The sequence below is a fragment of the Amblyomma americanum genome, chromosome 3, assembly GCF_052857255.1.
Source record: "Amblyomma americanum isolate KBUSLIRL-KWMA chromosome 3, ASM5285725v1, whole genome shotgun sequence".
Taxonomy (NCBI): Eukaryota; Metazoa; Arthropoda; class Arachnida; order Ixodida; family Ixodidae; genus Amblyomma; species Amblyomma americanum.
The window spans coordinates 167,794,868-167,866,956 of record NC_135499.1 but is presented as its reverse complement, the minus strand read 5'-3'; the positions used below and the strand labels follow the sequence as shown (position 1 = coordinate 167,866,956).

Below are 72,089 nucleotides of genomic sequence, written 5' to 3'. Positions count from 1 at the left end.
CATTCTAAGCAAACCTGGAATAAATAAAGCTGGCTCGAAAAAAATAAAACACGCTTCAGCGCGTTCGGAAGTGGCTAGAATACGCGGCTTGTGAACAGCAAGTTTAAAGAAATTTTTTGGTCTTACGGTATGCTATAGGGGCATATGTAATTTAACGCTCCAGAGCGACACATGGGCTATGATGGACGCTATAGTGGAAGGCTCCGGATTAATTTTCGCCTCCTTGTATTCTTTATTGTGCACTCAAATCGCATAGCACACGGGTGTCTGGCATTTTGTCTCTATCATAACTGTCCAAAACCGGAAATAGTTTATCAGCCTAAGTTGTGATTATATGCATTATTTTTGTCAAACCCGATTACCTTATGCAGTACAAAAATCAAGCGTCACTGTAAAATGAAACAGAAGAAACTCTGCAACACTCTGCAACACTGTGCCCTAGCCAACCGTTTCTTCAACTCGACCTAACGTGTAAATCACAGAGAAGGATTTCATTTCTCTCTCTAATCGATTTCAGCCGCCGTGGTGGCTCAGTGGTTATGGTGCTCGGTTACTGACCCAAAACACGCGGGTTCGATCCCGGCCGCGGCCGTCGCATTGCAGTCGAAGCGAAATGCTAGAGGCCCATCCACTGTAATATGCCAGTGCACGTTAAAAAAACCCCAAGTGGCCGATATTATCGGGAGCTCTTTGCTACGGCGTCCCTCTTAGCCTTAATCGCTTTGGGACGTTAAACCATAGAACACCAAAGTAAAACCAATCTTTCAATGATTTTTTTCCTCTTCTCTTTTTATCGCTCAAAAAAAATCCATAATTTGATAACAAAAAAAAATATTCACTAAGCTCAGAGCTTCAATAACTGTCATCATAAGAAGTGTACGCTCTTAAGATAAACTCAATTGCGTTCAAGGCGAACTCGCACAATTATTGTGCGCTTTCACTGAAAAGTCGGCATATTCAATCGCGAGGTTAGTTCCTTATACGTCATAGGACTCTAAGCGAATTGGTGCGCATATTTATTTATTTATTTGCTTTTTTTTCCTCCACTCAATTCTTCTCGCGCACGAATCGACTGGAAATCGGATCTCGGAGCGCACTTGGCTTTGCGCAGAATGTCTCTTTTAGGAAAGTCTGTCAGGCACGTCTAATGTTTTAATTATCAGCGAAATTGAGACTCGCCGTAATTTTTTTTTTCACCGGACACAAAAGCTTTCCTTTGCTCTGGGAACCGGAGGTCTGTGCGGACGCTGGTTTCTCGTCGCCACATATAGTTTCATATTTTGGCGCCCTCTTCGAAAGCGATTCTTTTTCTCGGGGCCGGTCGACGCACGTCAAGTGAAGCGTGCTCCTTTCGGTTTCCTGGACACCATTGTCAGAGAAAATTACAGTGGACCGTGATGATTGCTGCTCCCGCTGTCAAAACGGCTCAGTTGATTTTTTTTTTCTCCGCCGTTTTCACTTTAGTCTCGAGTCTCCCATCAAAAATTCAGTTAGCAAAATCTCTTCTCAAGTTTCCAATTATACCTTCGACCGTTTCCTTTTTCAACCGCGAATTTCGCATCTCTGCTGGTCTCCTCTGCCGCCGTAGCCGCCATCCTAGAAAAGGGCGATGAAGCCGATTGCTTTGATTTGAAAACCCAGAAAGATGAAGCGGTGGCTGTTCGCGGATGAAACGTGCTTTTGTTTCAATGGTTGTTCTGTCTGTCGAAATGTAAAATTTATATGGAAAAGTGCGCGATGAAAATCGCGTGTAGTACACGCAGCGCCGGCCCGCCACTTGTGCAGTCGTTTTTCTGGCCGACTTCGATCGATATTTCTGGCCTTGCCAAAATCGCTGCCGCAGCCCAGTGGAGCGCACTCGGATGGCGCAGGTAAGCCGAGTGCGCTTTTACGAGCTACGATTATTTCTCCGGCCCCACTAGCGGCTCCGCGAAATGGAGTCCGCCAACTTCATTTTTGATAGCCTTTCACTTCGCTTGTGTGCGGGTAGTTTGTGAGACTTATTATACGCTGCCGGCTTCTGTCTCTTTCAGCACTTATTTCTTTTATTTTCCTGTTCCCTCTTTCTTGAACCTTTGTTTCATTGCCGGTACCACTGAGATCATTCGCGTCCAAGGATCTTTCAGTGACAGGTAATTGGATTCTATTGGATTTTTCGCCGATCTCCCACGTTCGAGCCTCAACTAATCAGAAGACTACAGTGAAAGCAAAATCAAAGACAAAAAAAGTTAGCGACCAATGTAAAAATGAAATGTGCAATAAAAATATTTGTCGCCAAGAGAGACAGCGCGTGAGAGAGAGAGGACAAAGTGACAGACACGTCACACCTCCCGCGCTCTCTCTCATTGCTATGTCACAGCAACTAGCCCAAAGTGTTACCTTAGCATGTCTGTCGCATCCCATCACCCAATAGCCTGTGTCATTTTAATTTCACACGAGGTTGTTCTTTCACGGCGCACCCGGTCTCGTAAAGCTATTCGTACGTCTGCCGCCTCATGTGTGACATTAGTTCGAAGCTTATCGTCGCTGCAGCTCTTCTTTCTACCGGCGCTTTCCAATCACAAGCCGAAGTGACTCAACGAAGGGGTACTACGTACTGAAGGCATTGCGACCCTCGCTACACAATGTTGTCACTTCGCGTGAAACTGCCGACACTTAAACTCTCTTCACATCAATGCTTCGAGTTATCTCGGACGTGAACTCGTGTTCGTGAATTAAGCCTTCGCTGTCGCAGGGGGTTGTTTTAGAAGGATCCCCTGCATCGCGTCACTTTTCTTCTAACGACTTCGGGGAGATGCGAGTGCCTCCTCTCGGCGAGCCCCAGAAGCGAACCCCGGGCTATAAATCACGCTCGACTCGAGCGCCTGGCAAATGACGCGGGCGCAGTTGGCGCCCCTCACCTTCTACGGCCCGCGAGCCGCCGCCGTGCGGTCCCCGGCTCTGGGATGCAGCGCTGGGCGTCGGGTTGTTACGAGGATTATAAAGCGCTCACGCGAGCACTTGCTTCGGCTGTACAACCCTCTCTTACTCCCTCCTCTCACACTTCAGCGCGCCCTCCTGATGTGGTTCTTGCCGCTGTCGGGGCGCGTTTTACGACGGCCTCTAGTGCCCGCACGTGACACAAACAGGGTGAGGGCGACTGGCTTGCTACTGGGAATCTCTCATATTTATGAACGGCGGTATCTTTCTTCCGGCCCGATGCATTAAAAAGCAGTAAAAAGAGGCTGCTACATTTTGGCGCGTTTTTTTATATCGTTGACCTTTTCTCCCGCGCAATTTCCACCGAATTGTTGATTGTTCGCGTTCTGCGCACCTGACTCCGAACAAGGTCTATCTACTAAAAAAATTAAAGAAAATCGGGCTGGAAGCAAGTGTTCATTTTTATTCACTGTTATGGCCACGATATAAAGATTAATATTACATGAATGAAATTTATGGCCCGGGCCTGCATTTTTTTCTTTTTGATCCGTCGGGTTCCGTGCATAAACTTACTACAAAACGCTGCTCATAAGGATGAAATGATTTAGGCAATACAGGTGCCTTCATAAGAATACCGAAATGGTTAAGTAATGCGTGATATATTCCCACTGCTTGGAGGGCCTTTCGAAGAGGAAAATGAATTCCTTGGAAATCCGACATGCGTCTTATCACCGCAATTTTTTAAAATTCCTGGTACATGTTTTTTCACAGCTCTTTTCTTTTCTTCATACGTGGACCTACTAGGACTGTCGCTCATGAGATTTTCATCCATCGCAAATGCAGCGTTTTTAAAATTGAAGTCACCCATTTTCTTGTTCTTCGCTTTCGAATGTGAATATTTGCTGAGATAAATATATGCAGTTGCAACGGCATAATGAGATAAAATTTGCATAATCCGCTGTTTAAGCTGGTTGCTTGAAAATTGAGTTTATATAGTGCATGTTTGCAATTGGCGCAAGTGTACGTTTGCATTAGGTTAAAGCTGCTCGTGCAGTTGAGACGTCCGAACAAATTCAGAAAGAAAAGGCAGCCTGTGAGGAGACAGTGCAAAACTACCAACCAATAAATAAACAACACTTCATGGAGACAAAGTGTTTTCTGTCTTCTTTCTTTGTGTTCATCTATGTAAATGCTTGAAGACCATTTGAAAGTCTCCTGGCAGTCGAATCTTATGAAACGAGAAGGGTTGTAAAAATAAATTGCTAACAGTCTCATATAGGTCTTTCTTGTTTGATGCGAATGGCCTAGCTAATTGTCAATATTTTGGTGCTATGTGGAACGAGCGAAGTAAGGCGGGCAGAGGTGGTTAAATTTTGAAGAAGAAACAAAGTTAGGCCTCAAAGCACTGAGACTCGGCTCCAAATAGATAGCCAGTTGTGAAAAATGTGCAGGATGGTTTCAACTGAGAGTAATCAATTTTAAGCATAAAAAGAAGGCAGCAAAGCTGATGATTGACAACTATGCAGATATTAATGCGATAGGCGTCGCATATTTGCTATAAAGCATAATAGAGGAATAAACCTTGCAAAAATTGAGATAATGTTGTCCTTGAAAAAGAAAGCGATAAATAAACAATTTATTGAAGAAGACAGAACACCGACCAATATAAAACTGAATTTTTAAATGACGTTTCGGCTCTCTTACGGGAGCCCTGTTCTAAAGAGGTACAGACGTGAAAGGCTGGCTATTTAAGGTTGAAAATTTGCCCTAGGCAGCAGGCGTATGCACTAGGAAGTGCCCTGTCGGTGCGATTAAGTGTGTTCCGCTGTCTGAACATTTTCAAGCTTAAATAGCCAGCCTTTAACTTCTGTACCTGTTTGTGAACAAGGCTCCCGTGTGGGAGCCGAAACGTCATTTAAAAGTTCATTTTTATTTTGGTCAGCGTTCAGCCTTCTTCATGCACACCCCCCGACCACATGGGTTTCCGTCCGACCCTCGACTTATTAAACGCTTTACTGCAGAGGAAAACCAGACACTACCATTATCAGTTTTAAAAATTTGGGCATAGTGTAAAACCCCGCCGCGGTGGCTGAGTGGTTAGGGCGCTCGGCTACTGATCCGGAGTTCCCGGGTTCGAACCCGACCGCGGCGGCTACGTTTTTATGGAGGCAAAAAGCTAAGGCGCCCGTGTGCTGTGCGATGTCAGTGCACGTTAAAGATCCCCAGGTGGTCGAAATGATTCCGGAGCCCTCCACTACGGCACCTCTTTCTTCCTTTCTTCTTTCATTCCCTCCTTTATCTCTTCCCTTACGGCGCGGTTCAGGTGTCCAACGATATATGAGACAGATACTGCGTCATTTCCTTTCCCCCAAAACCAATTATTATTATTATTATTATTATTATTATTATTATTATTATTATTATTATTATTATTATTATTATTATTATTATTATTATTATTATTATTATTATTATTATTATTATTATTATTATTATTATTATTATGGCGTAAAACAAATAAATGAACTGGGTCACCCGTCCTCCATTCCAAAAACAGCCGCTTCACCGTCCCACCACTTCACAGTACACTAGATTCAAAATACAGTGCGGTCTGGCGGAAAATGCAGACAAACTGATACATCTCACTTTACCTCCTCCATCGCAACCACCATACCTTCACCCTTCCACTCTGCTCAACATGTAAGGCGGCCAAGGCGATCCTCATAAAATACCCGCGGGAATGCCCCGAATTCATGGCAGTTCCCCCATGCCCAACCCATTCCCCTGCTCATGGGAGGCAGCTCTGAGAGTTGCTGAATCAGCTGGCCAAACATGGCTTGTGGACAGAGCTCTGCGTGAGGCCGAGGCCCGTGGACTCCTGGTCAAGTAGGAGTCCACCTTTGAGGACCGGCTCCTCCTCCTCCTTTCCGTGTACAAAGGAGAAAGATGAAGTGGCGACGCGGGCTTGGGAAAATCAGAGAGGTAAAAATAAAACACTTCTCGTTTGTTATGATTTTCTGGCATTATGGAATAGTTTACATGTTTCGCACCAAATCAGAACATACCAAAAAAAGGTTGCGGGAGTGCTAGAAACGCTGCGCAAACTAGCGCTAACACCATTGAGTGCTGAAAACTGCTTGTAAATTGCTGTAGTCTGCAACGCGACGGCATGATAACATAAAACAGCACAACACGCACAACAGCCGCCTTGCTACTGCAGTTTAAATTGTTGCGTGTAAATACGTTGTCTTTACGATAAAAGCAACTTCAAAGGCACTCTTAGTCAGCCGCCCGGAAGGCATTGATAAAGTGTCAGCTATTGATTTCTGAGAGTTCTCTCTTCTAGGCGTCGACCAATATAGATATAAAACTGCTACAAACGCTGCCTCTTTCACTAAGTAACTGCCAAAGGCGCTGGCTGCCGATAAAGCACAATGCATCAGAAAAAAATCTCTAACCGTCCGTATCGATAGTGCGTGATGCTTAATACCTGGTTTTGTTTCTCCCTCTTTTTTTAAGACTTGTTCTTAATGCTCGTTTAACTCCGTTCGACTTTTAGATCACACAACTATACAGTTGGTTAATGAGGCCTGAGTTCCGGCAAATGCAGCACCGAACGCCAGAACGACTCAATTAATGTCTGTTATGTCCTATTGGTAAGCCTTGTGACGTCGTCTTCGAGCAGTCGGCGGAGGCCTTAAATATGTGTATGCCACCAGTTCAGGCTAATGTTCCCCTAAACTCACTGCGTATTTTGGTTCATTTGCTTAGAAAAGACCTTTCCTTCCAGTAGAGTACGCGTTCATCGGCACTTTGTTCTGTTCTCAGTATATTGTTTCACGACAAATGCACCTTGAACTCGAGCCTCCTCCGTCTCTCCTCTTTGTTCATCTTCTTTTCCGCCTTTCTTTTCTTTCGGGGAGTGGAATTAATTCTGTCTCCACCCAACACTTTCTTACCGCAGCGTTCGCGCATGCAAAAATCTCAGCGATTCTTAGTCGTTTCGTAACTATCTATAAGACGCAGTATTTCTCGTCACGGAGCCAGACCGAGAAAATCGGAGTCGTTCACCTTCGCAGTTTTTGAAGTTAAAACATTGGCTCGTGAAACCGATTCGCGAAGTGTCTAAAAGGCGAAGGGGAGGAGACCCCATCAAAATCACGCCTCGCCAGCAGCGAGACCGGGCGTGCCAAAGCACTCTGCACACCGCGTAGACAGTCCTGCGAGGGTGTGGTGGTCGACGCTCGCCGGGAAATTCGACGGGCGGCGGGGCACTATACCACAGGGAGCTAGCGAACTACGCGGTGCATGCGTTAACTACCTTCGCGCGAGTTTTGCAACAACCCAATTTGCATGCCCGGTCACGCACACTTTGGGCCCCCACCTCCCCCCCTCGTGACTCTCCATTACCCTCGCTTTCACACTTCCCCCCTCATCTCTCTCCATCACCTTCTTCTATGCTTACGCCGTGCAGGCTCAGAGAGAGCGAGTTTTCTTTCGCGATGCGACCATAGCAACGAGCGCGGCGCTCTGGACTTCGCCGCCACGCGTTCTCGCGCACGCCCGTTGCATTCCGAGCGCGGAGCCCCCAGTGTTTGCCGTCTCTGTGCCGTGAGAAGAAAAGGGATGCTGCGTGCCCAGGGTGGGGAACAAACCGGCGGGGTCCAGTGCGGCTGCAGTTGATGGGTTTTTAACGATCGGAGAAGACACTCTCACCCTCTCTCCCTTTCTCCTTTCACCTCTCTTTGGCGGCTTTCAGTGTGCTCCTCCTTCCCTTATTTGTCAGTTCTGCTGCTGCCCAGTACCTGGACTGCACCCCGCTTCCCCACAGACCCCACGGATGCCGCCTCCCGTTCATTCTTCCCGCGCTAGCCGTCTCCGTCTTCCTTTGGGCTCTCCGTGCTTTCGTTTCGTGTGGGCGGGAAGGAATCCCGAGCCAAGTTTCTTGCTGGCATGACCGAGCCTATAACAGACATGTATCTTTCGTTGCGGGGAAGTTCTTGGGCGATAGGTCTGCACTGTTTGAAGCTTGGTACTGGAAAATCAGAACAGCTTTCTCTGTCCTTATATAACTGACAAGGAATAAACAGGGTCATAATTATTATTGAAAAGGCACTGAAAACAAACTTTTTTTTCTGAAATTTGCATCTGACTCGCCATTAGAGCCGAGTAGGGCAGATCAGAACAGTGTAGTGTTGACTGTGATTAACACTATGGGTGTCGCACAATTATACTCGATACTTTTGAGCAGCTGCAATGTTTCACCGATTATTTGAAACACACATGAAGGGAAAGGCCCTCATAAAACCGCCTACCAGCTCTGATAAGATCACGTTTCTATTAATAAGCCTACTGAGTGTATGAGAGGCTGAAACCTGCCTTTTCATCACCAGTATTGCGATGCTGGCTGAATATAGAGCTGTCCTTTTAAACCTGGAGACCGCAGCCACATACTGAAACTGTGCTTTTCATGCTCCATTGTTTGCCTTTTCTGCTATTGGTAAGCCCTGACTCTGATAATTTGATCAACCAGTGATATTGATTTGCAGTTTTAACGACACATGCACCGGTTTTGGCGGAGGGTCGAAATGATGATTCATAAGTTTGCTGTTCCAAAATATGGTAACTTATTTCATAAATCCCTCCGCTGCTGGTGGAAAATCTTTGGTTGCCATTTATGCCTTTCTGAGGGTTGCCTGCATGTTAACGTTTCTGAATTATAGTGTTGGACTTGTATTAGAGATATGTTATTAGCTTTTTACTCTCTGACTCAACCTACGTAAACTGCACAATCTCCTCATTCCTTTTTCGGCACATGAAGATAAGGCGTCTGCTCTTAAACTATAGACCAGAGCACCAAAAAAACAATGGACGCCGATATTTAAAAGCTCCTTAGCTCCATCTGTTGAACATGCAGAGAACAAAATTTTCGGGCAGTAACGTAGAGGGCAGTAGAAGAGAGAGCCATAATCCCCTCCTACCTAACGAAGAGACAGTGATGCGACAAGACACAGGACGCCACGGTAGTAGCTAGCAGCCCATCGGCCCATTGTAAACGCCACACGATGCTGTAATAATCGGCATAATATTCCAGTGATCGAGTTTACATATCCTGCGACTTTCATCAAGACCGTTGAGTTCACTAGCGATGGCTTCTGCAGGCCCTTCATCTACCACCACGGAAAACGCCTCCGGTGAGCGCAAGAACTTCGCACGCGTTTTTCTCAAACCACTTGTTCTTAGAATACGTGAAATGATGAGAAAGGCTGCAGAAATGCAGCGAGCGTTGCTAAAGCATTCATTTTCATGCCTTCATGTTGGTGCACTAATACTCTAGTGTACAGATAGCAGGTCCGATATGATTTTGTCAAGACGCTATCTCAAAACCTTGGAGGCTTGCAGTTCTTGCGAGCCACGAATAACGAACGCGCATGCCCGCGAGGTTATGAAATCAAAAATCCCGGAAACCATGACAAAGCGTTACTCACTTGTGTAACACCTGGCCGCTCAAGCTGCAAATACACACGAGGTGGCTACAATTAACAGAGAGACCTAAGGCACATCACCCTACCCGACCGAATGCGTTCGCTTTTATCGGCGAAAACTGCTAGCCACCGCGCTCTTCCAGCGCGACCACATATAGCGATGCCGCTAACGTGCACACATGGTAAACCACCGCCTTAGCTGCGCACTACACATGTCTTTGTAGTGAAACCAAAAAGTGACATTGGCACAATGTTTCGCTTGGTCAGTGTCGCGGCCACTACGGCGGGCACAAGCCGACACCACCGAAGATTAGAGCCTGGCGCGAGCCAAAGGCCCCTACAGACCGTCACCACGCGCGCTGTAGGGCACTGCGGCGGCACCTGTGCTTGCGCAGGGAGGATAGCGGCAGAGCGGTACGCTGCAAGGAAGCAGACCACCAATTCCATAAACCAAATCTACAAGCAAGCCGTTCTCCAGCGGCACACACACACACACACACACACACACACACACACACACACACACACACACACACACACACACACACGCACACGCACACGCACACGCACACGCACACGCACACGCACACACACGCACACGCACACGCACACGCACACACACGCACACGCACACACACGCACACACACGCACACACACGCACGCACACGCACGCTCACTCAAAGCCACCAAGTTTCGTATTCACTAAATGCTAAACGTCTTGTAGTGGCTGTGCAGTTAGGTCGACCATCCTCCAGCGGCACAAACACACACACTCAAAGCCGCCATGCTTCGTACTCACTAAATGCTAAACGTCTCGTAGTGGCTGCGCAGTTAGGTCGACCATTTCAAAAATAGTATTCGCTCGTTTGTTCGTACTTAGCTTGTAATTCTTTCTATTCACCGCAACCATGCATATTTAGTGCAAGTCGGCATTTTTGAAATCTGATGGGAAACGATGCAGGCTGAACACTCTGCAGCGGCAGATCTCTCGACAGACGTCGTGCATTGCACCCAGCGCTAAACAACCTAACTGCCACTTTTCCTGTGGTATAGTTAATGCATAGGTAGACAACGCAGCGGTGCCCCAATGACTTCTTGTACTCGCTGGAGGATGACACGGACATGTTTAAGCACTCAGAGACATCACAAAGCCCGCTTTTTTGCATGTCGCAAAGGAATTTTTGCAGCATTTTGGCCTCTGATGATTCCTGATGCCTGAGATTTAGAATGCATGCGAGCCGGTCTTGGTGCGAGACTGTCCTATTCTGGCCTATACAGGGGCTCGCAAGGAGGAAAAAATAACCTATCAAAACCTCCTGACAGTTACAAGATTTACGCTAGAAAAGTGGTTAGGTTTAAATCACTCTCTCTGAACGGTAATTTTTCGTGTCTCCCGTTCGCTTAGCGCGTTTCTTTTCTTCTAACGAAAAAGGCACGGGAGGTGATCCTGCGACTCGAGTCCCGTTTCTTTTCTTGTGTCTTTTTTTCGCGGGCTTCGAAAAACTCTTCAACCGTGGTTTAGAGAAGAATAGAGACTGACACGGCATTGAAACATTGCGGGGCTACAAATCATCGGGAAGAACGCGTCCCTCCTGGGCAGAACAATAGAGACGTGAGCCTGGCAAAGAAATCATACAGCAAGCGGGTAAGATGGCGGCAAAGGATGCGGGGGGATCACTTTTACAACTTTTGATCATCTTAGTCGAAGCTGTCGAGCTGTGCAGAAAAGCGACGAGCAAAACGGTAAGAGAGAGGATGTGTAAGGGAAACGAAATATCTTTATGCGACGAAAAAAAAAAGCAATGACGAAACAAATGCAGGGTTGTTCGACATCTCGGTTTTCCAATTTCAATTCCTCTCTGCGTGGTCGCCTTTAAAACGAGGAGTCATAGCCGAGAGATTGATTGCAAAGCCCGCGTACAGGAAGCGAGAATGACAAAAAAAAGGAAAATTTTCAGCGGAGAAAGCTCGCCGCCGTGAAGCTGTTCGTCCTGTATCGAGCGAGTTTGGCCGCGAACAACCAAAAAGTTATTAGTCCCGAGCGCACCGTAAAGCTATCCCGCCTGTAGGCGGTATCCATTTTTCTGCCGCGTAATTTAATATTTTATTTTGCGGGTACGTGTCAGCTGAGTTTGTATGTGTGTGATCTTGTTATAGAACCGCTCTAGTAAGTTCAATATTTGACAGGATTTAGTTTGGCTGCCTCGCTGGGGAGGTTACCGCGATGCTTTTTAGAGGAACGCAACAGCTGTGGGAAATTGCAACCCGGAATGAAGAGTCACTCGGTCCACGGTGCGGGCGAGACCTGTGTTTGTAGCCCCCCCCCCCCCCCCCCCCCAGATGCTCCAAACTTCTTTCTGAAGCCCACAGTTCCATATATTTCGAGCCCATAGGTGGTGTTCATCGTTTTTCACCAAGAATGTTGAAGGGGCGCGGCGTATTCAGTAGTTCGATTGATTTTTATTGACATATAATCCGTTGTTTGGTCCGAACTTAACTGCGTCTTATTGCTCAGAGAGGGGTTGGACAGGAGAGGCTGGAAAATACAACGCAATTGACGTTCCGATGCACAGAAGGACCTCAGAGGCCCCTGAATGCGTCGCGAAATAAATATAGGCAGTTTTCGGGCCCCATTTCAGCGCCCCACGTAGCCTACCGCAGTACTGTCACAGTAAGTAATGCATAAAAAGCTCTTAAGGTTCTATTACGAATACTATGTTAAAATTTTCAGGGTGGCCAGGTCCCAAAACTGAGTGCTCCGAAGGCACGTCTGAAGGGATGTTTGCCTGTAGCCTTTAAATCATTCTTATTCTCTCATGGTATTCAAATTCAAAAAATCTGTTTGATGCAGTAATCACATGCAGGCTTTGTCATTCAACTGTCATACATGTTTGTATAATATTGGTAAACATTTATATGATATTTGTATGACAAATGTACAAATTTATAAGGACGTATAACATTTGTATGATGTATGACATGTGTAGAATAACTGTATGCCAATTGTACGACAAATTTATATGAGGTTATTGCATCGTACAGCTCGTTTGCACTAGGTAGTTGTGCTCATTATTCTCAGTTGTGCGCCCCTGGCCCGAGTTACACTAATATTTGGATCCTGAAGACGAAGCGAAGTTCCTCAACTCGTACGTGTGCTCATCGGAGTACGTCCTTTACTTGTCGTTGGGGAGAATCGAGTTGACCACATTAAAAAAACGCAGGCAACAAGGATTTAATGACCGAAAACTTCTGTAACTCAGCGCTGAAACACGAAGACAAAAATAACAATTACGCCTAGTCTGGAGCACTCTTTGCTTTCCTGCAAGAATTTGGATTATAGACCATCAACATTCAGTATGAAAAAGTAATCTCGTTTATTAGGATCCAACCATGTGAACCAAATTGAACATACCCTGTCTTAATAATTCCGCGCACCGCCGAGTAAGCTTCAAGTGGCGCCAACCAACTAGGCGGTGAATTTGAAAGCCGTCGGAACGTAAGAACGTTTTTTTATGTTTCGCTTGTGACAATGCTGTGGCCAATTACGACCGCTCATAGTTAAACAGCCAGGGTGCTGACCAACCAAACAGTACCCTTACTGTCAAGCGTACACAGCCTTCCGCATTGTGCGCATGTATGTTCTTGCGCAGTGCTCGACCATTTCATCGGTACAGAGCGAAGCCTTGCACATGCCGCTGCGTAAACGATCATAATCCGCTGGGCACTGAATTTGGCAACGATAAACTGCGCCACTAGCGACGCTGCTCTGAACACGTCTCTCCAATCATCCCGGCTGCACACAACCGGGACGGTGCACTGATTGGCCTGCACGCGCACACGAGCTCGGCGCGTAAGCACCTGCGATCATCGACAGTCCACCGCCATCGTTTTTGGGAAATCCAGGATGCATAAATTGAGTTTCCTCCGTGGTGGTAGCGCTCAGGTGCATGAGGCACGGGCCTGGCGGCCCGCCTGCGCATCTGCCAAAGCCGGCGCCGCGTGCAGCTCGCCGGCGCGGAACTCCACCTCTCGGTTCGTTAAAACACCACTGTTCGCCTCCACTGGCGCTTAATTGCGAGGAGCGCCGGATGATAGAAAGAGGGCAAGAGCAGAGGGAAAGAGAAGAAGGGGGAAGAGGGTGATGCGAAGCTGAACAACTTTCCCCGTTATGCGCCGAGCCCCACAGCGCGGTGCGCTCATTAAAGCGCCGCTTTAAAACAACGCGGCCGGAAGAGAGCTGCTCTCTCGTCAACGACGTTGTTAGCAGCGGTTAACGATCCCGCGTCGGCTGGCCTAAAACTCGGCAGCCTCCATCCATACGCTGTCCCCGCAACGAGCAACGGAAATTTTAAACATTACTTTTTTGTTGCTTCCTTTTTCCTATTTTGCGCGTGCTTATGAAGTGACCTGTCCTTATTCTAGTACCTCTCGACCTTGCGACGCTCAGCGACGAACTGCTTGTACTCGGAGCTAACAGCGCTCTTCCTAAAGTGCCGCAAATGAGGTGCATTGTGTGTTCGCTTTCGCTGGAATAAAGAGAAACTTATGTGGCCCTTTCGAGTACCCTTTAGGTAAAAAACCTTCGGCGAAATGGAGGAACTTGATGAAGACAAACCTTTGAGTATAATAACGGTTTTTCTTGCGATGTAATTTGAAACCACGTCATCGTCATCACTTCTCTTTTTTCCGAAAAAAATTATATTCGCTCTACATCACACATTCAGAATATTTACATTACATATACGGATGCGTTGTTGCGCCTGGTAATGGATGTAGAAGCTGGCGTTTTAGGCCTCACTAAGTTCGGTTGTAAAGCATCAGAACGTTAAATTTCGTCCAAAGCGGACTATTCTTCGCAGGTAGAGTTTTATACATGGCAGTGAAGAGATGAAGGGCGCGGTTTGAAACAGCAAGCTGAGGAGGAAGTGTTTAGTTCCGCTTGTGCCGGAAATTGAGACAGCTTTTCAGGAAGCATAAGAAAGCGACGACGCTAAGATTGAGTGGAGAGCGACCTCATTATAGTCTGCACTACTGTCGGCTTAAGAGGGCCAATACAAGCCTGCAGAAGGAGCACTTCTCTCGTAGCCAAACCAAACAAAGTCGACTAAGCCCGACTAAAATTCGAATCCTAGCTTTGCCGGAAGTTTTCTTACTAGGACGTCCAAAAGCGCAACTGAGAGCCGCTTATAGGCGTAAACATAGTTACTTGATCATGTGCGGCGTTCGCATGTTGTTGTTCTAATGCTCTTTATTTTTTCATCCCTCTCGATTGTTTGACTAAACGATACAAAAGTAATAGCAGAGCGAGTAATATTAGGTAGAAGCAACCATAGAGGGGCTTGGGCTTTATTACTAAGATCCTGCGGGAGGAATGCCTGATTAATTTGTTTCCTGAAAAATAAAAACAAAAAAGCAAAACTTTCCCCGTTCGCTGTCAGGTTCCTGTTGTAGTTTTCTTGTTGTTCGTAGGACGGGCTTGTTTTCAATCCGTTGCACGATTCTAGTTTTGCGTGCACCATTCGTAACGTCTAAAACGTGAGTTGGATGGTCATGAGCGTTGTATGCGTAGAAATGAGGAGGGCTAAAAAAAAAAGAAACATCGAGAAATAAAAATACGTAAAAGGAACGAAAACAGAAGTTGCGGTGAGTTGAGTGCTGCCACAAATATTGCTCTAAGAAACACGAGGTTAGGAGATCTGACCAAATATGACCGATTGAGTTTAGCCAGTCAGGCGAATACTTTATAGAACCCAAGCAATAATGAAAGAGAAGGCAAAGGGAAAATAGCGATTACACCACCCAGTAAATAAAAAGCGCAGCAAAGTGGCCAAGCTGTCTTAATAATATAAATAAGAATGAAGAAGAAGAAAATGAAAGAGATAAGTACATAATTGCATCATTTAAAGTACCCGAAACAAATGGCGTTCGGAAACACAGAACTTAAGCAGTACGTCTACAGACGTGCAGAACTTGTGATGAACTATAAATCTCTTTAATTTCGAACGACGCGAATCTAGAAGCCAGCTGTCACCCCCTGATAAACGAGAAGCGTTTATAATGCGTACGTGGTTGAGTCAGAGGAAATATTAATAATTCGGTTGCAACCGACTTTAATCAATGTTTACGACGCGCAAGGGAGAGCGCACTCCGTTAGCGGAATTATTAATAGGCATCTTCAACAATCAGGTGCTCGGAAGCTCTGAGTTTTCGACCCACTGTCGCCGTTAGTCGAGAACTGTAATTAAGAACTGCCTGGATGCTCAACGCTGCCGCTAGTTCATTCTCCTGCTCCACACACGGGGCCAGCTACGTTGCTTTATCGCGCTAAAAGGGTGATGCCTTTAATTTTCGTCCGCTTCTATTTTGATTGCTAATAAAAAAGAGAGAACAATTCAAAACGAGGTGTCGCGTGTAATGCCCGCCATAGGGAGGAGTTCTGAACTGGGCGCGCGGGGACGACCCTCTCTCGACAGCTTTTCGACGTGCCTGTCATAAAAATGTGCTCGCATGCTCGCGCTTTGGAAGCACCCCATTTTCCCTCCCCACCGATGATCAGCCCCGTACAGCTAGCTACGGGAGGAAAAAGAAAAATAAACGAAGAGAAGAAGAAAAAGCCAAGTTTCTCGAAAATTCAGGCGACTGCCGCTAAAGAACGCAGCACTAATTCGGTGCAGCTGCGCTATGTGAAGACTGAAAATGTGATGCGCACACGCTGTTATGCAAGCTGTTGAGGCGGTTGCGATATGGTGAAACGGCGCTTTGGTGACTTCGTGGCTGGCCTAAATTAGCGTTACTGTGGTAATTTATTCACCTAGAGCATTAGCTGAACTAATCAGTCTCCAAACTTAAGATCTCCTTAAGGACAAATTAAATGGTCGCTCCTATTCATGCAGAAAGTTACCTTCATTTTGTGTCATCATTCCTGATTTCACCTGAATGAACCTTCAGCTTCGAACGCTCCGTAAAATTTTGAAGCGTGTGTAGCGTGTAAATAAAGGGCACATACCGAGATATGCGCAGCGCCTGCGGACTGTCTCACAGTTCAAGGCACTGAAAACGCGTCACAGATAAGGCATAAAAGGCATGCACCGGAAATTAAGCTGCAAGGGACGTAAAAAAAAACGCATTTTTGCAAACAGCTCGGAACCACCACACTGGCAAAATGCCTGATAAAATTCAGTGAAGACTATAGGGGTCTTTACCTTGAACATCAACACAAACAGCGGCAATACGGGAGACAAGAATGTCACGGGCTACTTAAGTATAGTGAAAGGGTTGGAATGGGCTCGACCAAACTGTATAATGCTTGGACGCGTCGTCCAGCCATCGTGCGCCGGACGCTTCGTCTCTTGTGACTAGACTGTGTCTCGGAGTCACATCCCATGGCACTGCACGGAATTGAATAAGTCTAGCAGTCGGCTGGTGCCGCCTGAAAACTCCACCCCACCGCCGTTCCTCTATCTGCTGCACCGCTGTTAGCGCTGGGCAGCTTTCTGAGAACATGCGTGGCTCAGCCCATTTCGGGCGAGAGCCGGCGCCTATCCTCGGATGGCGTCCGCCTCCCCTCGCCAGCGGCGCAGATATATGAAACACGATCGCATTGTTCGAGAAAGACGAGAATTATTTATGACAGCAAGGGGTTCCGGCGTGGATATCGCGAAGAAATAGCTCTCGCGCTTTTGGCGATTTGGGGGGGAGGATTAGGGGCCTGTTCCCGGCAAGGGGGGGACGGAGTTAGTGGAAAAAGAGAGCGGGTGCATGTTCCCCCGGCCGTTGGCTCTGCTTGCGTCGTTTCATTACGCAGTCGGAGCCCCTCGCGGGACAGTTGTGGAGGAGGAGAGCCAGTGAAAGATTATTGGGGATCGGGTTGCAGCCGGGGTGCAAGCAGGCGGTCGGCTCAGAAGACCGTTATGTAGCTGCGGCGCAACGCGGCTATTCAGGAGAAAAGCAAATCTCAGGCGCTTCATCGTACGCTTACTGTCAAATAATTTGGAACGCATCTTGCTCACTTAATCGTACTCGTATTTTGCGAGTGTTCGGATCGCAAGCCAGAAGGCCCAGGAACCCTACGAACAGTGAGGTTGGCTTTAGTGCTCAACAAGAATGCTTGAAAAAGAGCACGCTTTACAGGAAGAAAACGGGAGACGATTTTTGCAGTTATTGTTAGCGACATTACAAGGCATCATACGACTCTCCCGCTTCATGGTAAGTCGAAGTGTCTTTTTTTTGGCTAATTTTGTTACTAGGTGATTCAGGCAAGATTGTGCTGCAAGCCCAATCTTTTCTCCTGCCTCTATAATTTCAAATACTTTAGAACTACAGGTTTTAATGCCTGGCAGCATGGTGCTGCCGTAGTGGAGGATCCCATATTTTTGTCTCTCCTAACATTCCAGTTCTACGTGAACACAACGAATAGAATAAGTCAGGAGCAAAGAGATGGCGACCAACTACGACATATGTAAACATTGCAGCGGTGTTTCATCAGCATGGTTGATCCTCAGTTGACGACACGGCAGCGCAAAGAAATCGAACAAATGCCCTCGATATTTAACGCTCCCATGATATACGTAAATAATGACATCGTCGCGTAGCTCTCCGCCGCTCCTGCACAAGGCTTTAGTCGCATTCCTACAGCTGCTGCTGTTACACAAGTGAAGCCAATTATGGATAAGGGGAATGCGCATGTTGGTGCAATGTGCGCGAGTAGAAATGACAAGACCGCCAGCTCAACAACGAATCAACTGGTATCACTTACTACCCCAAATAAATTCGACAGAATAATCGAGCCTATGGTAGGTGTCACCGTTACACATCACGTACCCAGTAAAAGGGAATATACCGCATCACTGCTGCATGGTGAAAGTGATGAAGTATTGAAAACAACGACCTCCCACCCACCCACCCACCCTTTAATTCTTTTAGTATGTGGCAGAGAGCGAATATGGAATCCTGGAAAGCTTGCTTGTGGGAAGCTTATTGTAAAATTTCCATTATTCCCTCGCCGCAATTGCCAGAAGCAGCGCGATGTAGTCGGAGAAATTCTTCGCACAATCACTGCTGTCACTGCTATTGAAAAAACATCTGCTGGCGCACCAATATTCCGCGCCAAAGAGCAAACATAAATCGCATGGCGCCACCCCCGCGGAACATAGATGAACGGAGATTATTCGATTTCTGCTGCGCCCCATACGTGCGCAGGACGACAACACGTGCGCAGAATCACAAGCGCTTTAGTCGCGCGCCGCCGACAAAAGATAGGGGTGCCCGCGTGTACGCTCCTAACTTGTGCGGGGAAAAGCCTAGAACAGGGGCGCGACTCGTTCCTAATGCTCCAATCTCGTGTTTGCCCTCTCTCCATCCCCCATTCCCTTCCCGACACGCGCGCAGGAGCACATCATCATTGGTTCTCGCCGCTCCTTCGCTCGCGCTCCCCGCTCCCCACTTTCTGTGTAATGCGCGTTCTGAAAGTGCTTCGAGGCGACTCGGCGGAACTTGTGACGCGTCGCAGGGAATAGGAAAGCGGTGGCTGAATCACGCTGTCGCGCCATGGAAAATAAAAGAAAAAGAGATGAAGAGACTAAAGGTGAGGTGGAAAATTGGCGCTAGCGGAAGCATTTTGGCGTCACAAGAAAAAGTTGGCCAGGAATGAAATAGGAACAAGGAGGCGAAGAATATCGATGAGTACACCGTAAATCTGTTCGCATTCGCCGGGACTGCCCAACGAAGTCCTTTGTTTAGTGCCCATAAAACTGGAGACGAAACGTGGACTATCTTTTTGTCTCTGCTTCTGAAAGTGCACATTATTCACTAGTGCTTGTCCGTCATCGAGGATAACGACCAGTGCATCAAACACCAAACAGCGTATTAAATGTAGCAAGCAGTGCATCGCACGTTCCTCCACATAAACGTGGTTTTTCGTCGTCTGCTAGACAACGCCTCCTAGCATCGCCTATGCCTTGACGCATGATGCACAAGAGACGCGGCTCGACCTTGCGGCTTCCACGCATGCAGCTTAATGGCAGAGTAAAGAGGCGTCGTTGTCTCGTCGCGATTAAGTCGCAGTATCTGTCCCTATCGCACAAGTCGGGTCTACGCAGCTTAGGGACTCTATGAACCATGTTACAGCTGCAGCTCCAGCTGTCGCATCTTCAGGCCGAAATAGGAGAAATATCACTCTTTCTTTTACTTTTCCGTTCAATCTCCCAAATCTGAGCAGCTTTCATTGAGAAGAGCTACGCTATTTCAGCCATTACAAGATTAAGCCAGACAGATCTGGACTGGCACCAGTCGCATCCCCCCTCTCCGGGCATGCCGGGCCGCCTACTTGATGTTAATTTGCCGGGTTCATCTGTCAGAATTTCTTCATTTCTTTACGTTATATTTAAACCGGGAAGCACCACTGCGGTTGCTTTGTGGTTAACCGCTTGCTACTGAGTGCGAGGTCGCGAAATTTAAAATTTGGCTGTGGCCTCCATGCTTTGATTGCGGGGAATTGTGAAATCTCCGGTGTATGCAGTCCATGGTTATCTCTAAATAATTCTTTTTTTTAATTAGCGCTTGTACCCACGCTTTCAAATGTAAGTAACAAGACAGAAATGTCGAAAATTTCACACAGTAGTGAATCGCTTTTGTTTTTAAGTCGAAAATGGTTCTAAAGCATCTTCATTCACACAAGTATAGAGGCCTTCACCCGTTCACGTCATTTAGAAAGTGTGTAAATTGGTGTGAAACTGCACTGATCAAAATCGCGTTGTATACATGACATTATATTGGCGCGTGCTCATGGGAGCGCGCCGACGATGAAGACGAAGTGTGCGTGTGCCGGTGGACAAAGACGAAGTGTGTGTGTGGTTCGGACAGCCATCTTGTGAGTTCCCTGCTGTGCGCTGGACTTCGCTGAGACTGTGATCTGTGCCGGTCCTGTCTACGTTACATTTTTGGTGGAGGCGCTGGGTACTTTCCAACATCTACGTGCCCCGAAGGCTCTCTATGAACACGGATTTGACTCCGATTCATCGCAGTACGAGCCGCCGAATCCAAGGTCCGTCACCAGAGTACGGTCCGTTATCCCCTAGGACCAGGGCTCCAGCTGCGACGCGCAGGACTGACGCGGCACCTATGGCTAGCAACGGAGACGCGGCAGCTATGGCTGACAACGGGAACTCAGCTGCTCATTTCCTGGTCCTCCAGCCGCGAACGCCGCCGACCTTCCAAGGCGAAGTGTTTGAGGACGCGGAGGACTGGCTTGACCAGTTCGAGTGCGTTGCCAGGTACAACGGCTGGGATGCGGAGCGGAAGCTGCACAATGTTTACTTCGCTCTTGACGACTCGGCGCGGTCGTGGTACGAGAACCACGAGACGACGTTTCCTTCTTGGGAACGGTTCCATAGCCAGTTGCTGGCGACCTACGTCAACACCGACCGTCGGGAACGAGCTGATTCGACGCTGCAGTCAAGGAACCAGTGACCCAATGAGAGCGTCGCAATGTATTATGAGGACATGACACGACTGTTCAGAAGGGCGGATCCAAACATGGCCGAGGACAAGAAAGTGCGCCACCTGATGCGCGGGATAAAAGAAGAACTGTTTGCTGGGCTTGTGTGAAACCCACCTAACACCACTTCGGAGTTTCTATCGGAGGCCACTACCGTCGAAAAGACCTTGCAACAACGCGCCCGCTATTACAATCGCGCCGTGAACACCGTATCAACTGCGGACTTTGCGCCAGCCTCCAGCGACTCCGCTGACACCCTTCGGGAGCTGGTTCGATCTATCGTCAAAGAAGAGCTGCACAAAATGCGCCTCTCTGCCCAGTCGCAGCCGCAGTGTCCATCGTTAACACAAATTATCCGAGAGGAAGTGCAGCATGCGGTTCCTGAACCTGTTGCCCCTGCTGCCCTTACACCGACGCCCCCCGCGCCAGTCGTACGCGTCGGCACTCCGACAGAACTGCGACCTCGCCCCTTGGAGCACCAGCCCATCTGCATCTGCTTTCCAGCCGCGGCCCCCGCCTGTCCCTGTGTTGCCCGAAGCCAGGCTGTGGAAGACGGACGTGTGGCGGGCACCTGACCAGCGGCCCCTTTGCTACCACTGCGGTGAGGCTGGCCATATCTTGCGGTGGTGCCCTTATCGTCGAGCTGGAATTCGCGGATTTCATCCGCGAGTCCCCTGTCCGCCCAATGGCGAACGGTCCCGCGAAATTGAGGAGCACCTGTCAACGCGCCGGGATCACACTCACACTGATTTCCCTCGCCCTGACTACCGCCCACCAACCTCTACCCGCTATCGTTCGCCGAGTCCCCGTCCTTCGACAAGCCGTTTCAGCCGCTCACCGAGTCCTCGCCGGGGAAACTAGACCCAGCGGCCTGCGGAGGTAAGGCCGCTGACGAGCGAACAACCGAACATCCTCCATCGTGTTCCCGACCAGACGACGGCTATCAAACGAGGACACGTGACGATCACAAAGGATGTGCAGCTTCGAACTTACCGGTCGATATCGACGATTTAGCGGTTACGGCATTGGTTGATACGGGAGCGGACTATTCGGTTATGAGCAACGAGCTAGCAAAAGAACTGAGGAAAGTTTTAACCGCGTGGACTGGGCCTCAGATTCGCACAGCTGGTGGGCACCTAATTACCCCTGTTGGCCGGTGTACGGGGAGAGTTACAATCGACGGATTTATTTACGTTTGTGACTTTGTTGTCCTACCTCACTGTTCGCGCGATGTCATTCTCGGCCTGGACTTTTTACAAGCTAACGGCGCCGTTATCAATTTACAAGAGCCGCGCGTGACGTTTTCGCCGACGCAAGCAATTGAAATAGCCGACCCAGACGACTCCAGGATACCCGCCCTGCGTATTGCTGCTGATGACGTGACGGTGCCTCCGCGGTGCAGCATGATGGTCCCCGTGCAAAGTGACTCGCCCGGTGATCGAGACGTTATGGCAGAGAGAAACGTCAGCCTTCTACTCGAGAAAGGAATCTGCGCTGCAAGAGGGCTTGTTCGCTTACGGGATCGCTCTGCGACACTCTTGATCACCAACTTCGGAACAGAGTTCCAGCCTATTGCGAAAGGAACGGCCGTCGCATACGTTACCGACTTCGTTGAGCCCGCAGAATTATGTGCTCGTGAGCTACCGTCGCCGGACGGACGCGATGCAGCAACCGTTCTGTCTACCGTAGACATTAATCCCGGCTTGTCGGTGGGTCAGAAGCAGCGCTTGATGGAGCTCCTTCACGATTTCGCAGAGTGCTTCGCCACGACATCAAAGGTAGGGCGCACCCCGGTAGCCAAACACCGCACCATCGTCAACGAGGAGACTAGCCCCATATCCCAACACCCGTACAGAGTGTCGCCGGTGGAACGGGAGGCTATACAATCCCAAGTGCAAGAAATGCTTGCAGACGACGTAGTCCAGCCGTCCACGAGCCCCTGGGCTTCGCCTGTGGTATTGGTGAAGAAAAAAGATAACACCTTGCGATTCTGCGTCGATTATCGGAAGTTGAATCGTGTCACGAAACGTGACGTTTACCCCCTTCCACGTATCGACGACGCCTTGGATCGACTGCGTGACGCTAAATATTTTTCTTCACTCGACCTTAAGAATGGCTACTGGCAGATCGAAGTGGACGAAAGGGATAGGGAGAAGACAGCGTTCGTGACACCTGACGGCCTTTATGAATTCAAAGTGCTACCCTTTGGACCCTGTTCTGCGCCAGCAACCTTCCAACGCATGATGGACACCGTTCTTTCTGGGATGAAATGGCAGACATGCCTAGTGTACCTTGATGATGTTGTCATTTTTGCTCCTAGCTTCGAGGAACACCTCAACCGGCTGCGAATGGTGTTACAGGCGCTCCTTTCGGCACAGTTGACGATAAAGCCACAAAAGTGTCACTTTGGTTTCGAAGAGCTCAGTTTTCTTGGTCACGTGATAAGCGCTGACGGAGTCCGTCCTGACCCGGAGAAGACTGCCGCTGTGGCACAGTTCCCGCGTCCAACTGGCAAAAAGTCCGTTCGTAGGTTTCTGGGCCTCTGTGCCTATTACAGACGTTTCGTTGAAAACTTTTCCACAATTGCTGAGCCCCTTACAATGCTTACTAGAGACAATGTATCTTTTGTGTGGCATGATGATCAGGAATCTGCCTTCAACGAGCTACGCAGCCGCCTACAAACTGTCCCAATACTCGCCCATTTTGATGAACGAGCTGCCACTGAAATTCATACTGACGCCAGCAATGTTGGTCTCGGCGCTATTCTCGTGCAGTGGCAGGATGGCAACGAGAAAGTCATAGCGTACGCCAGCCGCTCCCTCTCGAAAGCAGAGGCAAACTACTCTACCACAGAGAAGGAATGCCTTGCGGTAGTGTGGGCGATTAGCAAGTTCCGACCATATCTCTATGGTCGCCCGTTTCGAGCTGTCAGTGACCATCATTCGTTATGCTGGCTAGCCAATCTCAAAGACCCTTCGGGACGGCTTGCGAGATGGAGCCTTCGCCTCCAGGAATACGACATCACGGTAGTGTACAACTCCGGCCGTAAGCACAATGACGCCGATTGCTTGTCACGTGCACCTGCCGACGTTGCTCCGGCCGAAACGGAGGACGACTTCCCGTTTTTTGCTCTCGTCACGTCGTCCGATATAGCCCGGCGTCAACGGGCTGACTCAGAGTTGCGTACACTCATCGAGCATCTGGAGGGCCTTAACGTCGCTGTTCCGCGGCTTTTCGTTCGATGTTTGGGTTCCTACAGTCTCCGAAATGGCGTCCTTTACAAGAGGAACTTCGCCCATAACACGGAAACCTTTCTTCTGGTTGTGCCATCCGAACTCCGTCCAGAAATCTTGCACGCCTGCCACGACGAGCCATCGGCTGGCCATTTGGGTGTTACGCGGACGTATTCCCGCATTCGTGCGAAGTATTACTGGCCAAAGTTGCTCTCATCAGTCCAGCAATATGTGAGGGCCTGCCGTGACTGCCAGCGACGAAAGACACCACCAGTTAAACCCGCAGGGCTTCTCCAGCACATCCCACCGCCTACAACACCTTTCCAACAAGTGGGCATGGACTTGCTGGGCCCATTCCCATTGTCTTCCTCTGGGAACAAATGGATTGTTGTGGTGACGGGCTACTTAACGCGGTACGCTGAGACACAGGCGCTCCCCCACGCTAGTGCTGCAGAAGTGGCACAGTTTTTTATGACATCAATCGTCTTGCGTCACGGTGCGCCATCAGTCGTCATCACGGACCGTGGAACCGCCTTTACGGCGGCATTAATGCAACCTCTCTTCGAACTCACCCACACCAGTCACCGGAAGACAACAGCCTATCATACCCAAACAAACGGCTTGACTGAACGCCTCAACCGGACACTTGCAGATATGCTTGCTATGTATGTCGACGTTGAGCATCGTACGTGGGACGAAGTTCTTCCTTATGCAACCTTCGCCTACAATACGGCAGAACAGGAGACTACCCGTCTTACACCTTTCCAGCTGGTCTACGGACGGTGTGTCACTACCATGCTGGATGCTATGCTACCCGCTGCTCACAACGACGGAGACATCGGCCCCTACGCTGACGTTGACACATTCGTCCAGCGGGCTGAAGAAGCCCGCCAACTCGCAAGGTGCCGGATTCGACATCAACAACAACTCGACGCTGGTCGCTACAACCTCCGACACCGATGCGTTCGGTACGAGCCCGGCGACTCTGTATGGGTATGGACACCTGTGCGCCGCCGCGGACTCTCCGAAAAGCTCCTCCGACGCTACTTCGGTCCGTACGAGGTGGTTCGTCGTATAAGTGATGTCACATACGAAGTTTTTCCGCGGGACACGACCTCCTCACCACGTCGGCGCCATCCGACCGAGACTGTCCACGTGGTGCGCATGAAGCCCTACCATGACAGGCTGCAACCCGCCGCTTTACCAGCTTAACAGCTCTCTGTATTCTCTGCCGTCCGCCGTCTATACCGAACATTACCTTTGCTGTCCGTGTTCGTTTCCGGCGTCGGGCCGCCGCGTTGATGGAGGGGATAATGGCGCGTGCTCATGGGAGCGCGCCGACGATGAAGACGAAGTGTGCGTGTGCCGGTGGACAAAGACGAAGTGTGTGTGTGGTTCGGACATCCATCTTGTGAGTTCCCTGCTGTGCGCTGGACTTCGCTGAGACTGTGATCTGTGCCGGTCCTGTCTTCGTTACAATATGAATGCGAACAGAAACTTATAACGGCACAGTGAGCAATTAACTATTATAAAGCATAATAGAGAAGAGCTATTTGCGATAAAATAGCGGACATTACTATGGTAATTAGTTCAAATGCCGAATGATTCGCGGGGCTTTCAACTCAAAATTTTGTACATTTACGACGGGTTGAAATTTCAGAGCCCATTCAATTTTTTGGGCAACGGATTCGCAACAAAAACGCCGAAGTTTATCGCCAAATCCAATGGAAGAAAAGCGGGATGCCTAACAGCCATGTTTCTCAAGTTTCACTCGCCCTGTGACTTTATATCATGTCCGAAGCGTGCATTGCGAATTACTAGCCAACGTACGGGCTGCACCATGTCAGGAGAAAAAGAAGCACATAAGGCTGTGTTTAGGCCATATTAAAAAAAAATGCCACTGCAAAATTCGCCTAATTGTGGCCCGTTTTTTTAATGCATTGTCACCTCACTGGTTGGTAAATGTAGGAACAATGATGGCAGTAAAAAATAAACTCTTTAAGCGGCTTTTACACCCCTCTGGGCCGCCGCGGTGGCTCAGTGGTTATGGCGCTCGGCTGCTGGCCCGAAAGGCGCGGGTTCGATCCCGGCCGCGGCGGTCGAATTTTGATGGAGGCGAAATTCTAGAGGCCCGTGCACTGTGCGATGTCAGAGCACGTCAAAGAACCCAAGGCGGTCGAAATTTCCGGAGCCTTTCACTACGGCGTCCCTCATAGCCTGAGTCGCTTTGGAACGTTAAGCCCCCATAGACCCATAAACCATAAACCTTTACACCCCTCTAAAGGTAGCTCCTGCACCGTGCGTGACGTCACAGCCGCGAATGCGCAGTACAGCACGCGCCGCGCGCCGTTGTTTGGCTGTATGTAAGCAGGGGGTGCGAGGCGCTCTCTAGTCTGATGCGCCATGAGTGTAGAGGCGGTATGTCAGCGCACGCACTCAGCACGACAGCAGTACAGGCTACGCGAAGCCACGTAGACTGATCCCGAAGTTGTAGCATGGTACAAGGCGGGTCAGCAGCGAGCCCAAGAAGCGAGGCCACACCGACTCTTCGCCTCCAACGAGCGATTGACCACACTAAATTGAACCCCTTTAACCCGTGGATCGCTATCGCGTACGGACAAGGTTTCATCTGAGCTAAACCACCAGCAATTTTGTTATAACTGGGATTGTGCTAGAGGACACCTTACTCTCTTTTACTCCTTTCTGTCCCCTGACTATTAGCTAGGGGGCAACAGCGACAACAGGAGACAACGTACAGTCTCTTTATGTCAGCAAAATACCTTCAACACAATTCTGTCAGAACGCATTGCTCGCAAACTTAGGTGAAGACGCAGACTACAAACAAGAAGCTATAAGTATACCTGAAAATGTACCTCTCGGGCATTAAGAGCTGGACGTGTTTATACGTTAACGCCTTGCAATTCAAGGTGACACCCGAGGCGAGGGCAAATGAAAAGACACAAGGAAAACTGACTATAAAAAAAATGGCGCTTGTTGTTGTTGTTGTTGTTGGCGCCTGTGATCGGCACGTGTCGTGTCTTCTTTCTTTGCCCTTGTCTCATGTGTCGCAATCAACCTCGAGGCATCCTTGCTAAGAGCTTCGAGATTTCTTGCTAATGGAATGGTAGCACCATCGGCCTGTGTTGTGGTAGAGAAACACTGCAGGAACGTCTCGAGGTGGTTAGTTTGAACCGATTACGGGAAGGCCATGGCAAGTGACAGCTCTGATACGAAGCTCTTGGTGGTTAGCGCGTGCTCCGTAGCACCTCTTCGTCGTTGTCGTCCTCAGTGGCTAATGACTCGCAAGCGGCTGCAGTGACGCGCGCCTATTGCTATGCGCTCCTTTGTTACAATGCAGATTATTGTTCTTTTGACACCACAGTCCGCGAGATGGAGCCGGCGACAGTCGACACGTTTTTGACAGTGGCGCTCACATTTATCACCTATTACGTCCGTTTACTTCCTATATTTCAAAGATGAAGATTGTCGGCGTCTCTCAGACGGCTTTGCTGTAACCTGCGGTCACGTTGGCCATGGCCGAACCTTATCGTGCACGTGCATAAACGTTACACTCAACGCCCGGGCCGCGATCTCTCGTTTTATTCGCCAAACGAACTCAGGTCGAACTCGTGAAGGGTGAAAGCCCTCGAATTCAACTCGAGGCTGTCATGGCCGCGGCTGCAGGAGCAACTGCTTGAGCCATGGCTTTTGGCGGAAGCAAACTCGACTACGACTGACCTCTGCCATTCAATGGCATGACCGATGAACAGTTTCAGCGTTATTTTCGCTGGCCCGAAACGTCGGTGCTCTGGCTGTGCGACGAACTCGGCGAAAATCCGCGACTGCGGAGACTGCAGGGCCGGCTCACAGTCGCGAAGCAAGTCATCTGCGCCCTCCGGTTCTACGGGACTGCGAGTTTCCAGGGGAGCGTCGGCTCAGACAGGTCAGAGCCGCTTTAATAGGGAGGTCGCTGGCGCGCTTCTCTGCGCGTCTATACAGGACCTATGGCTCGCTTTTATTTAGACTGCGGCTGAGCGTGCTTGTACTAAGGAACGTTTCCTTCTTTGTGCCAGCATTACGAACTCTGTAGGATGTGTCGTTTTGGTCGACGGCACATGGATTGGAACAAAAAGTGCTTTGAAAGAAATCCCAGGAGTCGTCAATGTATCAATGATATCATCCTGCGCGAGCCAGGAAGACCACGAAAAGAGGAGCAAGGAGTCTCTGGATCGCGCGCATAGAAATTGAAGCTGACAGCTCTATTATTAGCTGCCACAGGGAGACCACGCATATGGAAATGAATGAACAGCGTGATGACTTTCACTCCTCACTTGTAGACTCCAGCCAGCGGCTAATAATGGAGCGGTCGGCTTCGTTTACAGCACACGCGGTCCAAAGACTTTTCTCCTAAACTGTACGTTCACTCGCCGAAATGTTTGAAAAGTGCATGGACAATGAACCAAAACAAAACAATTTATCGCAATGGCAAAACACTTCAAAATTCAGAAGTACAGTAATTTGTAAACAGAAACCGTATACCGCCAATTAAGAATCCGGGTAGTTCACCTTTAACGGGAAAAAAAATTAATCTGTGACGATGAGTAGCCGAATAATTTAAACACTGGTTTGTTTAGGCAGATTAGCTTGCCAGCTTTGCTACGGAAGTCCTTTATTTTGCGATTAAAATATATGCTAAGACTTCAACATAGTTTTTTTTGTGCGAAATAAATTGGCGGCTCTAAAGAAAGCTCAACGAATATAGGCATCTAGAAATAGCTAGGGTGTGAGTTTGTGATTGTTCTCGAGGAGAACTGCTAATCCAGCCCGTAAATTTACACCAGCATCACCAACACCTTGCGTAATGTTGAAACGAAGATCAAGGTTAAAGCCAAAATATGTTTAAAATGATGATCAGAAGCCAACTAGCAATCATCCATATCTGCTGCCAATCCTAGATTATTAAAATAGGATCTAGTAAGTTTCTAAGTATACTTCCGTATTCGTATTTCCCGTGACGCAGTCTAAAAACTATTCGCCAGTGATCTTGCATCTGAAGTAGCAAAGAAGGGAAGGAGGGGGGGGGGGGGGGGAGATGGTACGCGGGATGATCACATGTTTACGGCTGCATAAAGATTTCTACAATCTTAATAGTAAAAACGTGCCGGGGGCACTTAAGCTCTGATTTAAGTGTATGATGCGATAGCGTTAATGAGTTAATGCTCATATACGCGGATTGGCGGTCCACAAAACTTTTGAATCAGTGATGCTGCGGTTAAGAGATGCGCCACTGCCCTGCGATTGCAACTTCTGCCACCGGTGGCGCTTTTGAAAGCAAGATTGCCCTTCGCGAGCTGCCTTTTGCGATCAATCAATAATTGAACTGCCATCTGCCACAGTGGGCAGTTTGGTCACATTCCGGTGGGCAGGTTGTAATGACGTCACAAGGTCATGTGACATCGGTGGCACACCTGCCGCCTTGTTGCTTCTTCAGGAATTTTTAACGCGTTTTCCCCAATTCTGACGTTCCTGAGGGCGACCCAAGTTTTTTAGTGACATGGTACCCTTAGCGTTATCGCGTTAAATATTATGCATGCCCGCTTCATGGTCCTGGATCGTTGATTTTCTGTCGTTATGTTTATGGGCACGGCCTTTGCCCTGCAGGGTTCAATCAATCAATCAAAGAAAGCTTTATTTCATAATTCAAAAAAAAATTATACAAAATATTTGGACCGATAGCCTACATGGCTAGTGTCTGGCTTTTGCGCATGCTCCGCGATTGCGTTCGTTGTCACTTTCGTCTCTTGCGCATGCTCCGCGATTGCGTTTGTTGTCACTTTACTGGACTGGCCACAAAATTAACTGGGATGAAGCAGATATAGTGACAACGGAAAAGAATGTATCAGCCCACCGAAATCTCGAGTCATTAATCATCCAGACTACGCCCAACACAATAAATAAGAATGACGGCACGTTGCACCCTATCTACGCGAAATGCCTCAAAACGATAGTAACTGCTACAAAAATCCCGGGACGTCCAGCTGGTTGCTCATTGTGAACAAGGGAGCCGTAGCGCTCCCGAAACGTCATTTTTTGTTGACCTTGGTCAGTGATCAGTGAACCTCATCAAGCCATGGTTCCTGACCAGACGGTATGCCGTCGAACCCTCGACTGCAACTAACCTTGTTTGCACATGCAATGCACTCAGTGGAACGAGAAATGAATGAAAGAAGGCACCAACAGTTCGATCTTACGAGCCGTGCTTTGTCGACTCGCAAGACCGAACATCGCAAGATTTTTTCTTAGCATTTTGTTAATATGCTTTATACTAAAGATTTTTCCTCATGTCCACCACGCATGTTTTCACAGCCAATTATGTCCGTGAAATGGGCCTACACTAGCTTCCGCTATTGGCCCAACATTTGTGTCTATGGACGTGCACGTTTCATAGAAATAAAAAAAGAAATGATAATGCCCATCAGGTGACGCCCGAGTGATGAAACCGCAGTGATTGTATATGTGAATGAAACAGGAGGCGTGACGAGGGTTGAATTTAAAGGGACACTGAGGAGAAATTGAGGTTGGCTTGTATCGATAGAATACCAGATAGAATATCACAAAAACGCCGCTTTTACTGAAAACAAAGTTCTTGTAAGGTAGAAAATAACAAGAACCAAAATACAGGTATTGCCGCCACAGGCCAATCTCGCAAGTACAAGCGTGGTAACGCCATAGGACAAGAGACGCCACCTTAAAAGAATTTTCCGTCATACTCGGTATCGCAAATCTCTGAGGCTGGCAAAGGTAGGTTGCGCGGTTCGATATTGAAGTAAGTTTTATTTTAAAACCGATAGTGCACTTTTATAACACAAGGAAGGCCGACAAAAGACAACCTAAATGTTGGAAGCAAAGAAAACCGATGCTTGGCTGCGCCACAGGCGGCCAGCAGAGTCAATTTGTTATGGCGCTTCGCGTCTAAGAGCTCTGCGTGACCCGTGGTTTTGTTTTTGACGCGCCTCGATTTACAAGCGCCGAACAGCAGAGGAACTCCAAGTGCCGCTTCAAGTGCTAGTTAACCTTTGAAGGAGCCTGTTGAGGCTTGCCAGATGATCGCCACGGTTGATGAAAAACTATGATGGCACGATGGTCGGTGATCGTACAAGGCAGCACTTGTGTATGCGCACGCTCGCACGGCGAAACATTCCGGCTGTGCCAGTCAACTTCAAACTACTTAACGGAAATCGTTTATTAGGGACGGGAGACAAGGTACAAGGCAGTTCAGAAAAATTGCTGATGGCCTAGCTCTGTTAGGCCAGGATATACCTAGCGAAAGCGCGGAGGTTTCTGCACCAGAAGAGTGCATTCACTAGATGAGCCTTTGTTGATGGTTGTAACTTGAGCCGTCGTGGTGGAGTGGTAGCGTCTCCGCCTCAAACGATAAAGGCCCTGGCTCGATTCTGAACCTCGGCACAGGATTCCTTTTTTTATTCAGTGAATGGGGGGGGGGGGGGGTGCTTCAGTACAGTGGCTTCTATAAATGCCGCCACCGAATACGTTGGTTAGCGCTTAAGCGCAGGCTGTGTTAAGGCTCGCTTATGCTCCGGCGTAAAGCGCTCGCGCGCGCTGCACGGCTATGTCACGTCGGCCAAAGCGAGACCCTCTATACCCCCACTGCGCTTGACCGCCGACGCGTTCGGCGGCTTCGGCGCACTCTGACCGCACTGGCGGGGAGACTTGGAGCATGTCTCTATTTCGCGCCGAGTACGCCAGCCGCCGGCGGCCCGTCCGGACTGATTCGGCTCCGCGGCGAGGTGCGCGTTGTGACGTAATTCAATAGCTTCGGCAGTTGGGCGGAGCTGTTCTTTTCGAGCTCGGCTAATTTAATCCATTCACAGTACATATCTGAAGGTACATGCAAGTGGGCGAGAGAGCCCGATCCAGTGGACCCGTTGGATCTAGCGGAAGCCGTTGAAGCGTCGTGCGCGGGATTTAGTTTCAAGGCGCCAACTTTAAACGTGACCGCCCTTGAGCACCCATCCGTTTTTTGTGGAAAAAATTAAATAACTTGGCCTTTTCAACCATGGGAGACCTCGACGCCGCCTGCTGCGCCGTGCAACCGCGCCGTTCAAGGAATCACAATCCGTTGGCCCCACAGCCCCGGCCAGCCTCCGATGGGCGCAAGGCACCGACCTTGTCTTGGCCCCTCGCGACTCCCCGCACTGGGGTTATGATATTTAGTTTGCAACGGCTGCTCACTGAGGAAGGAGGAAACGAGCCGCCGGCGCCTAACCTAACCGTGCTCCCTCAAAAACATTGCACGCTCTGTGGGGCTGAGGTCGCTGAAATGCAGGCCGGAGATTTTGCGAGAACTACGTCGTCGGGTTCGGGAACAGGATCCATCGTAACGCTGGCAAGACGCCGGTGCAAACGTAAACGAAGCGACGGTAGTGACCCGCGATAGGTGCATTCAACGTGCGGGGGCGGTAGCTTTCATTTCGGCAGCTGCTAGACCACGCCGCTAGCCGCCAGAAATCACGGAGTCTCTATTTACGTCACGTTTTACGTCACTCCGTCATGTGACGTCATAAGAGTTCTCGAGCTTGAATCGGAGCACGGAAAAAACTTGAAATTTCAACTTCGAATGCAAATTTCTTTGAAATAAATGCATCTTTCTCTCCCGGACGAGCGGCATTAAAGCGGCATTTGATAGGGTTCTCCTCAGAGTTCCTTTAATGTCTTGACGCCCTCAGTTTATTCATCAGTACTCAGAGAGATCCCAGAGTTTCGCTAGGCTAGCGTTTGTTAGCGTTAACTCGGGACATAATACTGAACAGCCTTAACCGTTACACTGGCGAACTTTTTCTAATTCACTGCTCGGCAAGCGAAACATCTGGAGAGACTGCTGTCGTTCTTGAGCACAGGTATTATCAGTGCTAAACTTAAGACACCTACAAAAGGCCCCACACCGTAGCTGCTCGTAATGAACGGTAAACACACCGTGCAATGAACGGTACGAAACCACAAGGTGCTCGGGCCCCTGGTCCCGCGAAATCATTAGGTACCACCCGGAAGGTAAATACAAAACGATACAAAACAAAAGAAAACAAATTCGGCGATTACGAAGTCCTAACTTCGGGCCGTATTTTAACAAAGTTGCGCTCATGCTGGCCTAAACAGTCCACTGAGAGCGGCAAAAATCACGAATCTTTTGTACTCTAGCTTTCACTGCATCGGGTAGAGAAAACCCAAAGCAGGGCATCGTCTTGCGTAGTGTAGGACGGGGTGCTTAACTTGCACACCATCTCTGGCAAAGCCATGGCGTCCTCGCTCCAAAGTGCTAGTGAAATAACTGCCAAAGCATGAGCATCCATTAATGCGCATGCATTGAACAGAATCAATGTTCGGTGCAATTCAGATATCAAGGACAAGGGGTCGTCATCAGAATAGTGTATTTATTATTTCTACGCACGTCCGAAGGACGGTAAGTATCCCATGGAGGCTCCAAATGATTAGTCCGCTAAGCCACCGCGCACTAATGTACAGGCTTTGTTGCGCCCATGAATAGCGCACCATGCGAAAATCCGTCGCACAACCGGAAGAACGCAGACCATGCAGCAGTTCATCTGCCGGCGTGTTTCTTGACGCCTCTGCAGTAGGAGTAGCACTCTTCTTCACTTTTATAAAAATTAATTCGGTCGTGGCAGCGCTGGTTGCGTAGAATGGCGAGATTTGATTGCAGGCATTTCTTCTTTCCTCGTTCGTTCACGAAGAAGTAAGGGTAGGTCATAACGTCGGGGCCACAGGCGACTTTTTCTGGCCACAGGCACGAGTCTGGCTTTGAAGAACCTCCGCACTTCCTCTGGCAGTCTCTCTCCGAAAAGTACTCTTCGCCGTTAATTTTGGGACAGGAGCCGTCTTCAAAGTCCCACTCCGTGCACCTGCACACAAACATTTCACAGTTGTCAATTTAACGATGCGCATCGCGCAGAGAATCGCCATCGCAACTGAGCGAGACTACCACCCCTATCGTGGCACTACCACCCCTGCCACCATCGTATCATGTCAGGGGGCAGTTAAATTTGTGACTGGGCGCGAGAGGTTGCTCGAAAAGAGAAATCTGGCTCTCACAAACCCTACCAAAGGCAGAGCACCTGCCATCACCGGGCAGTGGCGCATCGCTTAACAGCTGCACCACTGCGCCCGGACTGGTATGAGGACTCTCAGGGATCTATAAATAAGAAGTATAAAATAACCAGTTCCGCATATATGTGAATTAACTCATGATCGCGATACGAACAACCTGCATCCGTGAACAATGAATTCGAACGCTAGAGCCGGAGTGGTAGAGCTAATTCGCATTTGGCCTCAGTGCGCAGTTCAACCGCCATTTTTTTTTTCTGCTGTCACCACCGTCGTCAGAAGGCTGCATAATGTCCTCTAAGGGACAATGATGACAAATTCATCATGCTTTTGCTGTTAGTCAAATCCGTTAGTTGGGCTTTCGTTACTGTGGCGACGTTTGTATGGCAGAAAAAGATTGATTTCTGAGAAATTTTAAGTTGGAATTGAAATATTTGCACCACACGGAGAGAAACTGAAGATGTGGATCATGATGCCAAGTGTCATGATTTGCTAGAATCAAGTTTCCCCTCTTAAAATTTTTTTTTCATATTTATACTGCGGTAAACTTGCACTATCACTATGCATGCAAAAACTACTATATTCTGGCGCACAATTGATAGTTTTCTATTCTATTCAGGAAAAAATTGCCCCTCACGTCATCATAGTGCCCATGTAGCGACGGACGGTGCTGCCGACACCTGTTTTCCACTTCTGCCACTTTAAGACTGACAACGCGGCCTATTTTTGATGAGAGTGAGCTATCTGTAGTCAGGAAGAGGCAAGAGCTCTGCACTACGAAACGAGATGCTGTTATTACAGTTTTTCGTGGAAAGAACAACGTGAAACGTCACGTCCCGCAACGTGTCTGGTAAAAACGCAAGCGTGAACTCACCTGCCGGTGTCGGGCTTGACGAACCACCAGACGTTTTCATCCTTCATGTCTTTGGAAGAGCACGAAAAGAAACGAGCAGGGGTTATACATTGCTCGGCCACATTTTCGATACACGTATACTGGCACATAAACTCGCTCCTGAATCGATTTCTTGAGTCATTGCACACGTAGTTTACGTCTCTAGCTGTGCTGCGACATATCTCGTTATCAAGGTCGTAGTAGTATCCTGCTCTCGGTGAGCGGCATAAGTCGTAGACACCATATTCTTGCCGACACTGCGAGGAGGAAGAGAAGGGTGGTTAGAGAGACAGCCTAACGTGACGAATCAGGCACCACTAATAAATATTTACTGCAATGAACACTGGGAAACTGATAAGGAAAAAAGAAACTGCTTGATGCAGCCGAATGCAATCAACACTGAGCACGCATGAATAGTTTTGCGAATACAATACTGCCACGTATTTTCTCCGCTTCGCTGAGTTAGGGCCGTTACTGTTTGACACAGGTGCGCCGTTGTCATAGTCGTTTAATAACGCCAGCTTTTATCCGTCGAAACCTAAGTGACAAATCCAAGATTGAAGAAAAATTTTCGTACTGGTATTATCAAAATTAAGCAAAAGAAATGAAAAAAGAGGGTGGGGGTGGGGGGAGATAGGAGCTGGTTACGCCGAGCATAGGTAACATGCAGACATACGAGGCTTTCTCTTCTTCTGAACTTTATTCCTCCGCAAGAACGTCAGCAACAACACGAACCGACATCTGTCGCTGAGGTGCATAGTGTTCAAAACTAAATGTGTTGATGTGTGAGCTCTTATAAAAGTGATACCTTATCTTGTGTAATTATATAAATATTTAAAACTGCGCTCACCTGAAGCGCCGCGCCAACATTGAGCTAGCAACGAACCCGTAAGAATATGCGCTAAAGCTAGCGTTTCTTTTTTTTCCGAATTTTCACAAGCATTCAAAGCTTCTCGGATGTGCACAACTTTCCTGGTTTCAAGACTGTTATAAAAATGGCTTTTTAAAAATCATCGCCACGGCTGCATGGTTTATTCCTAATTTACTGTTTACAATATACAGGAGGTTACGACGATGTACACGCAGAATCGGAACAGCTCTGTGCCAAGCGTTATTGTCCCACTAAGGGCACTTTTACGTAAGAAACAATCAGATCCAGATTTTTGCAGCAAAGGCAACATACGCTGCTCTAGTAATGGTAATTTCCAGGAAGAAGGCACTCTTCAGCGTTTGGCTGGCTTCGAAATAGGTAGCGTGTTCGTTCAGGCGGTCACTATTTTGGTAGCACCGTACTTCGACATACGCATGTTCACATTCATTCTGTGCTCTGCTGGTCTCGAGTCAATGTGTTTTATACCTGACATTGTTCCCGGGCTCCATCCTGAGGTTCATTGCAGGTGTGTATTTCTATCTAGACAAGGCAAGTGGGGGAAGCTTTGCTAATGTTTGATATAAAGTATATGACAGATTGATGATCGTTAAGGGTAACATGCTGGATGACAAGAAAAGGCAAGCGCAGCAGGGGGCAGCCACAAGGAAGGTGATGGGATCAGATTAAGAAGTTTGCATTCAGAAAATAAACCAGCCAAAAAGACGCAAACAGGAAAACTCAGGAAAACTATCTTCTCCATTTTCCTCTGTGCGTCTTTTTGGCCGGTTTATTTTCTGAATACAATGCAACAACTAGCCCAACGACGTGTGTTAAGAAGTTTGCGGAAATGGGAGGGCCGCAGCTGGCAGAGGACAAGGTTAATTGAAGATATATGGGAGAGGCGTTTGCCCTGCAGTGGGCGTAGTCAAACTGATGATGACAGGCTGAAGTACTCGACAAGGGGAACGCGCATGCACTTGGTGCTTTTTTGAAATTGATATTCAGGCACACATTACGACGACACGAAAGCACCATTAGGCCGCATGGTAATCGCTGATGTCTGAGCGAATAGTAAAGAACAGGTCAATTCTCGGTCACGTGCTGACGAGGTTCAAAGGAATTAATGGTAACCTCTTTTTCTTTTCTGACCAGTCTTGTATAAGGACACCATAGTTTGCCTCGGGGTTTGATTTAAATGTTTTGGCTCGCATACATTTTTCCAGCCGTAGTGTATACGGAACAGTGCTCCTCTTATGTAACCACGTCGCGAATTCCGACCGCAGCGTGTCACCTTGAACTGAAATATTTCTTTACAGATTAAGCACCTCTTCACTGCAGCATTTAACTTGCCAATGAAAAGAAGAGACCATATAGAGTGACTATCAAACGCGAGGCCAGAATTTGCCAATGAAACATCACTCTTTGGGCTAACATTAGCCAGCACACATAGCAAGGAAGATCGGTCTTACAAACGCGTATTATGTTCAAGGAAGTAGTATAACCTACCCAAACGGCTCGTGACTAACAGAGATGGCACCAACACCAGTAGACACATTTACGCGCATCAAAAGTGCATGAAAGTGCTATCGATGACTGCCGGGCTCTGCCGTGCCCGAACGTTAGAATGGCTTTTCCGGGCCTAGGCAGTCAGTCTCCCTCACCATTGGCTACTCCGGTGAGAAGGTTCGCTCCTTCTAATGTATGAGCCCGAGTAAACTCCCACAGGACGAAATACTGTGGAGCTGCACGTGGGTGTCTATGTTAAGCAGTCGAATAGAGGAATAATATAAGGGAAAGGGCATACAGCTAAGGAAGCTGTATAGTTTTCCTTTCTAGCCGTAGTGCTGCACGGGGTTGGATGCCAGGGAGCCATTACCCTAGCTCCTATTTCAAACTTACTTAACCTTGGAGGATTTTCCTAACTTTTGTACTGCAGCAGTTTCTGACAGGTAGCACTATGGAAAGGAAACTTCGAGCAGTTTGCTATGTTGTGTTGTTTACAGGGCGTGACACAGCGTCCACGCCCTTGAAAAATAATGCGCAAACAAGGCCGTAAATAGTGCTAAGCGACACTGCTCACACGGTGCGAACATTTCTCCTTTCAATTCAAGCTCGGAGGCCCTTCATGACGGCAGTAAGCCGACGTGCTAAAGCGGTCTGCGTGCTTGGCTTGAGGTGGATGAGGAAAGGTTTCTCAAAAAATCAAAGGCGCGGTGATGGTCTCGCTCAGTGTGTGCACGTCCAGCACGACCTCATGGAAGGGGCACTAGCTCGATAGGCGTAAGTAAGGAAAGTACACCGCTATTTTGGTCAGGTATTTCCGCTGGCCTTATGCTCTGATTCTCCAGGATGAAATGCTTATGAGAACCGGTCTTTCACCTGGCGTCGCGCAGACCAAGCAAGATAGCCATGACGATTTTTGGCCAGCCTGCTATTGTGAAATCAAGATAAGACCCATCATAATCATTAGGAGACAAATAAAGACCGCGCATGACCTACGGTGAGCACAGGCATGTCCACCTCATTTATACACGTGTTTACCACACCCAGCGTCACAGCGACAACCAATGAGGCTGTTTACACTTTCAAACATATGCTGCGAAGGTACTGGCTTCCTCGAAAAATGAGGAAAATATATTATTCGTCTTCAGTGTCGGGGCCCACGATGTTATGGCTTACGGGCAGCAAGCTACGAGGAACGCTAAAAGTTCGCGAGCTTCATTTAGGCTCCATTGCCCGCCACAGGCAGGAGCTGCTGTGGCGACAGGCGAAATGCTTTCTGTGTTCATATCAAGGCATTTCATCGTCGCTTTTACCCGTGGCGCTCCTTCATAGTGAAAACTAAGCAGTACTTAGCACGAAAGGCGCGTGGAGCGGCGGTGCATGCTAAATGCCGCCTTTGCCCCTCGCACAACTGCTGCGGTAAAATTCCGTTAGAAGGCTGCTAATCTTGGGAGGCAAATGTTATCCGGCCAGTGAAATTCACATCACAACGAAATGTGAATGTCAGATTGCAGTTTTTTTTCTGCTGTTTATCAGCGAACACGACGGTGTCGTGCACTCACATATGAGAGGTTGCTTGAAAAATATTCCTAAACATTTAGCAGCTAAAGGCCTGTGTCGTCCGTAATCAGTGCATCTGTGCTAAAATTGGGCGCACTATTAGAGGGACGGTAAGGAATACTGGTGGACGGAACACGAATGCCTTACCATGATCAGCTGAAGGTAAATGCAAAAGAAGGTAGGAATAATCAGAACATTATTCCGCAATTTCCAGTCAGTGATAACAAGCGTTGTTGGATGCATATAACTGTGAATACAATTTCCTCTTCTTTGGATGTAACCAGTGGTTTATCTTGTGCAAGTGCTGAAGCATTTTGATCGAGTGCATTTGTCTCAGGAGCCAAGAATGTGTTTATTACAGAATGCATGCTTGCTCTCAGATTTGCAAGAACATCAGTCCCAACTGTATCAACGCGCAAGCACTAATCTGATGGGTACCAACCCCGGACAAAGTCGTCCGTTGTCCGGTGACTCTGCCACGGTGCAGTTCATTGATCAGTTTGCTCTAGCTTTCAGGTCAGTCAAGCTAACTCTTTTTGCTAAAAACATCATATTACCCTCTGGTACAGCTTGCGAGCCCACGGCAGTTGCCACTGAATGTATTCATGTCATCCACTTGCTACCATCCTATCTGGCGTAGTTGTTCTAACCTAGCTCCTGTCAATCTGGATTGTGTACTAGCCTATTTACAGAAACTTACTTCAGGGCAAACGAAAACTTTTGATGACACACAGGACCTCAAGACTCAACTCATAACAACAGACAAAGCACTAAATAATCTAAATGAACGCATTCACTCTCAAGCCCTTATACCTCTGCTCCAGAAGAAATGCACAATACGAAAACCATAAACTGAAACAACTCTCCTCGTCTCTCTTAGAAACACGTATGAATGACGCGGAAAACCTATTGCCACTCTAGAATTATATGACGAGCAGAATAGAAGCCTACACTGGAAGCATAGGCCCATGTGGGAGTAAAATTTACGAACAATCTCTCTTATGCCGCACTCCCTTTTTAAGGGAAGGGTATGTTGCCCAAGCCTTGGGTAGATTTCATTCACAAAGAAGTACGGTATCCTTCCAGTTCGCAACGGAAACAAATTCTGCCTTCAAAAGATGCGAAGTTCAAGGAGTTCCAAAGATTTTACCGAGGTTTCAATCTCCGCTATTTTTTAGGCTTAAGACCTTCGGTGCCGCGTTTAAAAGCCTCCATCTATTGCTAACTGTATCAAGTTACTGCCCTTTGCGGTGGGAATGTACCTTCGTGGCCAAGAGTAAGCATTTCGTATATTTAGTAACCTCTACCTGCACTAGGAGTTTAGCGGTGTGTCCGGGCCCTAAAAAGCAGTGCGCTGGAGGACAGCTTCAGCATCGTCAGCCTGACTATGCCCACTGCAAGACAAAGGCCTCTCCGAAATCTCTCCAATTAACCCTGTCCCTTGCCCCTTTCTCCGCGTAATCTGATATGCCCACCTAACTCTCGTGTGCCCCATGCTACGCTTGCCTTCTCTTAGAATCCAGTCCGTTACCCTTAAAGACAATCGCTTTTCTTGCCTTCACATTGCAGGCCCTCCCCAAGCCATTTTTTCCTCTTGATTTCGACTCGGGTGCCATTAACCCGCGTTTGATCCACTCTGCGTTCTTTCTGTCTGTTAAGCTGGACGCCTGCTGCAAGGTTGCCTGAGGACCGGAAATGAGCGTCTTCCTCACACAAGAGAAGCTCGGCAAGCATGCTTGTCTGGGGAGCTTCTTCAAAGTGCCGACAGTTAGAAAGAACGCATGGAGAAGTATAACTCTGTCTCTTAACGTTACACCTATCATTTTTCTTTCCATAGCTCGCTGCGTTGTTTTCAATTTAATTTGAACCCTTTTCGTCAGCCTCCGAATTTCTGACTTATAGGTAATTTCCGGTAAGATAGAGCGTTTGTGCACTTTTCTCTTGAGGGATATTTGTGAAGTGTTCACCCCTAACGTGAGAGAACCTGCCAAATGCGCTCCACCCATGCTTAGTCTTTGAGTTACTTTACTCTCATAATTCGGATGTGGGGTTACACCCGCTCTAAGTAGATGTATTCTCTTACCACTTCTAGCGTCGCACTTCCAGTCGTAGACTGCTGTTCCCTTTCGGGGCTGTTGAACATTACATTGGTTTTCTGCATATTCATTTTTAAATCCAAAGTTCTGCTCTGCCTGCCAAAGTCATCCATAATATTTTGCAATTCATTCCTTCAGTGAATTACCAAGGCAATCTCAACAGTTAATCATAGATTACTAAGGTACTCTATTAGCTCTTACCCCAACTGTTCCCAGTGCAGGCCTGACACCCTTCATTGCTGGAATTTTATTGCTGACTTTATGGAGGATTATGGTGGCTTCGCAATCGTTATAGATATCCTTAATGCCTGCCTGACTGCTGAGCTTTCCAGTGAGTCAAATACTTTCTCGTAATCTATGAAGGCTACATATAGTGGTGGCCTGCCCTCCCCTTTTTTACTACCATATAGACTTATTCGTGTTAGATCATAATAGAGCTCCCAGCGGTTCGCCCAAATGCTGCTATCCTCCTTTACAGAGATTTTGACTTTGCTAACATAGGCCGGTGTAAGCAATCGCCTGGCTCAAAGAGAGGTACAGCAGAGACGAGGAATTTTGTTGTTGTCAGCTTGACCTTTAATTTCACCAAGTTAGTCTCAAAATCATACCGATACTTTGTCGTCACTGAGATGACTTCGACGAATTAATGACCATGTCATTCACGCCCATCTTCTCTTTTGCTCTGACACCAAACAAGGCGCACACGAAAACTGTGAAGGCAACTATTTAACGAGATCAGCTAAGAACGCAACACCTTTTTTCTCGCATACCAAGCTGCATATCTGTGTCATTCAATTCACGATAATTGGTCGAGTTTCCAAAAAGGCTTTCTAAGTTAACTAATAAATTTACTCGAACAGCCAATCTTCGCGCTTGTGACCAAAAGCTTTAGGTTACCAACAGCTTAAAATGACTACAAAATATGTAAAAGCGTATATATCGAGCGCCAAAATTAAAGGGGTCTCATGGCGTTGGGAAACGTATGATAAAGCTTAAAGCAGACCTCACTGCGATCCACAGCACAAAGCGTTCTTTGTATGAGCCTAACTCCTCAGTTTGCGATCCACTAAACCAAGACAGATTTGGCAGGTACTAAACCCTCATCCGGATCGCTCTCAGTGCACCAGCCATCCGTTTCAAACTGCGCGCTCGCGATTTCGACACACAACATTCACTGCTTTCTTTTCCTCCCTGAATGCCACAGATCGAAACGGCCTTCCCCATGACATCACTGCTTCCGCGTGCCAATCTTCGTTTTTACAGCTCTTAACTGACAACTTTGACATTTGTTACTCATCATGAGATGTACTAGACTTTGTACAAAAACCCACCCCTCATGCAGTTCCTCCTTGCACGGAAATATTTAGGTAACAAATGAACTCAAAAGAACACTACTTCCAATTCTCTATCCAAAGAAAACCTTAATGAGCAATGTTAAACTGCGCGTTTCCTGTACTAGTCCACTGATGAAAGACGATAGGCGGTCAGGTAGAGCGAGATGAGCGCGAAAAAAGGTCACCTGTGTATATCGCAAAAAAACCTGCTAAAACGACGAAAGACGCGAATGCCACCTTTCGAGCTGTTAACGGGCATGTCAGTGGCTGCGATATCAACAGCGCCCGTATTGTAATTATAGCAGTAGAGTTGGCCGCGTTTTAAGTTGCAATCGCAGAGCCTCTACAGACAGTAACCGGAATGCCGAAAAGAACAGGTTAATTAACACCGCTGAAGCCTCTGATCTCACCGAATGTGGACCAGGTGAAGAGAGAGTTCCTGAGCATGTGTCAAAGAAATGTCCAGGAGGAAATATTAACAAAAACTGCTTTTGATAACGCTCGCAACTTGAATTTCGGTCTCAAGTTTGATTTTAAGTCTCGATTAAGTCTCTGCTTGGACAAGACTTCAGCGACCGAACTTTTTTTTAGGGGAAGGAACAGAAATATGGCACTTCGCATCACGCGAAAAATTGTTTTTCAACACAGTGCCGCTGCCTCCTCAGGTAACATCAAACCGCAGCTGTTACGTAAGCGGCAAGGGAATTGTGCATGACATTAGTGTGACGGGGAGAGTTTGCAGCCGGCTCGAAGAAGTACAAGCGTTCGCAAAATATTCATGTCATTCATACTTCGGCAAGTTCTCATGGGCTGTAAGTTCCTCAGTGGGCGAAAATTTTGATGTACTGAAGAATGGTGATGATTTTTCATGATGCATGGGCACCTTTGTCTAAAAAAGCGACTAACAAAATGAGTTTTCGTCTACACAAAGTGGGGTCTATGATCCGTTTCCTTAGCATTTCACCCCTTATAATCCGAGAATCATGCCAGGGAAAGCTTGTACCTACTGTACCACAGGTGGGTGCCTTGCGGCACCAGAGATTCAACCCCACACTTTCGGCACGTGAGACGGGTGCTCAACCAATACGTCACTTGTGCAGTGTCTTGTATTGAAGGAAATTTCACTCCTTTTACTTCTATTTCGTTTCAGATCAGCAGTGCTGTACACGACACACGGAAACTAACACATTGTCACTTCACTCTGCGGATTAATTAAACTGGACGCTCACCAGATCTGCTTGTTATGGTTTCGCATGTGTCCTTGAGGGCTACCAAATAATTTAGCTGGCTTGCAGTGGCAACGATCAACATGATACCTTTTGTGAATACCTACGGCTGCATGCGTGTGCGAGCTAGCTGGTATAAATGATTGTCGTAAAGCAGCGTGAATGTTATAAATACACCGGGCTTTCATGTAGAACAGAAATGAAGTTGGTCGTACTGGTTCAAAACTTCTTCATATTTTCCGCAACGTGCTACACTGTAGATAACAGGCAGTGGTTAAGAAGTGTTGCAGTCTTTCACTGATGCCGTGTTTGCCCAAAGTGACCAAGCAACGCGGTTTGTTTGTTAACCTCGTAGAGTAGTACTTAAGGCACCCTTTAAGCTCCAACTACGAGTAAGGTAAGAAGAGCCCTTGCCCTCGCATTTCGGAACCTTTTGGTCTTTCGGGGTGCCGTAAATACTCCAGTGTATGGCTGCGAAGCAAAACCAAACCATGTCGCTCTCTGGTTACTTTATAGGAAACGACGGTACATCTGGGCTAGTTAACAGCATCCACCTGATGCACCCTTAGTGAAAAAGCTGTATGACGCAATAACCTCATACAGTTTATCAGGGAAATATCGCACAGTTATGTTACTAATTTATAGAAATGTCATTCATTTTTACAGAATTATACATTTGTCATACGAATGTCGTACAACATCTAACAAAGTGTATGATATCTCTATGACGAAACCTGCTTAAGTTTTTGCATTACACAACTCTTTCAGTAGATATATATTCACAAAACAACTTTGTGAGGCATGTTAAGACTAGATTGATGATTTGTTTTAATATTGAACTTGAATATATAAGTCTGAATTCCTCGTGTTCGGAGAATATGAATAGCTTGTAAGTTAAAAAAAATTAACAATAACAGGATTATGAGCTGTAGTTTCCATTTTTAAATAATTGAATTTCTGACGTATCTAGGAAAGGAAGAACACATTGGCTTCCTCTTCAGGGGGACTTCGTTAACCTGTTGCATTGTAACCGTGATCGCTTTCCCGTTCTCTGGCTCTGTTTCTCAAGAACTATGTAAACAGGAGAAACGGATAGACATAACGCCATTGAAAGAAGCGATACTGTTTTATGAGGAATAGAAAGGCGCAGTAATTGCATTTCGATAACAATTTCAGCAGCGACGTGAAAGAAGCCTAGAATGGGGAATGAAAACAGGCAGGTAAAAAGGGCCGCTGTTGTAAAGACCTCCGCCGACCTGCACTTCTTGAAGATTCAAAGGCATAGTGCAGCACAGGGGCGCGTCTCCATTGATTTTCCTTTCCCCGGAGGCAGAGATTCGTTCCCCTTACCTCGTACCCAGAAGCGGTACGCCGTGACTACTAAGCCAATGTGGCTGGTCGAGAAACGTCTAACTGCATGCAGTCGTAACTGCACCATTAAAGAGCGAAATTCTGTCAGCACTTACGTTATAATCTCGTGGGTTTAGCGTGGTGGTCGTAGGTTTAGGTTTTTTGGTCGTCGTAGTAGTTGTGGTTGTTGTCGTAGTGGTAGTTGTCGTAGTAGTTGTGGTTGTCGTAGTGGTTGTTGTGGTAGTAGTTGTCGTGGTCGTCGTCGTAGTAGTAGTAGTGGTGGTGGTAGTGGTAGTAGTAGTTGTGGTAGTAGTGGTGGTTGTAGTGGTAGTGGTGGTTGTTGTAGTAGTTGTAGTAGTAGTCGTGGTTGTGGTTGTAGTGGTAGTGGTAGTCGTGGTTGTAGTTGTAGTGGTAGTGGTAGTAGTGGTGGTGGTTGTTGTGGTAGTAGTTGTGGTCGTGCTTGTAGTCGTGGTTGTCGTGGTAGTGGTAGTTGTCGTGGTCGTTGTAGTGGTTGTAGTTGTGGTGGTGGTAGTGGTAGTTGTAGTTGTTGTGGTGGTAGTGGTAGTAGTGGTTGTTGTCGTCGTCGTGGTAGTGGAAGTAGTAGTTGTAGTCGTCGTGGTAGTGGTAGTAGTGGTTGTTGTCGTGGTGGTAGTGGTTGTTGTGGTTGTCGTCGTGGTGGTAGTGGTTGTTGTCGTCGTGGTAGTGGTAGTGGTAGTAGTAGGATCCTCTTCAGGGGAGGCGATGGAGGTCCTGGTGGCGCGGCTGACATCCGTCCTCCTCTTCTGCTGGTCGCCCATTTGCTTCGCTGCCCACATCGCACCCGCCACGATGAGGAATATCAGGAGCAGCAACAGCGCAATCGTCAAGAGGATGCGCCACATGAGCGTATTCGCCGGCGCGACGGCGCGGGCATCATCATCATCCACATATAAGGGACGGCGGACGTGAACTGCATGTGGAAAAAGGAAGCGCGCTAAGAGTGACACACAGATATGACAGTTCCGTACATAGCTAAGTGTCTACATTCCAATGGTGCACTGTCGTCAATGAGCCACTAAGACTGTGACACTGCGCCATTACTTTGCCTTGCTTGTGTAAGCATAAATGCTTTTATAAGCTCCATTTAATCTGGCTGTAGTCAGGCACTTGAATTGCAGTAGTGCACTAGTGTGCCATTAAGGCAGTTAAATTAGTCGACCAATTTAAAAGACTTTCAGCGCATTCGCAAACGAAACCATACCGAATATGGCGAAAACAAGGGGGCGGTTACAGATGCTTACTACAATACCGGGGCAGAGAAGTGGAAAAGCTAATAACCCGAACCAGAAAGGTGCGTTATTTACGGAGTTTTCCCGATCCAGGCTCAGGTAGCGATAAAGAAGGAAATAACGCAAGCGCGATTGTAGTTAGGTAAGTAGGACAGAAAGCGCGCATCACGTACTGAAGAGCGTTGCTGTTATCGCTCAGATAAATTTGTCCAGGATGAAAAAAGAAACGCTCAATATTACCAGTTAATTATGAGTGGTCGATTTTCACTGGTCTAGTATGCAAAAGTGAGGTACTGTTTCAAGAGCTCTTTTACGTGTTTTGCATTTATAAAGGAATAAACGGTGTATGTCTGCTTCGTTGAAGTGACGCTAATTAAGACACGAAGGGCACGCTTAGGAAGACGATCGGCAATAGCCTAACGATTGATTTATGATTTGTGGAGGTTTAACGCAGCAAAGCGACTCAGGCTATAGCCTAATGTTAGGGGAATTAGTGACAGAGTCCGTTAAACCGCACCGCAACCAAACGCCGGGGGATGTTCAGTGGTGCTAGAGGGAGTCTGCGAAAGAGTTTCTGCAAGCATGAGATCAGTAAACATTTCCGCCTTCAGAGGCGTGAAATTTGATGACTACTGTTCACACGTATATATCGCAAGAGACCGTGCACCACAATCCCCATTCATGACCGCCGTGCAACCAATTTACTTCTGTTGCTGGTTGCAACACTAGCCTTGAGAGTACTGCGCCAACTGCGATTTCGAGTATTTCCGCGCTGCTCAGCAGTCGGCTCTCACATTAACCGAGAAAAAGGTGTGGGAGGACTTACCTCTGGTGACTCGAGAAGTTGTAGGGGCCTCTGTTTCGTCTTCCGAGCTGTCTAATGCGGTAGTGTAGGACATCCCCGTCATTGACTGCCTCCTCAGGGAGCTCCTTCTCAGCGACTGCCTCCTCAGTGACTGCCTTCTTGAGGTCGAGGCACGACGAGCCATGCTCATGCTCGTTCCGAAATCGGTGTCGTCCACCAGCTTGCGTCTAGTCGCCATAGTCTCCGACTTGAACACGGGGTTTGAGGGAAATCCCGCAGTGGGATCGCCAGAGAAGGAGACTAAAAAATGCAGACGAAGCCCTGTGGTTTGGGGCGGTAAGATCAAGGCCGGGGGAGCTCGGCGGAAAGCAGGCGCAGGCTTACGAGCTGTGCGTGGCAGGCAAGCGCGAGCGACACGTGCAATGGGCTTCGTTTTCTTTGCTAGGAGCAACGCTCAGCCTGCAAAATTTTCATTGTTATTCTTATCAATTTTTGTATATGTGTTGGAGGCGGGGTGTGGGGGGGGGGGGGGGGTGCAAAATTGTATGGTAGGCTATTGACATTTTACAACGAATGTCAAAGAAAAAAGCCAGGTTCGCTTGGCCCAGAATTTGTGAAAAATACTTGTCTTGTAGTGCGGACGTAAAAAATCGATGCACAGAATGTCGGTGCACATGCTGGTGCATTAAAATCGCTAGACTGAACCTTATGCAGGGAAGTCGATGCTCAGGATTTGTCGAACAACGTCTGCCGACTTGCTTTCGCGGAAAAGGAACGCGGCAATGAAGGCTTTAATTGGTTCCCCGCCGTGGGTATGTGCCATAAAGCCTGAGGACTTCATCATCATCATCATTATCCGTTTATGTATGGCAGTTCGGAGTAACGGCTACAAAATAATATATTTAAAGAATGTTGAAGCAAATGTTGTGAAATAAAGCGAACCCACTTTTGTGGGGCCAAGAGGATACAGAAGGAGAGGGCAGAAAAATATTTCCTTTGATTCCTTCAACGAGAACTCAGTAAGAGCATAGTCTGTCACTGGAGGCCATTTTCTCTCCCTATTTTAAAACACCTTTGTCCATTTCGACATTTATCAAGTGCTAGCGCGGTATGTGGAGGTCGGTATCCGCGCCTTCACTTAAAAACGACTCCAATGCATTGCTCACTTGCTTAATTTTTGGTGTTTTTTTCTCACACACTATTGGAACACACACCAGAAAATGTTGTGTTGTCACTATAAATTTTCCTGTACGCCTATGGGAACTGACAACTGGATATCTTGTAGTAATAACAGGGTTTTCTGTAGTGCTGTGTTACCACAGAGCGAATTATGTCTTGGCCACAAATGTTCGTAGTGCTACAGGGAAATTTGCCGTAACTACAGGACGACAAAGCATAAGCTTGCGCGGTAAAACAGCATGCGATTTATGAGTGCCTAGCGCACCGTTCTCCTGTTATGAGCACGGCAATTGCCACCGGGCACGCTACTAAGTCACACATCCCTTCACAACGCAAAATGGAAACTGGCACAAGCAACAGCTTCCACGTGAGCGAGTCCACTAAACGGAGATTCTCTCAGGAACTGCGGTAGATTTAGTAAACCAAACATTTCTAAAACATTTGGTTAGAGTAAGATTTTTTTCGGGCGACGCGGGCTGAATCACCACACTTTTTCATCAAATTACAGATACATTGCGAAGGATCACCATGCCTAGGGCGAGTTCTTCGCTTATTATAAGTTCTCGCAGTTATCAAGAAAGTTCCTCGGGAGAATCGAGGTTGTGCCTACCTTATTTGGAGAGTAGTCTTGTCACTGGCCACTTGTTGAGTATTGCCTACTTGTTCCCAATAGATGATTTCAACGCAATATGCTTCGCACCTCACTTTCCTCTCACGCAAATTCCTAGTTTGCTCCGAAAATGAACGGAGCACGCGTATTGCTGTCGCTTTCCGCGGAAAAGAAGCGACAGCTTTGGTAGTATTTTAAATCCTCTATGTAGGTAGCCAACAGTAATTGGGATCAAAGTAACCCAGAGAAATTAAATAAAATGTTTTGGTTATGAATGTGGAAAGCTATTATTGCAGTCAGAGTTTAAAAATTATGTAATAGAAAGTGAAAGAAACGACAACCACGTGACGTCAGTGGGAACCGAACTTACGGCCGCCACATACCACACACTGTGCTCTATTAACTGCACTGCGGTGGTCGCTGGTTTTAATCAAATACACCAGGGGTTTCATGTAAGAGGATAACGAATTTTTAAAAATATGGTTTTTTCGGTAAAGAGAAGCTTTTCGCCGGCATTTTTATACCAACGTTGCGGACGTCGAAAAGCAGGCGAATTATGTTAACTAGTAAAGTGATTAACTAAAATCTAATAGTTAACTTTTTGCTTTTACCTCTTGGCACCTGATTGCAATTAGAGATTTGTAGTGAGCCGTTAGTAATAGCCACATCAGTTTCTAGAATTTCAAAAACCGGTTTACCCTCGGCGCTGTGGCTTGACAGAATTTGGCTATTTCGACTAGTTCTGTGTACTGGAGGGGCTGCTTTCTCTGCATGCTTTTCGAAAGCGCATGTATTTTGGCGCGATGTGGCCATATTTTGTCGAGCCACAGCGGAGAGGAAAATCGCCATTTTAAAGTTCAAAAAATTAAATGGCTATTACTTACGACAGGCCACTAATCTCTAATTCCAATCAGGTGCCTATAGGTAGTAGTTAAAAGTTAACTATTAAAATTTAGTTGACCACTTTGCTAGTTAACATTATTCGCGTGTTTTTTTTTTAACGTCCGCAACACTGGTATTACTGTGCCCGCAAAAAGCTTCTTTTCACCTCAAAAAGCCTATATTTAAACATTAATAATTACCTTCCCTGAAGCACCGGCTATAATACACTATGACGAGCCGATAATTTTACTTGCGCATGCCTGGTCTTTATATATGTATTAAACGCTCAGCATATACACGGGCCACCATTGCACATCATTGTCACGAGTGGCCTCGTTATAATGCAACCTGCGTCCCCACTGAAGCGATGGCCTAGTGGTCGGAGCATCCACCTCGCATGCAGGAAGTGCAGGGGTTAGATCTGTGCCGGGAACCCACCGGTGAGACAATGCGTAAAAGCTTTCTCGTCATCTGATATTCACCTCATCTAGCGTGAAATGCTTGGAAATGGGTCTTTGGCCCCACCTTGAGTTGACCAAAATGCCTTGTACCACGGCGCTCTTCGCCCAAAACTGCCCTTGCGCCATAAAAATTCACCATTATCATCGTCAGAATGCAAACTGTATTCAGTACAGTAATGTCTACTTAAGTACTCGAGTCCTAACTCTGGATGACATCACCCTCCTTTTAACAAGAAAGGAACCCCTCCGGTGCCGCGCACGTGCTCTCATCCCTCCGTGTGTGGTAACCCTCCTCCGCGCAACCCGCACAGAGGAGGTTGCGCTTCGGAAGATACGGGTCGGGGCTGCCCTAACTCCAGCTGTGACACGCAAGTGGCCGCATTTCAAAGATTTATATCCCCGCCTCGGGTGTCCAGTCTGCAAGATCAAAGACTCTGAGGCGGATACCCACCAGCTGTTGTGGGACTGCACGGCGCTGAAGCCGACGAGAATTCGACACCTGGCGGCAGTGGGTCTCTCACCGGGCAATCCGGATTCCTATATTGCCTGGACACAGGGTCCGCATCATCGTTCACTTCTTGATTTCATCAGATCAGCCTACTTTTTTCATTTATTTAAGCACCTTACTCATCTCTCACTTCATGACCTTTATGCCCTGAGGCAATAAACATCGCTTGAAAAAAAGTACAGAAGGAATAAAAACGAAATAATCAACCTTGACGATTAGGCAGTGCTCAAAATAGTTTACAAAAGAGAAGGAGGCGACATATGCGACGTTGCCGAAGCCAGCTCGGAAGCGTTCACATCTTCTTGTATACGAGGACTTTTCTTTTATTGCTGTTCGTGTAAATTTGGTAGGTAGGTGTAGATGTCGGAAGCTGCATTTTAAATGCCTAGCATCTAGAACGCCTTCCGGACATCGGAAAGGAACGGCCAGTTATTCCCTCGCAACATTCAGATGCTCGTCATATCCTAAGTACCGCCATGAGCTCCGAACATGTTTCTCCTTGAATATGAAAAAGGAATGTGGCAGAATTCTCGTCGCAGTAACAAATTAGTTACGGCACTGTAGTTCTGAGCACTGGGTAAAGCTTTGGCTTCTTCGCCGCAGCGGCCGTACTTTGACGTATGTTCATGAACCCGGGAGGCGAAGCCGGTTTGTTAAGTTAAATTTCGGGCGTGGTAGAGAAGGTTGTTTCCTCTGAAGCAATTGCACGTACCCACGATGGAGGATTCTCTAAAGTTTGCTGCAGATCCAAACAGGATCGACATTAATCTGGAATTCTTATTTGTGCCTTGCTACGTGGCCTGAAAACGTGAACCACCAGGAGGGAATAATGTCTAAAATATAATCTACGTTGATGCAATTTGGTGAATAACGCCACGCATATATCGGTGCTTTTGCTATTTCTGCAGCTAATGCAACAATTGAAGTATAGGGCGAAATGCTTCTCAACACAAACGACAAGCTTATTTGATGCGTCTTCTGACTGCGAGCTTCCGATTTTGACTGAGAGTTGCTGCCTGCAAGGAATTGTTTAACCTCTCAATTGTTCTCTTGAATTCCACGAAAAATATCACAAAAGTTTGAATGCAGGAAAGCCAAACAAATAACGTACCTGAAAATATGGTGCCATAAATATTGGTACTCCGTCAAATCTGCTCAAGTGAGTCGCGTGCCCAGCTTCAACCTGGCCCCAAATTCACTTTTGCAAAAAAAAAAAAAACATCTCATCCCGTCTTCGCTGGTGAGAGCATCAAATAAATCCATGTCACCGGCTAAAAAGTGCTGTCCGCGATGACGAGGGGTTGGATGTCGGTGCGGATGAGCGGGTACAGACGATATGTGGCAGGGTTAAGAAGGGCAGAAAGTATTGTTCGGTGGGGACAGACCGAGGGAGCTTGGGAAAAGCAGGGGCGCGTGCCGCATCAATGACGCACCACCCGACGGCGCCTCAGGCGTCGGCAGATTTAAAAGGCCCGGTCACGACGGCCATCAAAAAGACGGACGAATCACAGCAACCCCCTCTCAGAGTCTTGAACAAAGGAGGAAAGATAGCGGAGTTTTTTTTTTCCTCCCCACTTTATTGCGTGATTTACTGATGTAATGAGTCCCTTATACCTTGTAAAACGGGCGGGGCCATACCGCTTTTTTTTTTTGCATCTGCGCATTGTGACGTAGATTGTACAGATGCACGCGTGAAATGTATTTTCAACGAAGGGCTCCATCTCATCACGCTAAGTAACCTCTTCGCAGCGGTGAACAGAAGTAAAAATGAGCTCGAAAGAAAGAACACTTAGAGCTGTCTTTTTGGAGAACACAACTCCGCCCTCAAGATCTGTGCGCTCAGGAAAAAAAATCAACTCACAATTTTTCGTACACCAAGCGCTTTCCTTCGGGCGGAGGTGGGTGACTCAAGAACGGAGTACCATTAAAGCTCCAATAACGCTGAATTATACAACCTTAGTGCCACATATAGAGAGAGTTCTCCTCCAGCTTGTTTTCGCCGCAAGCAAGTTTGGAGAGTCTCGCGTCGTGCTTGTCCTGAAGCATTGCCGGCGCTCAATTATAACGTGGTGTAATTTCATCTCAACGCAAAGCAATAGGAGCACACACGAGATAATCTGACCACGAAGAGCAAATCAACTTATACAAGCCGAACAAAGAAGTGCACCGAACTGAACGCTTCTACTCACTAATGCCTGCAACGATCACACACCATATTTAACGCACTTTTCACCTTAAAACACACAGTACAAAGAGAAGTTCTCGCGCTGCCCTATCAGCCCTCCAGTCACAGACCATCCAAACCAGGACTTCGTCTTCAACGATGTCGGAAGAATTGGCAGGCAGTAAAGTCCTCTTCGACACAAGCCATGCCCCCTTCCGTCCCCAATCAGGCTGTACGTAAAACATTCGCCAAAATGTCTGCATTTGTACGTTCATTGAATATAAACTGCTTCAAAGGGAATGGCGCACATAAAATAGCAAGCTCAAGAACCAATTTTAAAAAGAGCGCGTGTACTCTAGACGCGCATTGAAAGTGCGATACACGAAGGCCACACGGTTGTGTGACGTAAGCTACCGTAAATGTTTCAAAGTTGGGTTGACACTCCGGTGAGTCGCGAACGAACGTAGCGTATACCGGCGGAACAAAGGCCACTGGGCAGCTGATCCGCCATGGGCTGACAAACGAGCTTAATTCTTCACCCCTCTGCAGTATTTGTAGCATTCGGCCTCGGTAGGGTAAAAGTTGAGCTTGTCGTGGCAACGATGGTCGCGCAAGTTACCGATCGTTGATAAGTAACATCGTCTGATGCCTGTATAGTTACTGAAGAAAGCAGGGAGCTTGAAAAATTCCGGGCTGCAAGGCTCCTTTTCTTTTGGCCACTGGCAGGATAACTTCTCGGGAGTGTCCTTGCAGTTTGCTTGGCACGCTTGCTTCGACTGATACTCCTCACCTTCCACTTTGGGACAAGAACCGTCAGGAAAGTTCCACTCGACGCACCTGCATGCAGATTAAAGTATTGGATTAACGCGTTAACAACTGTCATTTACGTCTGCACGAAGCATAATAAAAAGAAACATGCATACGAATCAACAGCACCACTTCGCAAATGATTTCCCACATTGCAAAAAAAAAAAAGAGGTTTTGTTCTACTGCAGGCTGAAACCTGGTAACATGCCCGTAATCCGAGTTTTTTTTAATAACAGTCGCAGAACTTAACATGTATTTTAACTGCTCACTTCAGTAGCGGTCCAACTTTGGTACCTATCTAGTAAATTTAACATTTGCTAGTGCTATAAACATGATCCTGATTAATTTTAGTTGAGCCATTTATTCCCCCGAACACAGATACTATTGAGGTTAGTTGAGACGGAAGCGTAACTCCCTGAGTTAGACAAGTGTATGAGCTGTACTTCTTCCGAAAAGCTCGTCTCAGCAGAAGACACTCATCTGGTTCCTCACTCCTCTCACATAAACATCAAGCTTCTTGTGCCCCGTTTCAATCGCCTTTCAGCAGATCGTAGGCATTCAGAACAAACTTATAGTTGCTTTTTTTTCAATTACACGTTAAGAACAGCTTGTACTCATAAAAATATGAAACGGCAGCGTCTCTCTACGCAGCAGAAAAAGCTCAGTTATGTAGGCTGCTCTGCGCAGCTCGCAGCCGGAACTACAGTTTCGTACAGTGGTGTGTGCCGAGAGGCCGCCGAAGCAGAAAAGTGACCAGCCAACTGGAGCGGCTAGCGGGTCCATCGTCGTCCTGCTCACTCTTTCCTCCTCCCCTTCACATCTCTCTGCATTAATAAAGTTGTTTACCTGCCTACGATGTCGTTGAGGAGCAAGACATTACTCTTTCGATCTCACTACTGAGTCGTACTGCTTTCGTCAGTTAAAAACGACCATGGTTTTCGTCCTCCATGAAATACATTTGCACTTCAAAGGAAGGAGCTAATCGTGACCGCCGAAGAACCAACCTTATCAGGCGCCGTTATCAAACTCCTCTCGGGACGTCGGTGCAGTTCACCGCTATGGCGCAATTTTTCGGGGGGGGGGGGGGGGGGGGGGAATTGAATGTTTGTTTTCGATACAAATGAGAGATTTAGAATCTTGGGACACTATTGTGTCCTTAATACTAGGCTTGTTGTACTCCTTTTTAGGGTGTCCTTTTGGAAAGAGGTGTCGGGAACGACCTTATTGAGGAGGGCAGAGAGGGGGACCGCAAAGGAGGAGCCAGCAAGCGCGGTCAGACTCAGAACCGCGGGACTTTCAAGTGGTCGCTTCCTCAAAACACCATACAACTACGAATCGAGAGGAAGATTCTAGTGCTGCCAATGGTTGCCATCTCGTCCTAATTACTCCCTCCAAACTGCAATTAGCGCGTTACTTCAGTAGACAGCTTCACGACTTCGCCTTTACGGAGGCAACAATTATGCCTTCCTGTGCGCTTTCCTTGCCCCCTTTTTAAGGACTCCAAGTGCGGACACCCGAAGAACATTTTCGCTTCGAAACGTATGCACAAGTCACCTCGGAAAACAGCCCTCAAGTGTATTCTGCCTTTAACAAACTGCAAGTGAAGTCGGCGCCACGACAAGGAATCCAATCACTGAACCACTTGTCGGGTCGAGGACTACGTGAACCATCACGTCCCGCACTAAGTAAATTGAATGGTACAGATCAGCTGGAACTCACTGGCGGACGTCGGTCTTGTAGAACCACCACACTGCTGATCGCACCATGTTTGCTTTAGTGCACTTCACAAATTGCGGCGGCCTGTGGCATCCAATTCGAGTTACGTACTTTCGCAGGCACAAGTCGTTGCATTGAGCAATGCTAGCGAAAGTGTTACTCGTGCCGTGGCACATGTAGCTGATATCTTGGCTGGTGTGGCGGCAAGTCCCGTGCTGAATGTCGTAGTAGTACCCCGGTCTTCCTAGGCGGCAAATGTCGTAGACCACCGGCATTTTCTTTGCACTGCGAAGAGAAGAAAATAGTGTCTTCGCTGAACAAGAGAGGGCACCACCAATCAGGCATCACCCGTCAAGCTACACTTCGATGAGCACAGAAAGTGAAAGAAAAGAATTTGCCGAATAACTTCGACTCATTCAGTGCAAGTGTAGCCCCGAATTCATCGTGGATTCTGTTATACGCAATGATTTATGTCCTTTCGTTGGGCGCCGTTGGTGGCTTGAAATCGCGCATCATATTCGATTCATCACTTCCGCAAAGATGTTGACTATTTCAGGTCGTCCGTTAAGTGCCACAAGCTTTGTTTTCATATTTGCCCGGAAAACTTTCTTCTGTTTTTTTGTTTCAGAAAAAATCCTAGAAATGATTACAAAATAGTGGAACGAATAGGAGAAATGATGTACCATTCCTAATATAACATCATATAATTATCATTCGAATTTATTATTCAACTATGATGCTTGCGAATTCACACAAGCGATAACACTACAAACGAAAACACTAAAATTCCCTTTCATACTTCCACACCACTTGTCGCGGCCGCGTGATGGCAACACTGTTATATCTTCAGATTATGCAAAGTGCCCTTGACTGCTTCACGGTGGCCCACACACATAATACATTCTGGTGCTGAAGTACATTAATCAACAGTGTTCGAATGTGCACACCTTGGACCTGTCCGCCGAAAAGCATTTGAAGAAAAGGCAACACTAGCCTATTGTTGTTCTAAATTAAAATTGATTACTTCTCCTTTTCCGGGTCCGTTATCATTTGCCCGAAAGGAAAACAACCATTTAAAACTTAGGAAATTAAGTTCAAAAATTTTCCCGCCACATGATTCAAACTCGTGACGTCAACATTGAGAGGCATTGGTTCCCACCATTCTGAGGTAAATGGCGATGTAGCACAGCCTCTGGGATTCGTGCCCCCAATTCTGGGCGGACGCACGCTGTTTACCAGGCGTGGTATTTACAGATCGCTGGAATATTCAAAACTTGAATGCTATCACAGTGACTTTCACAGTCGGAGCAACCCAACAACGCCCTTAGTTAATAAAGTTGCACAGCTTGATGTCTTTTGAGCCGCAGTCTTAAGAAGAGACGCTGTTGTACTTGGGGTTCCTGAAAATGCAATTTAATAAATGCGGGCCTACGTCTATAAATGCGAACTAGAATAAGCAGCGGTGATGGTACGTAGCTTGTGGTGTTTAGAGGGACACCGAGGGCCAATTGAAGTTGGCCTCAATCGCAAGACTACCTTTCTTTAATACAAAATTGACTACATTACAGAAAACTGAAGTTTTATAAGCTAGAAAACGCAGAAAAAATGAAACAGGTGTCGCCACCTCATGCCTCTTCCCAGCTTATCTGCGGTGACCACGAACGTTTTTTTTTTTTTTTTACAGATCTCTGAGGCTGCCCTACTGAAAGGTTCCATATGACGGGTCCCATAACACGAAATGTTTCACGTATGGGTGATATGGGAGTCTATACGGAACACACAATGGTGATTTCAAGTGTACATGTTGAAAACTAAGCATTTTGACAAATTTGCCTGTCTGCTTGGGTTTGAAGATTTGTAATAAACTGCACATCTCCAACCAAAAAATTTTAATTTCAAAACCCAACGTTTCGAAGCCGGCTCGGCTCCTTCATCAGGGGTCACTGGGGGCAGTAGGTAGCGTCTTTAAGTATGGAGGGGGGGGGGGGGGGGGGGGGTCAAAAGAACGAAAGCTGTGATGCGACGGGCAGGGGGGAGGGGGAGCAGGGGGAGGGGTTAAGACTGAGTCACGTTGTCGCATTTTGGGGAAGTGGTCAATGGCGAGTTTTTTACTTTGAATTGCAAAGCGGAGTTCCTGAGCATATACTGGGGGCAGGTTTCCTTTTGTGCAGTTGAAGTTGTTCGGGGTAGTATGTATGTTCAGCGCATATGGAAACATATGGACCTGATATGATGTCGTGCGCACTACATGGATATCATATGGCACCAGACAGTATACGCGGTTTATACAGAAAACATATGAAACGCATATAGATTTATGCATAGTTTTCTATGCCATAACGAAACCATATTTCCATAATTCTATATGACCGGCTCATATGGATCGTTTTAGTAGGATGGCCATATTGCCATTGACTGTGATCTACGGATCATAGAGTCCTTCTCCCTATTAACGCCATGAGTGTGAATGGTGTGGCAGGGGAAGGTCCCACTATCAAATTCATTTTTAAGAGCAATAAGCGCTTCCTGTATTGCCAAAGTAGTAGCAACATACCCGCAAAGAACCACAGAATCTATTTTTTACTTTCCACATGCGTTGCGTGGAGTTGCTCGAAGCCATGAAATCATGAAGTCGCATGAGTGTTTTGAGGCTCCCCGCAATGGAAGGCTCCAGGGTAATTACGACCACGAGGACATTCTTAACGCGCGCTCACACCGCACAGAACATGGTTTTTTGAACTCTGCCTCCATCGAAATGCACCCACGCGGTATTTTATTATCACACGTTCTGTTCAGCAGATGAGTGCAAGGGTCAACGGCGGATAAGCAGGGAAAAAAAGGGGGGAGGGGGGCTGCGGACACCAGGACAAATGTTGTATATGTTCCAGACACGTTCATTGTTGTTACATGCTCCGTTCTTGCTCCTGCACGGAGCGTTCATTCCTGCACCAAATAAATTCGGCCCACGCTTGCCCTTTTTGGACTGGTTTCTATTAACTGAACTTTACCTCACCTGACTTGAAGTGAATTTCTTCACCTGAATCATTTGCTTTGAAAAGTCAGGTTGCGCGAGCAAGTTTCTTTGGACCATTAAATGTTTTCAAGTTGCTTAAGATCAAAGCATCGCGTCTGTTTTTGTTGAGAACAATCTAGCACCTGGTTTTAGTGTGCACAGCTCACATGAAACGCGATTGGACAGAGTCTAAGTGGCGGCGAAATAATTTTAATATTATCAGTTTCAAAAAATGGAAAGTGTAAGTAGTTCGAACGGACAAGTGACGCACTCAAGTTCGTATTATTTCCATCTTGATTCTGTGTTAGAGATGCCACGCATAACAAGGGCGCCTGCCCTAATCACTGCAGTCAGCAAATTCAGTAACCTGGGTGGCTATCAGGTCTGCTTTCTGACTTAGCTTCAATGCGCGTTTTAGAGGCAAGTGACTTGCGCACAAGCAGATTTGGCGAGCCATTGCATGTGATATAAAGTCTAAAACTGGAACCTGCGCTTTACGATAGGAAACAGGCAGATTACCTGTCATTTTCAAGTTGTGTGACCAGGTTACACGAGAAAAAAGCTTTTCTCGGCCACTTGTGTGCCCAGCAACACATTTGATGCCGCGTGTGTAAGATAAAATAATTTATGGTTTATGAGATTTAATGTCCCAGGAGACTGAGGCTATGAGGGACGCCTGAGTGAATGACTCCGCAAATTTCGACCACCTGGGGTTCCTCCGGAGCCCTTCACTACAGCCTCCCTCATAGCATGTCACTTTGGGACTTTACACCCATAAACCACAGAGAAAAGGTTCTCCTGTGGCTGCTTGCAAGCTAGTATCGACGCTTAAAGGCCGACCTCCAAGGAGTGGATAACTTGCAGTTAACGCGCGACGCAAAACACCGGTTGTACGCTACCGATCTAGATGGGTTAGATATATTCGCTTTGCGTCCGCCGCTAGCCCGAGGCGGCGGGGGCATTAACCAATCGGCGCGCAGAACTGGTTCTTCTCCCTGTCCACAGCAATGGCCACTGCCGCAGGCTTTCACCCCAATTCGAGCACAATTTAGCAGCTGTTGTTGAAACAAGCGTTCGATTTGACATGAATCTTCATGGTTCTGATAAAGTATCACCGAATTTAGGATCAAAGCAAGCACATATTCTTGCAGCGCCGGAGGTGTTTAAAAAGCTGCCGACACCGAGCATAGCAGCACAGCGGCTTCTCAAGTGGAGTGAATGCAGGTTTTTTAGCGAATGCTCTACTACTAGAGGTTCAACTCAGAGATTCACCTGGCTTTGAGCGTTTGACCTTGAAGCCAGACCAAAGTCAAACCGAGCACACTGTAATATCTAGGACTTTAACGATGTTGTTTGGTGGTCTTGTTAATATTTTTTCTCTACGTATCAAAGTAGTTGTGAATTTCCCTGAAAATATTGGTAATGGGCTGAATGCTTTTGTTGTTCCACGTATATAAGAATCTAGGCAACCTGTTTTATAATATATTAAGTCATATGTTGTCCGACATCTCGCTATTTTCCATCTCTCAGTGTGTCGCGTGTTGTATGTGGTAGAGTGAAATTTCAAGCTTGCTAACCGGCGTAAGAAAGTACTAATATTTTTGATCTTGAGTTAAAACTGCTTGCAGAGGCGAAAATCATAGGTCATAGGTAATTTTCGTCGGCTCAAGGTTGGGTAAAAAACACATCTTCTAATCTAAGCACTTCACCACAGAGAAGCCGTGCACCAAGCCAGGGGAAAGCATCTATCCGTTGGAAGCCAATTGATTGCCGGCGGCCTAAGGGATCGAACCCCGCACCTCCCATATACGAACCGAACGCTCAAACAACCTGGCCACCGTTGTGGTGATTGATATTTGTGTCAAAATTGAAGCGGGATGGCTTGCACGTTTTTTACCTATTTTTTCACTCCGAACAAAGCGATTTAAACGGCTACAGCTATGAAAAGAACTAGTTTATACATGCTAGTTACCGAAACCCGAAAGAGGGCAGTTATTTCAAGACTTACGCTGTATGATTCGGGTGGCCTGCGTGTAGTAGTAGTAGTCGTAGTGCTGGTTGTCGTTGTGGTTGTTGTGGTAGTCGTGGTAGTAGTGGTTGTTGTGGTAGTCGTGGTAGTCGTGGTAGTAGTGGTAGTTGTGGTAGTAGTGGTTGTTGTCGTGGTAGTAGTGGTAGTCGTTGTGGTAGTAGTGGTTGTTGTGGTAGTCGTGGTGGTAGTGGTAGTTGTGGTAGTAGTGGTTGTTGTCGTGGTAGTAGTGGTGGTTGTGGTAGTGGTTGTTGTGGTGGTAGTGGTTGTTGTAGTAGTAGTGGTAGTTGTGGTAGTAGTGGTTGTTGTTGTGGTAGTAGTGGTAGTAGTTGTGGTAGTAGTGGTAGTCGTTGTGGTAGTACTGGTTGTAGTTGTGGTAGTAGTGGTTGTAGTGGTGGTTGTGGTGGTGGTGGTACTAGTAGTGGTGGTAGTAGTTGTAGTAGTTGTAGTAGTGGTTGTGGTTGTGGTCGTGGTAGTTGTGGTTGTCGTGGTGGTCGTGGTAGTAGTGGTTGTAGTTGTGGTTGAGGTGGTGGATGTAGTAGTGGTTGTGGGAGATGTATTGGTAGTAGGTTTCGTCGTAGTCACTTCCTCTTCAGAAGTGATGAAGCTCCTGGACAGGACGGTGACAGGGCTGACATCAATCTGGCGGTGCTTAAGTTCGGCAGCCTGCTTCGTAGCCCACAGCACGCCCGCCACGACAAGAAACACCAAGACCAGCAACAGCCCGACCGTCATTGCGATTTGCCACACGTCGGTAGGCGGTGCCATGGCGCGGGCGCCTGGGTCGTCTCCTCGGTACATCGGGCGTCCGCCATGCACTGCAAAAAAAAGCGTAACAACCCTGGCACACTGCTGCTTACCCTTGCGTAAATTGTCAGGAATTTGCACTCTCCCAGTGTCGATGTGCTCCTAGGTCAACGATTGTTCAGACTTCCTTCTCAATTAGTTTTGAGACTGCTTGCCGCCTAGTATTTTTGCCACTAGAAGAGCTGTGCCAACGCGGAGTTCTTTACTTTCCATCACAGTGCATGAATTTTGTCGAGAATTAGTGGCAATTACCAGCAATAAAAATACCTAATGCACGCAGTGTAATTGCAGCAATCTTCTGGCCTATTTCAGTTGCAGTGGTTTTCATGTTTTGTTTTATAGGAATAAACCGAATTCTAATAATATAACCTTTGAATGCAGCTATCGCTTGAGCAAAGTTTTAAATCATAAAACAAATGTATGAATACTTGCTCAAATCTTTACACAGGGGTAACAGCAACACATAAAGAGTTGCAAATACCAGCACAGAAACATGGAACACGCCCAGCATTGAAGAGACGTCGCATATAGAAAGGTTCGGGGCTGAAGCATCGACACAGTAAACGCGAGACATTCAGCCAACACGACTGCTAGTGGAAATAGATAAGCAGGTCTGAATTAGCGTATGCGCTTTCAAAAGATGATTGTTGTCAATAACATTGATTTCTCCAAGTTAGAAAGTGGAGCTTGTTATATCAACAGTTCTACGATCTTGCTTCGGGAATTGCCCATGATGCATTTTCAAAACACTACAGTTCACCGGCTTTCTTTGCAAGCTTTGCAGTGACGCTCTTCTAGGCCACCGAAGTGAGCTTCTAAGGCAATAGTGTGGCACTTCTTTAAACCTTCGAAATATTTGGAACAATCGAGGCGCATAACAAGGCGAAATTCATGGCCTAGAAGCAAACATTGTAGGATGTGCAGTTTTTTACAAATGTTATGCCACAGCTTTAGAAGTATGCAAATGTAAATACTAGTGCAAAGGCTGGGGTGTTTATTATGGATTTTTGCCGGAGTAAATAATGCTCGACAACTTTACAAGCGCAGTCTAATAAATTCATTTAAAGCAGACAACTGGTCTAGTTGGTGATCTTTAGATTCAATGCACATGGTAACTAGCGCTAAAAACAAGGACAAAAGAAAGAAAGACGAACACCACTAGCGTTCGTGGTGTTCGTCTTTCTTTCTTCTGTCCTTGTTTTTAGCACCAGTTACCATGTGCATTGAATATAATAAATCTAGTTATTAAGTTAGGGATAGCGATCTGCCGTCCTATTATCCGGACCAAACGAAAGTACGTTACATCATAACAAGACTCACCTCTCCTGTGTCGAGTAGACCGCGAGGCTAAGGTGTCTTCTTCTTCCGAACTATCCATTACCGTAGCACCGGACATTTGGGTCACTGATTGCCTCCTCAGAGATCGCCTCCTCGATGAATGCGCCCTCAACGAATGCCTCCTCAGTGACTGCCTTCTGGAGCTGGAAGCACGCCGTGTCGTGTGCAGGCTCGTTCCGAAATCGGTGTCCTCCATGAGCGCTGCTGTTGTAAGCATACAGTTTTCCTTGGACAAGAGTTTCAAGGGTTATCACGGTCCGAGGTCGCTGAAGAAGATGCAAGTACGTAGTAGAGCCTCTCACGGTACCAAGTATAAGATCTGTGTTCCTAGCACAGTACTTGCTTGGAAAGCAGGCACAGCGTTCCGCACTCGACAGCGACAGTGGCGTGTGTAGTCTTCTTCCTCCTTGTCTAGAACCATGTGTGCGCCACTTTGAATACCAGAACTAACAAAAACAAATATAAGATATATTCGCTAAGTTCTGTAGTTTATTTTTGTCTCTGTATTACTAAGCTCTGTGCGCGATAAGACGATGTTTCTGCTCTTTCCTGTAAAGCAGAACAGCGCAGTGAGGATATATTTTCTCGTGGGCTTAGCAACAACAAAAGCCTTCCAATTGATTTATTTAACTCTTGTTTATGATTTTATTAAAGGTCGGTTCATTAGTCCCGGAATCCGATTGCTTCGGCTACCGCCCTAGGCCTGCACACCCTGCACACCCTGCACATTAGCCATAGCTAGATCTTAGGTTCGGAGCTGGACAGCTCGGCCGCCCGATACCATACGTGAAAAAGAGGCCATCTTTCCGCAGAATAATCAGTATATGTCTTCCGTGTATATTGAGGCTGGTCTACCTGTGCTTAGGTGTAGCCTGTTATACGTAGTGGCACAGGCAGTGGCTTAATTGTTTACATTCTTCTTAGGCTGCCCCACCATACTTTTCGTGCTTAGGTGTGTGTCCTAATATTTTTTCTCGTTTTCTTATGAGAAAAGTATGCGAAAAGATTAATGTGACCTGTTTAACATATATTGCTTATTGCTATTTGGCGGACAGAACAGATGTGAAAAGGTTTGTGGGTAAAGATAAATCCACATATTTTTTCGGGCAAACTGTATGCAGGAAAATTTGCGGAGAATAAACCAGACAGTGCAACCTAAATGCCGCGCCTTCCTTCAAGCCTCGACAGCTAGGAATAAAACACAGCGCAACTTTTAGACAAGGACTAAGAAAAGACGGGACACTCCGTCCTTGACTAAAAGACGCCCTGTGTTGTATGCCTATAGCTCTCAGGAATCGACAATTAGCGCGATCAACCACGTCTGCAACTTCAAGTCACGCTCGTTCGGCGTGACCTTTTTAACACGTGTTAGTCAAAACTGTAGATAAATTATGCACAAAGTGAACGTTATTTTTTTCACGGGGCAAACTGCGCACAAGGAAAGAGGACTGGATATAATTACTGGAATTGCCAGAGGAGCAATGAGAGCATAGCTTCAGACCAGAGGCTATGTCCATTCGCTGCGAATTTCAAATCAAGTGGCCTTCATTTGGACTTATCTCGGGCAAAAGTTTCACGGACAGCAGCGGCAGAAAAAGCGGAAGCTTTTTCGGAGTTTGGCGGTTTACTCTGCACTGTGTTAACACCTGGCAATTTCTTATTTCATTGTTTTCTCCTGTCAGAATATCGAAAGCTTGTGATCAGTGGTTTGGCGACAATCTCATTGGTTTTCGGCAAACCTCTTCGGTAACAATAAGCCTCTTTTCCAATAAACTTAATGTTTACGTCACCAGGCAAGGTTCGTACAACGTTACAATTCCTTTTTTCCTTTTCGTAATCAATTCGATTCTAATCAATGCCGCTCCTCGCCCATCGCAGCCACGGCAAGAGGAAGGTTACAAAGATGTCACCAAAGTCATTTGTGAACAACGAAAATGGTGACAGTGCACCAGGAATTTGGAAAACGTGGTATTGTGCCTTCATTCTGTCGGTTGATATACGCGTTCATAAAATGTGATCAGGCTCAAGTTTTCTCACCGTGAAGTTGCCGAGTGCTTGGAGGTGTCGCATTATCTCCAAGTTATTTCTTCATTATTTAAAAGTGTCTATAGAGTCGGTGCCATTTCGCTTCTCTCTCTTTGCGTCGTTTGCGCTTGACGCCTCTTAAATTTACAAAGCCTGTAGTTGCGACCCCCAAATACTAAAGGTTGACCGTCTTGTTCGCATACATTCGCAAATTCATTCCGTACTTGAATTCTTGGTGCGAAGCAGAGACATTTTTCAGATCAATGAGCGCGGAGCAACATCGCTTTATAATTTATAACGTGTCCGTTGACACGATGAGATAATATATATTAACGCGGTAGCGTTCAAGTCCCCATTACCCAGAAAATCCAGCATCAGCGTTGTCGGCGTTGTGCGCGAAAAAAGGGTGGCACAGGCAGCCACCCCACAAGAAGAAACCTATGTGGGCAAGCTAGGTCACATGACCTTGTGGAGTCTTTCAAGCCTACCCACCGAATTGTGCGCGAACTAACCACACTGGCAAGCGGCTGGCAGTTAAATTAATGGTATATCGCGAGAGACACACCGGTGACAGCAGCTGCCATCGTAGGGCAGTGGCGCATGGCTTAACCGCTACGGCAATGCGCAAGCAGTGGTATGAGGACTCCCAGGGACAAATGACTGTAAATTTGAGAATGACCAATTCCGCATATATGGGCATCAACTCATTAAGCCATCGCATAAAATTCTTAACGTGGAGGTTATGTGTCCTATCCAATTTTCAGTTGGTTTGTCACAATACAAATATAATATGACATCCCTTTAGCGCAAATAACACTTTGGTTTGGGCTAGTTAGTTAAAAGCAACGCGTTTTGAAGGCGTCGAAAGACGCCAGAAGGACAGACGAAACACCATGAAGTCGCGAGCATCAGTATCGTCCACGGGAGGTGATGGGTTCGATCCCCAGCGCCACCAAGTACCCGTAAGTTTAAATATGGTTGCAAGCTTTCTCCCGCCTGGTGGTCGTCTTTCTCTGGGATGAAATGCATCGGAAAATGACGTCTGAGCAAAGCCTTGTTTCGACGCCTCGGTGAATCGTTTAATCGTCGAACAGTCAAAATCGGCATTCCTCGGTAAAGACCAGCTGTAGCTCTTTTATGCCACTTGAAGCACACAAATGCGATATTTGAAAGCGCGAGCCCTCTTTCCAAGCCAGAAACTCAGAAAAGCTACGCATCGGGCCCGTGAAAAGCTCGTACCCATCTGAGTAAACCGGGTGGGTGATTAGCGGCTGCCGGAGTAGAGTATACGCTCATCTCATTTATGAAGGAAGCCAAGAGTAAACTAATTGATAGAAAGCCTAGAAGAATGTTTTCGTCACTTTTATTATTTTGTAATGTTAATCAATGGGAGGTTTGTGGTGATGCCTGCAAAATAATTTAATAAAAAGTAGAAGAAAAAACAACCACATCCCGCCGGTTGGATCCAATCCCATGACCTCCCTGTGAGTCGTTTTTTGCCGGTTGTCGTTCTTCAAAACAAGGTAATTAAGCGGCCTAAAAGGCTGACTGCGCATACGAAAAGAAATATTCACACATTAAGTCACTTGCCGTACGTTAACCACCTGTTCGAAAGTCGGGCATCGTGCTGCATAGTGCAGCGTCGTAACCATGCCCAACAATCTTGGACAAAATTTTTGAATATTGAAAAACTGTAAGGTGCAGGCATAGAAATGTTGTAAGTAATGGTCCATTTTTCCGATAAGCAGCAAAATCTTTTATAGTGTAGCCATCACTCGCATTGTGTAGTTAAGACTGTCATAGAAAACCATTAGGAACGCTTTTGTCGATAGTAAATACGTTAATAGTAAAACAAATTCAAGCCTGCTCACGGAAGATCTGTGGGTATGAAGATTATTACAGTGAAATATATGAAATACTACAATATATATGAGTACAATATACCACTATACAAATATATGAATATTACAGGAAATATATGAAAAAAATTGTGCTCATAAACTCTTTCCTGCTCAAAAGTGCATTTGTTGAGAATTGCTGGGTATGGAACACACGTACTTCCACATGTACACGTAGGTGAAGGAGGCGGAGGCTAGGAAGAAAGGGGTAGCGTGGTAACAGTCTCTCTTTGAGTGGAGCCTCATGCCCCTGTGACGCAATAAGGGCAGATGCAGGGAGGGGAGAGAGAGAGGGGAGAAGATACGCAGATAAAGACTGCGCAGGACTTGGAGCGAGTCTTTCTTGTGGTCCTGCGAATATTCTAATTAGGAAATTATTTATTAGTGATTGGTCTACAACACGGCGCACTAAGAAATTCATTTAGGCTTCAAGTCGAACAACGAGCGTTAACTTGCCTGAATATGAGCTGACAGCGACACTGACGAGACTATAATGCTGTTTCGTAACTTGATAGAGGGATCATCCTTTCAGTTTATTGTTTTGTGCTCGTGGGGCCTTAACTGTATACAAGGCTATCATGAGGATTTTCAGTATAGTGCACGCTAATTGTGTCGTTGTCCGAATGTCCCTCCATTACAAAACTGGTTTCTTGCAACTTGGAGTGTGTTTTGTATTTATTATCTTCATGCACAGACGTCCTCGCGCAACTCCCTTTCACTTTATCTTCCACTTTTGTGTTTCCTGCTAATTCATACCTACCTATAAAATGTCCGCAAAATCTCACCGGACGCTCAGTTTCGTAAAATCTAGTTTGTTAATAATGAGACAATCTCTGGAGGGCTGGGAAAATTCATTCATGAACCCTGGTTCTGTTGTTAACCTCCTATCATGGCATATGCCCACACAGGGGAATTGGCCAAGAATGGCGGTGGACAGAGTTGTTGCCTCAAATACGATGGCACATGTACAGACACGATGGCAGTTGTTCAGATGAATTTTTTGATGGACGAAAATACAATTACGAATGTCATCTGAATAGTCAACGACTTATTTCCTTTTTCTGGAAAAACTTCATTTTTCACGAGCCAGCGTTTTCTGAACGAGCAAAAATCAGTTGACCGCGCATTGTATGAGCACATTGTATATATTAATAGTACCGAATGAGGTCGTCGTTGTAGCGGTGGTTGTGGGAGTATTCAAGAAGTAGTAACTATATATAGTGGTTGTGTTACTACCATTAGTAGTTAGACTATTGTGGTGGTAGCAGTTTTGCCGTTCTGGTAGTAATGGCGGCAGTGGTCGCAGCGTTCGCTGTGAAAACTGCTTCTGTGCGTGTAGAGGTCACAATAGCACATGTGAGAGTGGACGCAGCGCTTGACTGAGCCACGGCAGTGGTGTTTCCGGTATTCGTGTAAGTGTTTGCCGCGGTGGTTTAAGTGATTGCGGTTGTAGCTGCAGTGGATGGCCGGAGACGAAGCGGTACTGGCCTTTGCCGTCATGATAGCGATAGTCGAGGAAGTAGTGGTTGGGGTTGTGGTGGACCTCATGGTCCACCTACTGCTGAGTGAACGTCTGAGAGACTGAAGCCGAGACGGCCTCGACGGTATGCGTAAATGAATTTTTAATGGCGCGTGACAAAGCACTACTGCGCGCGTTCTTGCAATGATGTTAGTGACGGAGACAACTTATGCTGTCGCGGATGTTGAAGAAGTTCTAACATTGTCCCGCGCCAGACAGATGGCGCTGGGTGGTTTCCATTGTCCATGTCAACCTAAAAATAGTGTGCGAGAGCCATGAGAAGTACAGCACATGTTGGAACTATCTATGATGGAATCACCAGCTGCTGAGACGGCCGTCGACCATTCTTAGCCGCTTGCCGGTTCCACTCTGCCTGCTCGAATCCTCGCATGGCGCTGTCAGTCTACGAAGGCTCAGGAGGCGTATGCGTTGGCAGTGGTGGTTGATCAGTGTGCTGTTTGTGGCGGAGCTTGTCATCTTTGTGGCTGTGATATTAGTTGTAGCAGTTTTCGTCATTGCGGTTGTTGTAGCAGCGCTCGTCGCTGTGATTGCAGCACCGTTCGCTGCCGTCGTAGTGGCAGTATTCTTGGTTGTAAAGTGTTCGTGATAACAGGGCCGCGCGTCCGTCATTGGGTGTTGATGTTGCGGCTGGACACGCTCACGATCACGCTGTTGAGGACGCTCCTGGACGTGTATGGGCAGGTGGCAGGGCGGACGTCCGGCAGCCGCTGTTTCTGGTCGGTGAACTGCCTTGGACCTTGAAGCTACCGCAGTGCCAGGAACAATGAACAGCAGCAGCAGCAACGCGGTCGTGGACTCCCAGAGTGGAATCGGCACAGTCCAGGGCGCCACGTCACCGGAGCCTTCGTTTTCGATTTCGTTAAACAATTCCCAGTGGTCGAGGACAGCTGAGAGAGAAGAAAAGTGCGCCAGCTTTTATGCCTATTGTTGTTTCCTTCGGGGAATGTCCGGTACAAAAATTGGGCAAGGGAAAAGGAAATCTAGACTAGCTTTCAGGGAAAGTTTACAACTGAAAGGAAAATAAGGCAAATATCCGCAACCGAACATTATTTTGACTGAACATAAAAATAACGGTCTGGGCAAGGCGCAAACCCGGTCACAAATACACAAATGAAAAGGAGCGAACAAAGCAATCAATGCCAGTGTGGAAAGCCTTGACTTGCGGCTGTCGCTGAGTCTTCGCAAAGCGTGGCAGTTGATACCATTGATTCTGCGCACAGATTTCATTCGCTCCGTCTTTAAAAGAAGCTGCAAAGCCGATATGGCGACCAGCACTGAACCTCACGTGCCGTCATCTCCTCTGTAGTGGGTTCGCATATTGTTCCTTCGTCGATCCATAAATTACAGTCGTTAATGTACCATGTCGCTAAGTGCCCGAAAGATTATGTTGTCGGAAAATAAAGAGAACTAAACGAAAGTTACTGCGCCATAATTATCTCTTCGAGCTCGCCTATAAAACCAATACATGCAAACCACCTCGACACAATGTACTCATACCGCTCCATTTCGAGCTGTTTATCAATTCGACCTTGCCCTGTCATCTGCTAGCAGTCCTGCTTAGCTAAGTGCTGACAGCGATTGCCTCGGTCAGGCTACAAAAAGAAAATAGCACCAGTGGCAGGCCATAAGACGGAAGTGTGACATAATAAGGTACCTGCTTTGTTTGAAGTCATTTCAACTCAGGTCGCTGGCCAAGAAATCATTAAAAAGAATAAATAAACTATGCGTCAGAAGTTTCTAGTGAAAGCATGATTAGAATTACATCTTTTTTTATCATGCAGTAGGCTAACAAAAGCTTCTGTGACATTATGCAGGCAATGATTGCATAAGTCGCTTAAACACGGCGCCTTAAACGGACACCAACGGCAAATTAAAGGTGGCCTGCATCGATAGCGTATCACGCTCTTTGTAATCTCAGAGGCCACTGTCACCGGGAACGGAGCCTTTATAATCCAGAAAATGCCACAAAACGAAATACAGATGTTGTCATCTCCGTCCGATTGGATTTCGCAAGTAAAAAGCGTGCGCCGACACCAATACTTGTGTCGCGATCCAAGAGGCCAGGCTATAACTACTTTCCTGTAACCCGTAGTTCATTACAGCACAGAGAGGCAGTTACCGGGCTGCGACCCCCCCCCCCCCCCCCCCGCGCGACCTCCCAAATTCTTCAGAACCTCAAGTCAATCGGTAGTTCATTAGTACTTTTCTCTACTAACAACAGAAAATTCTGTCGGCACAAGAATTTCCGCTACTACAACGTCTTAGCCAAAAACATAACAGAAAATCTCTTGTGACAACAGGATAGCAGTGTCAAGGATGGGTTCACGGTGGTGCTAACTACGCTGGCCTCGTCCAGGTCATGCCACGCCATACCAAACCACGGGAAGTACTTTTGCCGCTCGCTTCTTTCAGCGCTGGACAAACCAGAGGCGCACGCACGCACCCAAGAGTCAACGACACAGGCCTGTAGCCAAACACATCCATAGCATTCGACGCACTGCTCGGGGAAGAACCCGTTCCCCGAAATGCCCTCTTTCCACCACCCTCACATTTTTTTTTTTAGTTTTTGACGCCCTGTGTCTATTCGTCGTTTAGGCCCAAGCTTTGGTGCTGGCGTAGGCAACCTTGGCATTTCATACGTCCACGTAGGGGGGCGTAGCGACTTGCCAGCGATGAAGAGATAGAATTGCTTCTGCGCACGTGGTGTTATACCGCAGCTGCCAGCACGATCACCTCCTTATCATTGCCTTCGAAAGCTCGATCCCGGCCCGCCTCCGCTTCCGGTGTGCCGGTTTGATTAAGGATCGCCAAGCTGATAACCGTTTGGGCGGAAGCTTCAGAAAGTTTGCTTCAAGTTCTCCCTACGATTCGCTTCTGTGTTCACCATTGTTTCTGGGAAAATGAGCCAAAAACGTTTCGAGCTTAAAATTTATCCGTCAGTGTGACTGAAATGAGCGGGAAACTGTGCCGAAATCTTAAAGAATATGTACACCATTCAAGGCCTTGAAAATTCTTGCGGACAGTTGGGGCCCACACAGCTTCACCTGCACGCCGCTAGTTCCAGTATTTAGCGCCGTGCAAATGGTGTAGCTTAAAGAGTGGAACTCCTGACGCGGCTCCTTGCGTACTGACAGCAAATATCAGTCCGCTCATTATCCTGAACAAATTACAAGCTCTACGACTTACTTATGTCTGGTCTAGAAGCAGTTGGGTCCTCAGTGCCTTCTTGCGAAGTTGCCCGTACCGTGAGGCACGTCTCGGCCATCGGCTGTCTTCGTACGCGAGAAAGGCAGTGCAGAGTCGGCCCACCCTTGGCGACTTCAAAGTGTGTGGTCTCCACCGTGGTCTCAAGGCTCCCGTGTAGTCAGGGCATCTGGATACAAGGGCAGAAAGAGAAGCAAGAGGAGAAGTATAACGAGCTGTAGAAAGCCGCTGTCCGCAAAGGAGAAGGCCTGGGATTCGAAACTGCGCGAGGCGCGAGACTGCGTGATTAGCAGGTGCAGCATTCTTCTTTATCCTCAAGGATGTCGCGCTAGCGCATCGAGGACCACTGCCACTAATCATCACAAATTTGATTAACTAGCATGATAAACCCTGTCATCCTATTTTCTTTTCAAGATATTTGATTTTAGTGGTAAAAAAACACCTCCTCATTACTGAACCTTTTTTTACTTGTCCACGGGACTTCCTAAGTTGGCGATCGCGGGCGCGGTTTGTGGTTATATTAAGAAGGATGACTAGAACTTAGCTTTTGCACAGGAAAAGTCGGCCTTGCTAAGAGAATGTCGTTAGCATACCCCGACAGCTGAAGTCTCTAGTGTCTCTTAGTGTCTCTTAGCAAGCGTGGCGATACCCATTGTCGGATAGGGACACGCCTTTTCGGTGTCAGAAGGATAGCACAGACCCATACGTTGTGTGAAGAGCTTAAGAACTTAAATCAT

The 72,089-nt window shown here is 47.2% G+C and overlaps 1 protein-coding gene and 1 long non-coding RNA gene across 2 annotated transcripts; both read right to left on the bottom strand.

Annotated features, from left to right (window-relative positions):
* Positions 1-33,748: 33,748 nt before the first annotated feature.
* LOC144124242 (uncharacterized) lies at positions 33,749-55,551 on the bottom strand. The gene is made up of 6 exons (XM_077656885.1): positions 55,505-55,551; positions 53,769-53,815; positions 47,196-47,474; positions 45,218-46,050; positions 35,144-35,418; positions 33,749-34,067 (listed from the first exon to the last, which is right to left on the bottom strand). Exons 1-6 carry the CDS (start codon positions 55,549-55,551, stop codon positions 33,749-33,751), a joined length of 1,800 nt encoding a protein of 599 aa, XP_077513011.1.
* Positions 55,552-68,212: 12,661 nt separating this feature from the next.
* On the bottom strand, positions 68,213-71,575 carry LOC144123454 (uncharacterized). Its single transcript, XR_013313099.1, has 2 exons — positions 71,335-71,575; positions 68,213-69,035 (listed from the first exon to the last, which is right to left on the bottom strand). It is a non-coding gene; the product is annotated as an uncharacterized LOC144123454 (long non-coding RNA).
* Between the last annotated feature and the right edge of the window lie 514 nt (positions 71,576-72,089).

Coding starts and splice junctions, on each gene's coding strand:
- LOC144124242 (XM_077656885.1), bottom strand. CDS start 55,551: ATGGTGCGATCAGCAGTGTGGTGGTTCTACAAGACCGACGTCCGCCA. Junction 35,419..45,217: donor TAAACCCACGAGATTATAAC/GTAAGTGCTGAC, acceptor TCCTCCTCGCAG/TGTCGGCAAGAATATGGTGT. Junction 34,068..35,143: donor GTCAAGCCCGACACCGGCAG/GTGAGTTCACGC, acceptor GTTTGTGTGCAG/GTGCACGGAGTGGGACTTTG.